This window comes from Indicator indicator, chromosome 11 (assembly GCF_027791375.1).
Source record: "Indicator indicator isolate 239-I01 chromosome 11, UM_Iind_1.1, whole genome shotgun sequence".
NCBI lineage: Eukaryota > Metazoa > Chordata > Aves > Piciformes > Indicatoridae > Indicator > Indicator indicator.
This window is the reverse complement of record NC_072020.1, coordinates 9610495-9671442: the sequence shown is the minus strand read 5'-3', so window position 1 is coordinate 9671442 and position 60948 is coordinate 9610495. Positions and strand designations below refer to the sequence as shown.

At 45.2% G+C, this 60948-nt stretch overlaps 1 protein-coding gene across 1 annotated transcript; it reads right to left on the bottom strand.

Annotated features, from left to right (window-relative positions):
* Window positions 1-15285: 15285 nt before the first annotated feature.
* On the bottom strand, window positions 15286-32820 carry IGFBP3 (insulin like growth factor binding protein 3). Its single transcript, XM_054385082.1, has 4 exons — window positions 32445-32820; window positions 28385-28614; window positions 24823-24942; window positions 15286-15411 (listed from the first exon to the last, which is right to left on the bottom strand). Exons 1-4 carry the CDS (start codon window positions 32818-32820, stop codon window positions 15286-15288), a joined length of 852 nt encoding a protein of 283 aa, XP_054241057.1.
* Window positions 32821-60948: the final 28128 nt, after the last annotated feature.

The window sequence follows — 60948 nt, the reverse complement described above, 5'->3', positions numbered from 1 at the left end:
AGAATCGCAGAATCAAAGAATTGTTTCAGTTGAAAAAAACCTCTAAGATCATCAAGTCCAGCTGCCAACCCAACACTACACAGCCATTAAACCATGTCCCCAAGTGCCATGTCCACACATTTCTTGAAGACCTCCAGGGATGGTGACTCCACTCAGGCAGCCTGTTCCAATGCCTGACTGCTCTTTCAGGAAAGAAATTCTTCCTAATTTCCAATCTAAGCCTCTTCTGGCACAACTTCTGGCCGTAGATGGCTATAGGTGAGCATCAGTAGTGTTTGATTAAGCTTATCTGAGCACCTAACCTGCACAGTTTGTGCTTCTCCGTGCCAAAAACCTGCCAGGTTTGCTGCAGTGGTGTTTGTTTCAGCTTTGCCTTCTCCTGCCCCTGGCTTCCTGCCAGCTGCAAAATGCTCATAGCACAGAAATGAGGTCACTGCCCTCTGCACTGTGCTTTCTTCCCTCCTTTTCCCCTATTGCTGTCCAAAACGACCTACAGTAACCTGGTACCGGGATTTGCTCATGCCTAGTCAAGTTCTGATCATGACTTTAAGGTACAGCAGAGACACATTTGTGTTGGCTGGTGCTGGCAGAAGGTGAGGGGAGAGAATGGAGAAAGAAAATGGGGGTGGAGGGCAGCCAACACCCACACTGAAAGCTCATCAGCATCTCTGTCACTTCTCTACTGTAAGAACATCTGCTCTGCAAAGGCAAAACACGAGCAGGGAACAGCTTTCTACAGAGCCAATCCACCACATGGCTGGATAGGAAGCATGTTAAGATGTAGCCTTTTCCTTTCCCATACCAGTGTGTTCCTTTGACCTTGCATTTGCTAATGAGAGTCCTAAACATGTGGCAAAGCAAAAAAACTAACAGCAAATGCCTCATAGAATCACAGAGTCACAGAATCATTTCTGTTGGGAAAGACCTCTAAAGTCATCAAGCCCAACAGTCAACCCAACACTGCCATGGCCATTAAACCATGTCCCCAAGTGCCATGTCCACACATTTCTTGAACACCTGAACAGTGTTCAGGACAGTGTTCAGTGGACAGTGACTCCAGCACCACCCTGCCCAGCCTGTCTCTAAGCCTGACCACTCTTGCAGGAAAGAAATTTTTCCTAATATTCAACCTAAACCTCCTCTTGTACAATGTCAGGCAATTTCCTCTTGTTCTATCACCTGGTACTAGGGAGAAGGGACTGACCCCCACCTCACTGCAACCTCCTTTCAGGGAGCTGTAGAGAGCAATGAGGTTTCCCCTTAGCCTCCTTCTCCCCTTTCTTTTCCTCAAGGGGAAGGAAAGCAGGATGGGAAAGAATGGCATATGGCAGAAGCTCATCCCAGGATTTATTGCACTCCTTGGCTCCATCAGACATGACATGAGAGCCTCAACAAAGTGCTAAACCCCAGCAGCCTTTTCTCTGCAAAGTCAGAACCAAAGGTGTTTGTGCTTTGCCAGCAGTGCAGCAGCACTGACTCGGCAGAATTAGAAATGCTATTTTTGTACCTACATGGCAGCCTTGTCTGATGTCTCATGCCTGCCTGACCCATAAGAGTCATAATAAAAAGTATCTGTGGAAAAAAAAAATAACTCAAATGCCTCATTCCAAGCTGGATTCTCAGCCCACACTGTATGTCATATGGACAACTCCTGTCTCTAGATAACTTTCACCTTTCTGGGGAAGAGGAGGCTGAAGGGAAACCTCATTGCTCTCTGTAATTCCCTGAAAAGAGGCTGGAGACAGGAGGGAAGGTGTGTGGGGGGGTGGTCTCTTCTCCCTATTAACAAATGACAGGATGAGAGGAAATTGTCTCATGTTGCACCAGAGGCTGTTTAGATTGGGTAGTAGAAGAAATTGAAAGGGTTTACAAAGACTGGAACAGGCTCCCCAGGGAAGTAGTTGAATCCCCATCCCTGGAGGTGTTGAAAAGAGGCAGAGACGTGGTGCTGAGGAATATGGTTTAGCACCAGACTTAGCGGAGTTAGAGAATGGTTGGACACGATGATCTTGAAGGTCTTTTCCAACCAAAACTATTCTACAATTCAATGATAAAACAGCAGCCCAAACAGCCTCCCTAGGCTGCACTGACCACAGGTCCCAGCCTTGCTGACTGCTGACCTATTTCAATTATGTGATGCAGTGTTGTGGGGACTCTGACCACACAGGGAAGTGGAGGTATGAGCACCTTAAGAACCACCTCATTGTGTTTAGTGCATTTGCCTTCTTTAAGGCTTTGGTAGTGTGTCGGTGTGAGCTAAAATTCCCCCCCCCCCGACAATAACCAGGCTAGCCCAGTCTGGAAGCAAATGAAAAGCTGTATTTACAAGCAGATGAAATGCAATGAATATGTACAAATATACAAAATTCACAACATTTACAAATATATACAATCAACAGAAAAACACAACCGATCTCCCTTTGCTTCCCCCCAAGGGGACCCTCCCAAAGGGGCCTCCCTCTCCCAGGAGCTTCCCCCCCAGACCCCCCTGGACAGAGAAGCAGAGTTTAGTTAGAGCAGAAAGTTGTTAACTTAGCTGCCAAGGTCAGTGTGTTATCTTCAGCCAGAAGAGAAGAAGAAACAGCAGCCAGACAGCCCAGCAACTGCCCCCACTGCCGAACGCAGAATGTGCAGAGTGCCTACTTTGTTTTGGGTAATAGTTCTTAAACATTTCTATCTATCCAATGGAAGTGTTTAGAACAATCAGTATTTTGCTTTCTTACACCCAATAGTGACTTATTTACATTCTTTCACTTTCTCTGTTCTGAACTTTGCAAGGAAAAATTAAAAAGACAGTTTCAAACCATCACAGTCCACCCCTTCTAAACAATTCCATTGGCTGCTGCTATCATTTATCTAACCTAAAATAATATCTACAACAATAGGTGAATAAAGACCATAGTCCATTCCGGCTATTTCAGATGTAGATGATTCAAAAGAGTCAAATCACAGGAAAAACAGCAAACACTTTGTTTCCTCGCAGATGGAGCGAAGGAAGGAACAGGGACTCTCAGGTGACTCAGGGCTCTCAGGGTTCGTGCACCGTAGATCTCATGGACTCTCCTCTTGGGCGCGATGCTGTGTCTGCGCAACACTCTGAATTTAACCTCTCTCAGCCAAAGTTAGATTTCTTTGTGGAATACACTGAATTTCACCATTTTCTTGCATCACCCAATAGGTGTGACCAGGACCTTCAGCAGAAACCACCCCTCGGACAGGTTTGGCCTCTCCTGAAGGAGAAAATACCCAAACAGTTTTGCCTAACAGATTCTTTTCTCTGATAACAGGAACTCTATCACCTTCTTCCTTTCGCAACAAATCTGATTGGGCAGGTCCAGCTCGATTCACTGAACCTCTACTATTCACCAACCAGGTTGCTTGTGCTAAATGTTTCTCCCAGTTTTTCAAAGATCCACCCCCCATGGCTTTGAGAGTGGTTTTCAGCAAACCGTTGTAGCGTTCGATCTTCCCTGCAGCTGGTGCATAGTAGGGAATGTGGAATATCCACTCGATGCCGTGCTCTTTGGCCCAGTTTTTTACAAGATTGTTCTTGAAATGAGTTCCATTGTCTGACTCAATCCTCTCTGGAGTTCCATGTCTCCACAGGATTTGTCTTTCCAGACCAAGAATGGTGTTACGTGCAGTTGCATGAGGAACTGGATAAGTTTCCAGCCATATGATTATTCCAAGAAACAACAAAATTAAGGCTAGCACAAGATATCTAGGGTACCACTGGTTCCAAAGACCCTCTGTAGTTGTAAGAGGAGTAACAAACTCAAATGTGCCTGCTAGCAGATTCATAGTTGACTTACCATATCTTCTAAGCCCAATAAGACCACAACAGAATTCAACAGCATTCAGTAACTTGTTCTTAACCCAAAGAAACGACTTATATGCCACATATCTCACAATCTTGTCTATCATGCAGGAAACAGCCCATCTGTAGACAATCACACTGATAACAGAGGAAATAAAATTACTCAAAATCCAAAACAGCTTCATTTTGCTTCCTAATCTGAGCAGGAATAAATCATACAAGCAATCGAGCCCCGAGTTGGAGCGCCAAAAATAAAAAGTGTGTCGGTGTGAGCTGAAATTCCCCCCCCCACCAACAATAACCAGGCTAGCTCAGTCTGGAAGCAAATGAAAAGCTGTATTTACAAGCAGATGAAATGCAATGAATATGTACAAATATACAAAATTCACAACATTCACAAATATATACAATCAACAGAAAAACACAACCGATCTCCCTTTGCTTCCCCCCAAGGGGACCCTCCCAAAGGGGCCTCCCTCTCCCAGGAGCTTCCCCCCAGACCCCCCTGGACAGAGAAGCAGAGTTAGTTAAGCAGAAAGTTGTTAACTTAGCTGCCAAGGTCAGTGTGTTATCTTCAGCCAGAAGAGAAGAAGAAACAGCAACCAGACAGCCCAGCAACTGCCCCCACTGCCGAACGCAGAATGTGCAGAGTGCCTACTTTGTTTTGGGTAATAGTTCTTAAACATTTCTATCTATCCAATGGAAGTGTTTAGAACAATCGTTATTTTGCTTTCTTACACCCAATAGTGACTTATTTACATTCTTTCACTTTCTCTGTTCTGAACTTTGCAAGGAAAAATTAAAAAGACAGTTTCAAACCATCACAGGTAGATAGTATGCAGGGAGTAAAATGAGAAGCTCAACATGAGCTGTCAGTGTGCACTTGCAGCCCAGAAAGCCAACCAGATCCTGGGCTGCATCAAGAGAAGTGTGGTCAGCAGGTCAAGGGAGGTGATTCTCCCCCTCTGCTCAGCTCTGGTGAGACCCCACCTGCAGTACTGCATCCAGTTCTGGTGCCCCTATTACAAGAGGGATATGGACATGCTGGAAGGTGTCCAGAGAAGGGCCACCAGGATGATCAGAGGGCTGGAGCTCCTCTCCTATGAGGACAGACTGAAAGAGTTGGGGCTGTTCAGTCTGGAGAAGAGAAGGCTCCGAGGTGACCTTCTTGTGGCCTTCCAGTATCTGAAGGGGGATACAAGAAAGCTGGGGAGGGACTTTTTAGGATATCAGGTAGTGATAGGACTAGGGGGAATGGAATAAAGCTGGAAGTGGGGAGATTCAGACGGGACATGAGGAAGAAGTTCTTCCCCATGAGAGTGGTGAGAGCCTGGAATGGGTTGTGCAGGGAGGTGGTTGAGGCCCCATCCCTGGAGGTGTTTAAGGCCAGGCTGGATGAGGCTCTGGCCAGCCTGATGTAGTGTGAGGTGTCCCTGCCCATGGCAGGGGGGTTGGAACTGGATGATCCTTGTGGTCCCTTCCAACCCTGACTGATTCTATGATTCTATGATTCTAAGAGCAGCTGAGCTGAGGTAAACAGAGGGCTTCTCTTAGTGCTGTGTCACCCTACCTTACCTAGGCACTTTTAGGTAAGGGCAGAAGGGGACAAAGCAGGAGAGGAGCTGCTGGGAGCAGAGCCAGTTAGTTAGCTCTGGCTTGCCAGAAAGTCCCCAAAGCAAGAGGAGTGCCGCCGGAGTCCAGACATACCAGCACTCATGCTCTGAGCAAAGAAAGCAGCTCTGACGATAGCTCTGTCAACAAACAAGGGCTTTATTTTCTTTTCCCTCCTTCCCTTCTCCCTTGGCCTACCTCCTCCCCCAGGGTGCAAAGTTCATCTGCAGGTAAGCTTCCGTGAGGCTCCAGGGAGAGTGACAACCTGCTGCAGGAGAGACCTGGCAGCCAGGGTGCTTGAGGAATGTTGAAGCAGGGTCAGATGAACAAATCCAAACTCTGTCAGTTCCAAACCCTGCCTTTTTCATGCTGCAGAAGTTTCTGCTTGCCCTTCCAGACTTTGTGTGGGATGATCACCTCTTGAGGTGCAGCACAGGCAGGGACATGGGCAGAGACATGGGCAAAGACATATGCAGAGACATGTGCAGAGACATGTGCAGAGGCATGGACAGGGACATGGGCAGAGACATGGGCAGGGACATGGGCAGAGACATGTGCAGAGGCATGGGCAGAGACATGGGCAGGGACATGGGCAGAGACATGGGCAGAGACATGGGCAGAGGCATGGGCAGAGACATGGGCAGAGACATGCGCAGAGACATGGGCAGGGACATGGGCAGAGACATGGGCAGAGACATGGGCAGAGACATGGAGACATGGGCAGGCAGAGCATGGGCAGAGACATGCGCAGAGACATGGGCAGAGGCATGGGCAGAGACATGGGCAGAAGCATGGGCAGAGACATGGGCAGAGACATGTGCAGAGGCATGGGCAGAGACATGGGCAGGGACACGGGCAGAGACATGGGCAGAGACATGTGCAGAGGCATGGGCAGAGACATGGGCAGAAGCATGGGCAGAGACATGGGCAGAGACATGGGCAGAGGCATGGGCAGAGACATGGGCAAAGACATGTGCAGAGACATGGGCAGAGGCATGGGCAGAGACATGGGCAGAGACATGTGCAGAGGCATGGGTGGCCCAGCAGAGCTAAGGGTGCACAGGGAGGGCAGGGCTGCACACATATTGTCTCCTTGCTGCCTCTCATCATGGATGTTGCCTGCCCAGTGGGCACAGTGATTAAAGCAGAAGCTCTGTGCTGCAGTCTTGCTTTGCAGAGCATGGCACAAGCAGGTCTTCCTCCTTCCTCCTGCTCTCAGCCTCCTCCAGCTGCTATTAAGTAAGCAAAGCACAGCCTATCCATGCCTACCCTCAAGTTTTTAACTACATAATCATGCCAGTGGTGATGTGGGATTTGGTTCTTCTCTCTCACTGATGATGCTTTTAGTTCCATGTGTGTAGATGCTGAGCTTCCTTGAAAAAGCATCTTCGTGTGGAATGTCTCCAGAGGCCTAGAGAAAATGCTGGCTGTATCATCACCTTCTTCCATATTTTCTCTCTGCTTGAAGCTTCTGTTTATTGCTGTTTGAGCAGCTGAGCCCTCACCATTTAGCTCCAGCAAAGAAACAGAAAAAGGAATGCAGCAACATGCCAGCGGTGGCAGGGGAGCAGCAGCTGCTGTGGACATGCATGGCAGGATCAGAGGGCTGAAGGTTGCATGTGGCACCCCTGTGATAAAGCAGCAACCAGCTCTTCACAAAGGCCACAAAGATGATCAGAGAACTGCATCACCTTCCCTGTGGGGACAGGCTGTATGTGAGTTGGGGCTGTTCAGCCTGGGGAAGACAAGGCTCTGGGGAAACCTGAGTATAGCCTTCCAGTACCCAAAGGCGACTACAGGAGAGCTGGAGAGAGACAGAGCTTGTAGTGATAGGATGAGCAGCAATGGCTTTGTGCTCAAGAGGGGAGATTTAGGCTGGATGTTAGGAAGAAATTCTTTACAGTGAGGGTGGTGAGACACTGGAACAGGTTGCCCCAAGGAGGTTGTGGATGCCCCTTCCCTGCAGGTATTCAAGGCAAGGGGCCTTGAGCAACCTGGTCTAGTGGAAGCTGTCCCTGCCAATGGCAGGAGGTTGGTACTGGATAATTTTTAAGGTCCCTTCCAATGCAAACCATTCCATGATTCTAAGACTCAGTGGTTCACACTCAGTTGCTCAGGTCTTTTCTGCTAGGTTCAAGTTATATGATATTTAGCAGATGTAGGAAACACCTCTCCATCTTGAGCATTCTCTGTGTAGCATCAAGAGGGAGTGAGGGAAATGCATGCTCAGCCTGGCTGTCCTTAGGAAGCCCCATCACTAGCCAGCTTCTTGAAGGTTTCACTACATGTGGCTGTGGGAAGCCATCCTTCTGGATGACATTTTCTTCAGCTGCACAAGATGTTTCTGGAGGAAATCTCAACAGCACTCTGCAGCAATCCCTTGGCTGCCTTGCTTTCCATTGCCACTCCCAGAGAGAGTGGTTGGGTGAAATTAGCCATGACAGAGAAAGGCTCTTCAGGAATGTGAATGGGTCAGCAGAAGTGGAAAGCCAGGATACATCCTGCAGCAGGACACACATTCTGCAAGGATAAACTGAGATTTGCAGCATTACCCTTTGCTTCTGCTAATACCTGGTCTCCAGGGTTGGGGTTTTTTTAGCTGCAGCTTTCAGCCTTGAAGTTGTTTGCAAAAGCAAAAGCAAAGGCCTTCACAGTGGGATTTTCTCCAAGGCTGGTGTATGTGCTCCTGCAAAAAATCAGAACTAGAAGAAATAATTCATAAAATGTAGAGTTTAAAAAGTGAAACTTCTCCTGATGAACAACAAATTTGCACAAATTTACCAGGAAATCTCCTTTTTAGCAGGAAAAGGATATAACATCTCAACCAACCTGTTGTATAATGTAGACATTATGCATTGTGCTGGAAATCCAAGCTACCACATCCTGACAGGTTCATAGGATCACAGGATGATTGAGGTTGGAAGGGATCTCTGGAGATCCTCTGGTTCAAGCCCATTGATCAAGCAAGGCCACCTAGTACTGGTTGCCCAAGACCATGTCTAGACAGGGGGCTTGGACCTGATGATCTCTTGAGGTCTCTTCCAACCTCTGATATACTGTGAGACTGTGACAGCTTTTGAGTATCTTCAAAGATGGGGATTCCAAAATCAAATGGAGGTTAAATGCTTTCCAGCTGGAAGAAGATCCTTTGGTTCACTGGACACACCAAAACACTTCTAATGGCCTTAAATGAAATAAATTTTGCATGCTTGCAGATGAAGGCATTCCTGATACTGACCAGGACAAGCTTGCTTTTGGAATGCTCTGATATCCTGTTTGAATCTCAGGAAAGAAGAAGGAGTGGGGGGAAGAAAAAGGGGTTCTTTCTAATGTGGGAATTAAGCATCTTCTGCCAGAAGTTCATAGATGTGAAGAGTTCCTATGGGAGAAGCAGAACCAGGTACAACCCAGCTACCTATACAAACATTTCATTTTGAACACTAACACTGGATGCTTTGGCATCCAGGAAAATTGCTCAGCAGTTTTCATACTTTAAATATAATTCCTATTGCTGAGACATCAAATCTCTGTGGAGCCATCCTTGCTTACATGGTTTCAGTGAGTGACTTAAGAGATACCAAAAAATTATTTCCCAAAAGGTTTGTAAAACCATTACTTATAAATTTAGGGCTGGGTTCAATAAAGAATTATGCTGTTAAGGTTGCTATGGAATCATGTGTTAAGGTTGCTATGGAATTTAGTCATAAAAAGTTCAGCCTGTACTAAAACCTAATTAATTCTGTGGCTTTTGGTATTCATTGAAGCCTCCTTCTTCCCCTGTGCACAAATAGCTAGACATTATGCCCTGAAGGATGTGCATGCCAAAAAGGTGGAAAAGGATATTCTGAGCTCAAGACTATAGCACAGTAAGTCCATTTAAAAAAAAAAAAAAAAAAAAAAAAAAAAAAAGGAACTTTTTCAACTAGTTAGAAAGATAATAGAGCTGCCTGCAGGCATCTTTAACTTGCATTCTGGTCAATTATAGGGATTTATGCAACTATTTATTACAGTGGTTAAAGGAAATACTTGCCCCATCAGTCTGGGCTACAGACAGTACTCAGGCAAAATATTCTCAAAAAGAAAGTAGCAGATTTTGCAGAGCACAAGTCAAGCTCTTGTAGTGCCTTTCCATGTGAGTACTTGAGGTGTGAATAATGTTAGTATTTGCAAGGGGTTTTCTGAGACTTCACCTGAGATCTTTCTAAGAGTGCAAAAAGTCCTTCAAAGAGGTTAAAAATAGGAAGGAAAAAAGAAAGGGGGTGAGGGGGAGGAAGCTGACAAATGTTCACTTAGAAAAAAATGAGTTACCTGAGCTGAAGGTGAAGGCATCAGACTGTGGAGTTCTCACAGACTGGCACAGGCTGCCGAGGGAAGAGGTTGAATCCCCATGCCTGGATGTGTTGAAGAGAGGCAAAGATGTGTTTCTGAGGAACATGGTTTACAGAATCACAGAAACACTCAGGTTGGAAAAGACCCTCAGGATCACCAAGTTCAACTGATAATCCTACTCTGCAAAGTTCACCCCCAAACCATATTCCCAAGCATCACATCTAAACGATGGTGACAGGGTTGGTGACTCCACCACCTCCCTGGGCAGCACATTCAATGCCTGACTAGTCTTTCTGTGAAAAAATTCTTCCTCACGTCCAGTCTAAACCTACCCTGTTGCAGCACCAGCCTTGACAGAGTTAGATAATGCTTGGACTTGATGATTTTAAAGGTCTTTTCCAACCAAAGCCATTCTATGATTCTATTCTGTGATTCTAAGCAGGAAATATTTTTCTAATGCATTGGTTCCATTTCTGCCACCAAAACCAAAGTCCTTCAGCTCTTAGCAGGAAACATTTTTCATCTCTGCACAGATGGACATCCTCTTCACAACTGATACTGACCCATTCACTTCCTTCATGCTGCCTACATTCTGGCTGTAGTCCACAAATCTTTGTTTGAATTGCACCCTGGCTTCCCAGAGCCAGGAGAAAGTTCTCTGAAGGACACGTTATGTGTTTATTGAATTGAAACCCTGCCTTCATCAAAACAGGAACGGTGAAGAAATAGAAGAGGAAAAAGCCACCACTGATTCTCGTCGATTCAGAGTTGTTTGTTTGGGGTATTTGTTAGGGTGGGATAAATAATGATATTTTGCATTTCATATTCAAGAATGCAGGCTGCCAGGAACCTCAGATAGAACAGGGCAAGTACCCAACGGGAGTGCAGGTTACTGCACTCGTCAAAAATATCTGAAAGGCAACTCCCATGAAAGGGGAAGCTTGAAATTACAGGTGAGGAACTCTCTGGGGGCTATTTTTAGACAAAGCATTTGTTTTAAAGGCATCTGTTGGGAGGAAAATAACCAAAGTGACTTGCAGAATGACAATATTCTTTTTTTGCCCCTCTATGGGTGTTGTGTTTTCTCTGTTACTCTAATGTCACTAAAGGAGCTGAATGCAATGTCTTAAACAATTCAGAGCACCACAGAATTGTTTGGGTTGGAAAAGACCTTTAAGATCATCAAGGTCAACCATTCTCTAACTCTACCGAGTCTGGTGCTAAGCCACATAACTCAGAGCCACATCTCTGTCTCTTTGAAACACTTCCAGGGATGGGGATTCAACCACCTCCCTGGGCAGCCTGTGCCAGCCTTTGAGAACCCTTTCAGCCAAGAAGTTCCTTCTCATATCCAGCTTACACTTTCCCTGGCACAATTTCAGGCCACAGGATCACAGCATCACAGGATGTCAGGGGCTGGAAGGGACCCAAATAGATCATCGAGTCCAACCCCCCTGCCAGAGCAGGACCACACAATCTAGCTCAGGTCACAGAGGAAGGCATCCAGACAGGCCTTGAAAGTCTACAGAGAAGGAGACTCCACAACCTCTCTGGGCAGCCTGTTCCAGTGGTCTGTGACCCTTACAGTAAAGAAGTTCCCCCTTGTGTTGAGGTGGAACCTCCTGTGCTGCCATTTCTTCTCCTCCTATCACTTGTTACTAGGGAGAAGAGACCAACTCCCACCCGGCTCCAACCTCCTTTCAGGCAGTTGTAGAGTTGTAGAGTTGTAGAGAGCAACGAGATCTCCTCTCAGATTCTTCAGGCAGTTGTAGAGAGCAATGAGATCTCCCCTCAGCTTCTTCTCCAGCCTGAACAACCCCAAGTCCCTCAGCTGCTCCTCACCAAACCTGTTCTCCAGACCCTTCACCAGCTTCGTTGCCATTCTCTGACAGAGTGCTTGCTTAAATCTCTTTTGATTTCCTTTAGATGGAGTATTGCTTTAAAAATAAAGTTGGTGTTCTGCACAGACTAGCAACTTTAACATCACCTAAGGACCCTTGCCAGCCAGCTGCTTCTACATGGATTTGTTTTTCATGGCAATTCAAAACACCAAAAGCTTAAAAACTTCACAGAATACATCAAGCCATTTTAAAATTTCTTGCATACTGGTAAGATGTGGCCTGCAAGGCAGCCATCAACCTTTTTTATTTGGGGGGGAAGCAGGGGAGCAGAGGGGGGATGAGAAGATGCTTTTCTTTTTCAGAAGGTTCATGAGACAGCAATTAGAAATAAAATGAGGCAAACTACTAACTTTCCTGAACCTGACCTTCATTTTCCTTTCTGTGGTTACCTACCCAAATACGGGTGTGTATTTAACTTTCTCCCCTCTGTGAAATGATGGGAAATGAACTGCTTCCCAACTGTTTATAAAAACAACAAGGCCCAGGACTTATTGTTTGGGGTTTTTGTTTTGTTTGGGTGGGGTTTTTTTTGTTTGGGTTGGGTGTTGGTTTTTTTTTGCCAACAAATCTCAGCAAGTGTTACATTTGCACTAGCAACAAAAATATTGCAGTACGTCTCCACCTCACAAAGCTTTCTGTTACAGAAAATTTGTTAGCCTGCAGAAAGCAACACTTCACAGAGACTTTGTTACTCTGAGGTTAAAAAGCTTCAGTTGCAATGGTGATGTGAACTCATCATTAAGAGGATGCTCAGAAGGCACACAGGGCAGTTCAGCTGATAAATAACACTTGGGTGTAAGGTTTTATAAACATCTGATTGATGGGAAACAAACATTTCCATATCACAGAATCACAGAATTGTTTAAGTTGGAAGGGAATGTGAAGATCATCTAGTTCTAACCCTCCTGCCACAGGCAGGGACACCTCCCACTAGATGAGGTTGCTCCAGGCACCATCCAATCTGGCTTTGCATAGATCACTATTCTTCAGGGCTAAAGATCATGTAGTTCCAGCCCTCCTGTCACAGAATCACAGAATCTTTTCAGTTGGAAAAGGCATTTAATCATTGAGTCCAACCATTCTCTAACTCTACCAAGTCTGGTGCAAAATCCATGTCCCACAGCACCTTATCTCTGCATCTGGGGAGCCTGTTCCCACCTTTAATAACCCTTTCAGTGAAGAAGTTTCTCCTAGTACCCACCCTAAACCTCCCCTGGTGCAACTTGAGGCCATTTTCTCTCATGCCATTGCTTGTTCCTAAGGAGAAAAGACACCCACCCACCCAACCTGGTCTTGAAAGAAAGTGTCAAGAGCTCTTGAAGCTCTTGTCAAAATGTCAAGTGTTTCAAGACATTTGCCATTGCTGGCAGAACCAAGGGTGATTAGAATTCACCAGGTGGGAGAAGAACAGGCTCCTCAGCTCCAGTCTTCTGTCCCCATCAGCACATCCAGCTGGAAACCTCCCACCCTCAGTCTCCTCAGATTTCCCAACCCAACAGCAAATTACAGTGTTGCTGATTTATCTTTTTTTTTCTTTTTTTTTTGTTTCCTACAGTGACATCAAACATTGATAGTGAGACATATAAGAATATATTATATATTTATATAAATATATAAAATATTTATATAAAATATATAAATAAATACATATACAAAATATGGCATTACTTTCCAGAGAGATGTTACATATCACCGGCCGCCCTTTTGCTTCTCCAGGTTTCATCATCATACAGAATTTGTTCATAGAATCATAGAATCAACCAGGTTGGAAGAGACCTCCAAGATCATCCAGTCCAACTGACCACCCAGCCTTAAGCAATCAACTAGACAGTTTCATCAAGTTTAGTAAACAATCAGCCTCAAATCAAACAGGAGAAACTTTGCCCAAGTCTTCCTCATCTGAAAGCATCACACGAAAGCAAATCCCTTCACTTCCAATGAAAAGGACATCATGGCAGTCAGTTGGATTCAGTCTTGAAGCCCAAGGGTCCTTAGTCCTATGCTTAGATGCAGGTGAATCATTTCTACCAAAGTCAAAGCAAGCAACAAAGAGTTCATGATCCCCCCCGCCCTGTCATCTCCTTGGCAGTGTCTGACACGGGAGTTCCTCAAACAGAACATCTGCTTTTGGTAGAGTGTACCAAGGTGACACAGAGTAGATACAGCTTCTCAAAATAAATAAGCAACTCAAAAGGGCTGGCAGTGGAATGGCCAATTTGTTCTTGTCTGTTAGCATGAGCAGGAAATGTGAGCCCCGCTGCACAAAATGAAGTGAAGGACAGAGGGAAGAAGGCTTTACGGACAGCTTCAGTGCAACATTGAATCCTTTCCAGTGGCATAAATCAGTGATGGGTACATTACAAATATCAATGAAATAATCACAATTAAAAAAAAATAAGAGAGAGAGCTATTATCTTGGTGTTTGAAGTTAATTCAATTTAAAAAAATTAAAAAAGAATGGAATCATAGAACGGTTTGGGTTGGAAGGGACCTTAAAGATCACCTAGTTCCACCCACCCTGCCATGGGCAGGGACAGCTTCTACTAGACCAGGTTGCTCAAGGCCCTGTCCAGCGTAGCCATGAACACCTCCAGGAAGGGGGCATCCACAGCCTCCCTGGGCAATCTGTTCCAGTGTCTCACCACCCTCACTGCAAAGAATTTCTTCCTGATATCCAGTCTAAAACTCCCATCTTCCAGCTTTAATTCATTGCCCCTCATCCTATCCCAATATCGCTTCTGGAAACACATCCTTGGCTCCACAAATCCCTTTCTATTGTCTAGAACAGGTCAGTGTGTGTGCATATGGATCTATACATATCTGTAAATCATTCCATACCCTTAACTTCCTCTTTGCCTACAGAAGGATAATTATTGCCTAGTATTTGGTATTCACATGTTACATTTAAATAAGGTTTATTTTTAAAAAAACAAACACTCCCCCCCCCCAAAACAATTATATTAAATACAGACTAAACAGAATAGTCATAACATATTTTACAGGAAGAAGGGGGAAAAAAAATAGCCACGTCTTTTAGTTCAGAAAGATGCTTCTTAAAAAAAGTTCTTTCAGATTTTTATAAAACTTTTTACCCGTGAAGCTTTAAGTTTCCCGTCAGAGCTGTAAAAAAAAAAAAAAAAAAACAAAAACAAAACCCCCCCAAAAAACCTTTAAAATCCTTGTGGGATTTTGTTGGCTTCTTTTTGCTTTAATACTTTAACAAGCTTACAATTCTTTAAAAAAGAAACAAACAAAAAAAGTAAACCCACAACAGTATCTTTCGGGATCAAATTGGTCACAGGCTGTTCTTTCCAACAGTCAGTGGGGACTCCCTGAATCCATTCTGAAGTGCCTTTTGTTCTTCTCTCTCTCTCCCTCTCTGGGTATCAATAGTGCAGGTTTGGGTGGGAATCCAGAGCTCCCTACACGTCCGTAGGAAGCCCAAAGCATGTGAGTGGCTGGGGTGCAGCCGCAGTACAGCCTGCGGAGGCTGCGGCTCCCCATCCCCAGATGTAGCAGACAAGAGCTCCTCACTCCACGCAGTCCACAGCGCTTGGCCAGCCCCTCCAAGGTCTCTGCGAGGTTCAACGGCCATGCACAGGTGCCAGAAGAGCCGGCAGCCAGCCCTCATTTGCTTTCCAAGTTGTAGCAGTGGACGTCTCCCTTGCCCTTGCCGTCGTAGCCAGGCAGCGGCTGGCCATACTTATCCACGCACCAGCAGTAGCCTCGCTTCCGGCCCTTGGACGGACGACACTGCAAGAGAAGACAAGGCCCAGTTAGCACCACTCCTGTTTGCTCTGCTCTCCAGTGCTACGTGGCGGGGAGTCCTCCTCATCGGGTACCTCTAATTCCATGTCTGGCTTATATCTGACGGAATACAAAGCATGCCAATCAAGGCCAACCTCCTCTGCCCATTCACCCTCTGGGGCTAATTATGCCATGAAACCACTCTAAAAACAACCTGCATGCAGCCTGATGGACCATCCCCTGCTGTTGGTGTGAATGATGCAAGTGCTTTGCTTGGAACAGATCTCAGAGATCATCAAGTCCAACCATTCTCAAACTCCACCAAGTTTGGAGCTGGAAGGTATCCAGAGAAGGGCCACCAGGATGATCAGAGGGCTGGAGCACCTCTTCTATGAGGACAGACTGAAAGAGTTGGGGCTGTTCAGTCTGGAAAAGAGAAGGCTCTGAGGTGACCTTCTTGTGGCCTTCCAGTATCTGAAGGGGGCGCTACAGGAAAGCTGGAAAGGGACTTTTTAGACTATCAGGTAGTGATAGGACTAGGGGAAATGGAATAAAGCTGGAAGTGGGGAGATTCAGATTGGACGTGAGGAAGAAGTTCTTCCCCATGAGAGTGGTGAGAGCCTGGAATGGGTTGTCCAGGGAGGTGGTTGAGGCCCCATCCCTGCAGGTGTTTAAGGCCAGGCTGGATGAGGCTTTGGCCAGCCTGATGTAGTGTGAGGTGTCCCTGCCCATGGCAGGGGGGTTGAAACTAGATGATCCTTGTGGTCTCTTCCAACCCTGACTGATCCTATGATTCTAAACCATGTCCCTCAACACCACCATCTCTGCCTCTGTGAAACACCTCCAGGGATGGGTATTCACTCACCTCCCTGGAGGAACCTGTTGCAGTCTTTGAGAACCCTTTCAATCAAAAAGTTTATTCTAATATCTGAGCTAATTCTCCCTCGGTGCAACTTGTGGACATTTCCTCTTGTCCTATCCTTTGTTACTAGGGAGAAGAGGCTCAAACCTCTTTTCAGGTACTTGTAGAGAGCAGTGAGGTCTCCCCTCAGCCTCATTTTCTCCCAGCTAAACAACCCCAATTCCCTCAGCTGCTCCTCACCAGACCTGTTCTCCAAATCCCTCACCACCTTCACTGTCCTTCTCTGGACCTGTTTCAGCACTTCAATGACTTTCTTGGAGTGAAAGCCCCAAAGCTGAACCCAGTGTTTGAGGTGTGGCCTCACCAGTGCTGAATACAGAGGAACAATCACTTCCCTGGTCCTGCTGGTCACACTGTTGCTGATTCAGGCCAGGATGCTGGTGGCCTTCTTGGCCACCCGGGCACACGCTGGCTCGTGTTCAGTTGGCTGTCAATCAACACTCCCAGGTCTTCCTCTGCTGGGCAGTTTCCAGCCATTCTGCCCCAAGCCTGAAGCATTCATGGGGTTGTTGTGAACCAAGTGCAGGACCCAGCACCTAGCCTTGTTGAATCTCACACAACTGGTCATGGCCCATCAATGAAGCCTGTCCAGATCCCTCTGTACAGCCTTTCCACCCTCCAGCAGATCAACACTTTTTCCCATCTCAGTGTCATCTGCAAACTCAGTTCCCTCCTCTCCAGATCATTGATAAAGTTGTTAAAAAGAGTTCCCCAGCACTGAGCTCTGGGGAACACCACTTGTGACTGAATACCCACTTTGAATACCAGCACTGCTTACAATGATGCAGGTGGGTGAGTGGGGCCCATCTTTGGAACAGACAGTTAAGGGCTTTGTTCTACACTGAAGCACAAGTCTGGAAAAGAAATATGCTGCAGCATAAAGAGCCTTGGCATGCATCTGTTGGCTGGAGGCATTTCCATACTGTAGCTGCCATTTATCAACAGATACATAATCCTTCTGTGCTGGAGTCATCACTTCAACAACTGCTAGGTGTGCTAGAACTTTACACAGATCTCGGCCTATAAATAAGATGCTTCCATACTAGTCTATAATCTATATCAGCTTCAGAAATTGCCTGGTGGGATATGCCAACAATGCTGACCAACCTGATCCTACTAGAGGCAGCCACACCAAACTTTAGGAATTGTATGGCAGTAAAAACACATTATTAAGTCCCATGTGTGCTAAGTGATCACAGAGGTGCCTAGGAACCAACAATGGCAGAAACTAGACTGTAGGAGGTGACATGCTGCAGGCTGCATTCAGTGTGCTTCCCTGGACAGTTATATACTCTGAACCTCTGGGACCCTGCAAGGCTTTTACCCACTTGAAAGACCCATGTCTCCAGGACACATTATCTTACTGGGTTTGCCACCATCAACCTCATTGCCTCCACACCAGCTCATATTTTGAGATCTGGTGATGCAGGACTCACTGCAAACTGCAAGCATCAGCTTTTTCAAAGACTGAGGTTTCATCTGTTGCATCACCAACATGAAATTGTGCCAGGGGAGGTTTAGGTTGCATACTGGGAAAAATTTCTTTAGAGTGGTCAGGCATTGGAACAGGCTGCCCAGGGTAGAGTCACCATCCCTGAAGGTGTTCATGAAATGTGTGGACATGACACTTAGGGACATGGTTTAGTGGCTATGGTGGTGTTAGGTCAGTGGTTGCACTCAATGGTTTTAGAGGTCTTTTCCAACCCAAACAGTTCTATGATTCTCTAAAAAAAGACAGACTAGGCTGAAGCCAGGTAACAGCTGTCAACACTGCAAAGCCTATCCTGCAAACAGAGCAAATGCTGCCTCCCAGATCACATTCACAGCAATTCAAGTATTTCAGAGGTTCAGGCTGGTACAAGTCAGGTAAATTTGCTTCTTTAGCATCTAACAGGAGTGTCCCCATATCCCATGTGGCTCACAAAACAAAGGCTCTGGTCCGTGAAGGTACATAAGAAAACATCAAGCAAACACTGGGCTTCACATGCTGTCCAAAGTGCCTGACACTTTCCACATCTAGCTTAGGAGCTCAGGTGAAAAGGTGGCATTTTGGAGGGAGCTGTGAACACAGGGTCACTCCTGGGACAGCTTGCACCAGCACATTGGCACTGAGCAAGCTAATTTGTGGCAGCATGGGGAAGGGTACAGAGTGTTCCCTAGGAAATTGTGAAAGAGACGAGAGTAGATGACATGTTAGATACAAATTTTGTAACAAGCTTCCATCTTGTTTATTTTATTTTAGAGCAGATGAAGTAATATTAATCACCCTAATTGCAAATTAATTTACCCTTGTGGTATATTTTTGAGTAACAAGCCTAGTGCAGCAATCATACAATGCCTTCTCTTCTCTGAATTTGCAGTCCTTCTGCACTAGCCTCACGGAAATGGACAGCAACAGGACAACCATGATGGCCAGCAGCATCCTGGCCTGGAGCAGCAATAGCGTTGCCAGCAGGACCAGGGAAGGGATTGTCCCCTTCAACTCAGCATTGGTGAGGCCACAGTTTGAGGACTAATTCAGTTTTGGGACCCTGACTGCAAGCAACACACTAATGTACTGGAGCATGGCCAGAGAAGGGCAACAAAGCTGGTGCTGGGTCTGGAAAACAGGTCTGGTGAAGAGCAGCTCAGAGAGCTGGGGGTGTTCACCCTGGAGAAAAGGAGGCTGCTGAGGGGAGACCTCACTGTTCTCTACCACTCCCTGAGAGGAGGTTGGTATCTTCTCTCTAGGAGCAAGTGATTGGAGGAGAGTTGCAGCCACGGAGGTTTAGCTTGGATATTAGAAGCAACTCCTTCACTGGAAAGGGTTGTCCAAGACTGCAATAGAACCTGCAGGGACGTGGTTGAATCCCCATCCCTGGAGGTGTTTCAAAGAGGCTGAAATGTGGTGCTGAGGGACATGGATAAGCACCAGACTTGGTAGAGTTAGAGAGTGGTTGGACTTGATGGTCTTAAAGATCATTTCCAACCCAAACGAGTCAATGATTCTATGACTCTGCACCAAGCTCACGCTTAAAGTACCTATCATCCTGTTACAGGCTAGGGTGAAGATGTTCAAACCTATTGAGGGAACAGCTACATGATGAACTGCATTTGAGTTCCTGTTACCTGTTGGCCTGGTTTTCTGCACTTAACCTTTACACCCCCAAGTTTTATAATTGATATTTATTGTCTGAACGACCCAGCCTGGGCTTGTGCCTACTCTCCAGTAGGTCTGTGAAGGGCTGCTCGAAGTCCACTGATGTCAGTGGGAAATTTTCCTTCTATGTTGGTGTCAAATGGACTGGACACTGCCTTCAGTGGTATCAGCATTTGGTGGTTTAAGTTGTTTATGCTCAGAACTTCAGAATTCATAAGCAACAACCTCTGTATGGCTAAAAATCTGACAGAAAAGGAAACTGAGGCAGCACTTCTTGAGTTGTTTTTCTTAAGAGAGCAGGCATAGATGGAGCTGGAATTTGAGCACAGGGCTTCTGGCTGCCAGCCTGCTGCTTGGGCAATGAAACTATACTTCTGCTAATAATAGTAACACAGCCTCCCCTTTTAGCAGCACTATATGAAGCCAGTTACACAACCCTCGCTGATTCATAGGCTTGCATCACCCTCAAAACAAATGATCAATTAAAGTTCTCGTGTCATTAGAGCATCTGATTGCTTTTTACATTTGCATAATTGATTTTTGGGATTCACAACCACGTGGAGTTAATCTGCAGGGACACCTCCCATACTTCTAGTTTTGGTTGTTTTGTTGGTTTTTTTTTCTCCTAGACAATTCATCTGGAGAACAAAATGCTTAGATGATTCTACAGCTGAAATAAGGTCTGTGAGGACACAATTTCACCTTCTCCAAGCTGCCATTTCGTGCTACCCCCTGGGCCACGCTGGCAATAGGAAAGCACTTCTCATATACCAGTGATGCTTTCATCCCAAAGCAGCTAGTTGCATTCATAGAATGGCTTAGGTTGGAAGGGACCTTAGAGATCATCCACTCCAACCCCCCTGCCGTGGGGGTTGCCCATGGCAGGGGGGTTGGACTTGGACTTGGTTGCCCAAGGCCGCATCCAGTCTGGCCTTAAACGCATCCAGCTGGGGAGGGGGCATCCACAACCACTCTGGGCAACGTGTTTCAGAGTCTCACCACCCTAGTGCTGAAAAACTTTTTCCTAAGATCCAGTCTAAATGTTTCTCAGCTTAAAATCATTACTCATGATCCTGTCATTAGACATCCTTATGAAAAGTCCCCCTCCAATTTTCCTGTAGGCTCCCCTTCAGGTATTGGAAGGGAGCTATAAGGTTCCTCCAGAGTCTTCTTTTCTCCAGGCTGCCCAGCTCCCTCAGCCTATCCCCACAGCAGAGGTGCTCCAGCCCTTCACTCATCCTTGTGGCCATTCTCTGGACTTGCTGCAATAGTTTTATGTCCTTCCTATGATGGGGACTTCCCCATAGGAGTGGAGGCAGGTTCCCACAGAAAAAAAAAAAAATACAATTGCTTAATAACCTCTCTAATGAATTTTGTGCTCCACATACATTTCCTGGCACTGCTCAGCGCTTCTGCATGAGTTCAGAAGTCCAAAAAGCTGGAAAACTGCCCAAGCAGTGGAGCCAGTAATTACTTCTGATAGGAACACCAGCTGCCAGCTTCCATGCCACCTGCTCCTCTCCCTTCCACAAAGAAATGCCGCAGAGGCATTCGTGGGGCACAGCAAAGCATATGGTATCCCATTGAATTCCTGGTCAGCCCAGAGGTCTCTGTGGAGCTACAACTGTGGTCTCCTGGAACAGACAGCAGACAGCACTGACATATACCTCAGGCTGTTTGGCTCCCACCAAGCCCAGCTCTGTTTTCAGTGGAACAATGCCAGCTCACATTTAGGTGAGTATCTGGGTCCAGGACACAAATATGGGGCAATTCTGGTAATTACCCTATATAATAATTTTAATTTCATCAAAACCCTTTTTTTTTTTTTTCCATGCTTGAGGCAGAAACAGGCCTGCATCAACCTATTCCACATAAATATCCCCAAACACCAGGGCTGAACAATAGAACCTTACATGTGTGATTTATGAAGACAAAGAATCTAAATTTTAATAGGTCTGACTTTAAAAGTTTATATATAAACACAACGTGTGAAATATTTTGCATGTTACACCCTGACAGCTCAATTTATGTTCTTAACATCACATGAGTATTGTTTCCCATGGTTGTTCCTGAGAGGTTAATTTCTAGATATCCACAAATGTCTGGAAAAATAACTGCAGGTGACCAGGAAGGCTGAAAGTACTAACAGCTAAAGTGCCTTCTGAATCAGTTTTAATGGTTCCCAGGGTGATTATAATTTATCAGATTCCTACCAGCACACACCTATCTACATTATTATCCTAGACAGTGGCTTTGGCAGCTGTTTTCAGAATTAAAAATGCCTAGCTCACGCGTGGTTTTGGATGGATTTATTGTTTCCTAACCTATTATTCTGGATTTTGTTGTCACAACAGAATGTAATTGAATTACAGATTGAACACTGCCAATAATAGCACTGAAGGAAATTAATAAAATAGCCTAGCATTCTGTTAAGGAGATTAGACATCTGCTCACAGATCCCAGAATACCAGACCTACGTGTTGATGCTCCAAAAAGGGAAGGAAAAACACACAAATATCACACTGCCTTGTGGACAGTGAATTCAGCCTGGACAGGACTCACTCCTAAAACTGCTGTGTTTTTTTTTTTTTTTTCCCCTCGGAGTTAATTCTCTGAGGGCAACTGCAAAACATTATTTTGGAGGTTGTATTTTGTTCCTGTGAGAAGCAGCCTGCCTCTGTGACCCCTACCCGTGAAGGCCTGCTCCCAGCGTTGATGGAGGTTCACTCCAACTGCATTTCATCTTGAACGTTTCACGCACATGGGCTCCATCTGGGGGCATCTCCTACAACATCCTGAGTTGTCTCCACTATGTAAATTGGCAGGGTGCTTCAGGAGCTTGGCCAGCTATGAAGATGCCTCTTCATCCTCTGTGTTTGCTGACTGAATGGGCTGTTGCATACCGTGCAGGAGCCTTTGCTAAAGCAACCTGAAGGTCTCCAGACTGCAGGGACTCTGCACGAAGGGCAGAAGCCATGTCTTTGTTCTGCATCTTATTCACATTAATCAGCTACGAGGAACAATGACTAGGTAAGTTAGCCATCTTTCCTAGGTCTTTTTCTTCCACATTTAGGGGTTTTTTTTCCTACCTCAGCAGCAGAGCTATGACTGCCCTTTCAAGTACAGTCATCCTGTAAAGCCAGGCACTTTAATACATGCTTACTGTAGTTCTGCTTTACTACACACACAAGCTGCAGGCTGCCTGCAAACCACCAGCTTTTTGCTGATGGAGCAAAAACCCTCAGAGTCTGAAGGCAGATGAAAGGAAGATCGACTGAGCAAAGTAAATACCAATCTGCGGGCTTCTCTAACATGTAGAGCAGGAAAAGGGCTACTGCAGGCCTGTGTGCCTCCAACACAGCTAAATGCTGTGCTGCTCTGGACTCACTAAGCAAAAGCTTTCACGGCACAGACACAAAGCACAGGCCCAGGCTCACTCCACTCAGCAGCCCAACCACTGCAGAGCAAATGTAGGCCAAGATGTGAGCGCTGCTCTCTGCTGCTTTACACACAGTGGGACATCAATGGCACGGGCTTCTCAAAACTCCAAACAAAAAGGAACTCTGTCCCTGCTTGGAGTTGCCACCACCTGCTCAGGAAAAGCTGGGGAGCATAGACAAGCTCAGCAGTGTGCATGGAAGGTCAAACAGTGCAGTCAGTGCTGGGCTGATGGCAGAAGGGAAGGCTGGAAACCTCCCCTTACTGCAAACATCTCACCTGACACTGCCAGCTTAATGCAGAGCTCCAGGGAATACCCAAAAGGGAAAGGCTGTTTCTGAGAGCCAAAAAGTGGAGAGATACCACTCCTAAAATAAGATTGCCCAATTAGAGCTTGGCCTCTCACTTCCAATCAATGAACAGCATTAGCTAGGAACAACAGAGCAAACAAATCCTCTGGTTCCCAGAGAAGGTGACCCATGTGAACCCAAATGGGAGAGCCAAGACAGTCCACAAACAAAATCTGTCCCTTCCAAAGGATTTGCCTTGAGAAATGTGTGGCCAGCAGAACCAGGGAAATGATTGTTCCCCTAGACTCAGAACTGGTGAGGCCCCACCATACTGGGTTCAGTTTTGGTCTCTCACTGCAAGGGGACCTTGAGGTGCTGGAGCGTGTCCAGAGAAGGGCAATGAAGCTGGTGAAGGGCCTGGAGAACGGGTCTGGTGAGGAGCAGCTGAACAAACTATGGTTGTTAAGTCTTCAGAAGAGGAGGCTGAGGGGACACCTCATTGTTCTCTACAACTGCCTGAAAGGAGGTTGGGAGCCACAGGGCATCAGTCTCTTCTCCCAGGTAGCAAGTGACAGGATGAGAGGAAATAGCTTCAAGTTGCATCAAGGGAGATTTAGCTTGGATATTAGAAGAAACTTCACCAAAAGTGTTCTCAAAGACTGGTACAGACTCCCCAGGGAGGTGGCTGAATCCCCACCCCTGGAGGTGTTTCCAAGAGGCAGAGGTGTGGTGCTGAGGGACATGGATTAGCACCAGACTTGGTAGAGTTAGAGAATGGTCGGACTCGATAATCTTAAAAGTCTTTTCCAAGCAAATGATTCTATGAAAATCTTAAAGAAACTTTGGAATTCAGAAAATTTTGGAATTATTCCAAGATACACATTTGAAGGCAGGTCACTAACTAAACACTGGAATTAGATGTGGTATACATGCTAAGCAAAGAACTTGGCATGTCTTGCACTGCCCAGGCTCCTGAATTCAGGAGCTTCAACGGTAGCAACTGAATGAGGAATGCTGCTGTAGCTCAAGCTGACACAACCAAAGCAGAAAGATCTGCAGTTTAGGTCTGCATTTGTCAAGAAAGGTCACAACCCCAGAGGCAGAGAGGGCTGAGAAGTCATCCTTTGCTGCAGAGTAACTCCTAGATGTATCACTTTCCTGATGACATGACCTGGATTTTGGAAGTGATCAGGGTAGCACATAAAGGACAGATATATCCCTTTCTCAAGTTGCTCTCTGTAACATGATCCAAGGCAGTTCTTCTAGGAACTCTCCAGCAGCTATTTACAATTCAAAGCATTGATCTATTGCAGTCATATGGCGACTGCAACATTTAGCTCTGTGGCTTATTACAGAGGCACTGCTTTTTTTAAACCAAAGGGCATTAGTATCTAGGACACCAGCCAACCCATGTGTGATTAGGTATGAAGTGTCTCAAATGAATCTGTTGTCATGACCAACAGAAAATAAAAACACTGTCCCCACTTGACAAGGCTCAGCCCTAAAACTGGAAATTACCTAGTTCCTCTGCAAAACGATACCTAATGCACCTTACTGGCAAGACCCATCAGGGAAGATGCAAAAAAGGTGAAGTGCTTTCACTGAAATGACCAAGACTCTGTACTTACTTGCTTTTTCTTGTAGAACCCCTTCTTGTCACAGTTTGGAATATGAAAGCCCCTGGGACTCAAGACGTTCAGGATCTTTAGGTGGTTTAAAGTGTCTTCCATTTCTCTGCGACAGGGACCCTGTGAACGAGCGTGTGTTAGGAAACACAAATGAAACTTTTATTCCCAAAAGCTCTCTTACATGTGAGGGTCAATATAGCTTTAGAGAGCAAGAAACACAAACCCAAACAGCACCATTAGAAGAAAGGGATGGCTGGATATGTCAAAATCTTAGAACAGTTTGGGTTGGAAGGGACCTTCAAGATCATCTAGTTCCAGCCCCCATGCCATGGGCAGGGACACCTCCCACTAGACCAGGTTGCTCAAGGCCCCATCCAACCTGACCCTGAACACCTCAAGGCTTGGAGCCTCCACAACTTTCCTGGGCAACCTGTTCCAGTGTCTCCCCACCCTCACTGTAAGAATATCTTCCTAATATCCAGTCTAAATCTCCCCTCTTCCAGCTCAAAGCCATTGCTCCTTGTTCCACCACTACAAGCCCACACAAAAAGTCCCTTCCCAGCTCTCCTGCAGCCCCTTCAGATACTGAAAGGCCCCTAGAAGGTCTCCACTGAGCCCTTCTCTTCTCTAGGTTGAGCAGCCCTGACTCTCACAGCCTGATGGTATCACAGACCATTCATAGACAAAATTCTGACTTCCTGCTTTATTGAGGATAAACCCATGTGTGAAGACTGAAGGCCCCATGATGAAGCACAGACTGGCATTCCCAGCTGAAATCACAGCCACGTATAGCTATGGGAAACCTTGCCCAGCATGCACATCTATCCTACACAACACAGCTCAGGTTTGGAAAAGCTGGCTTTGCACCAAGCAGGAAAAGAAGAAAGTGGGCAACTGGAAATACACTGCTTGGTAAAGTTACCCTAATGGCATTTGATTTTTATGATTTGGCTGGATTTGAAATCTCAAATGGAATGGATTTAACTGAAAAAAAAGTAGCTCAACATAATGTATACATATATGAATAGTGCAGCTTTGGACAACAATTCCCATTTTGACTGAACCAAACAGAGCCACAGAAAGGGATGGTTGCACGTAGCAGTCTCAGAATCACAGGATCATAGAATTGTTTCAGTTGGAAAAGACCTTTCAGATCATCAAGTCCAACCATTATCCAACTCTGGTGCTAAACCATGTCCTTCAGCACCACATCTCTGCCTCTTTGAAACACCTCCAGGGATGGGGATTCAACCACCTCCCTGGGCAGCCTGTGCCAGTCTTTGATGGCCTTTTCACTCATGAAGTTTATTCTAATATCCAACCTATACCTCCCCCAGTGAAACTTGAGGCTGTTTACCATCATCCTATTGCTTGTTACCTGGGAGAACAGACCAACCCCTACCTGCCTCCAACCTCCTTTCAGGCAGTTGTAGAGAGCAATGAGGTCTGCTCCTCAGCCTCCTACAGACTGAACAACCCCAGTTCCCTCAGCTGTTCCTCACCAGACCTGTTCTCCAGACCCTTTGCCCACTTTCTTGCCCCTCTCTGGACCTTCTCCAGCACTTCATTAAATAAGTATGTCACCTTCTGCCACACTTTCTCCACCTCCAAAAGATTGGCAACAATATAGTAAGGATTTGCTCCAGGACAATGAGCCAAAAAGAACTTCCAGAAGCACTTTTAAGAGCATGTCCCAAACGCCAACTAATTCTTTCTCACTGCAGCCCTTCAGGGTAGGGAGTAAAGCGTTACAAGCCCCACTACACAGTCAGAAAACCAGGAGTGGAGGAGTTCACATTTTGCCAGAGGCCAAGGAGGTAGTCAGTGTCAGCAGTGGGATCAAGAGCAGCACCCTAGAAACTCTCTGCTTAGCTACACTGTTGTCTTTGCACATCACTGACTTGGCCTACCAGCCCGCTGCTTCAGCTGGGACCCAAAACAATTCCTTTGCATAGCTGCATGGCTTTAAAATGTTTAAGTTGCTGTATGAACACAAAGACTCATTGGATGCAATTTTTAATTAGTGAAGTAATGACATTTATACTTTCAAGTGGTAATATTAATAGTTTGCTCATGTAAAATGTCTTTCATGTGAGTGTCTGAAATCATATAGACTCCACAGTTCTGCTGGAGTTTAATTCTTTTTTTTTTTATTAGCAGAGACCTTCCTTGCTGTTTTCACATATTTTCTTTCAGTATCACTCTCACAAGCTCCAAGCACACACTTTAAATTGCTGCTTTCATTGGCAGTTCCTTTAAAAAGTGAAACTACTCAGACACACTGACTGCAGATCACGCACGGTCAAATATTTGGTCCTCAGGCAGGCCTACAAAAACACCAGCTTTTTTTTTTTTTTTTCTTTTATTCTCTCCAAAGTCAGAGAGATGAATATCAAAAGCTAACAGGCAGACACAGCTAGAAGGACATTTGCTGACAAAGGCACCTGTCCCTGATGGACTTCTTCCCCTTTCTTAAAGACATCAGTAGCCTTGACAAATCAGTGCTCCTTCACACATGGGGCCCAACTACCACAGAAGTGACTAGTAACTAGAAGTTACTAGCTGAGACCAGGACCCTATTTCTACAGAGCTACCAAAGCTCATTCTTTTACTGAAGGTAGTTTACTTCATGTTTTTGGGAGGAAGACACCCTGGAAGGCAGACACCAAAGTGTTTTTACTAAACAGCTGGACATCAGTGACAAACTAAACATGCAGCTTCACCATCTTTGCTGTGTTAGCTTGCAGGCTACGCTCCCTTCAGACACAGCTTCCCATCTCATACGTGTTTCAAAACCTTCTTCTGCAGATGAGAAGCTGTGGCTGGTTTCACCATGACTGTTTTGATGCAACACTGAAGTATATCCAGGCATATTTTTTAGGCCATCTGGCACAGGTGCAAAATAACCACCGGGTTATCAACCAGGATACCCAGGAAGAGGAATTATCCTCTCCTCAGATTCACCACACTCTGGCTGTCCCACAAATCCACTGAGCACAGCTAGTAGGAAGCAATGGCTCCAAACAGCAAGTGGAGGTGCCTTTCAGCACATCATCTAAGCAACAACTGGTCAGTCAAGACCCTAATCCTCAGCCCAGGCTAAGTCTTCCTCCCTTGGTCTGTGCTGTGAAGCATGAACACAGTGCTGCTACACTGGACAAAAACCATCTTTTTTTTTGATTATTGCAATTCAACAATGCTGTTTGCAACCAAGCTTAATGATGACACTATTAAATCTGTCCCATGTTAGAGTGGTGGCAATTATCAGCAGAGGGGAACAACAAGAACTTTTGATCTCTGAGAAATGACTCAGTGAAAATCACACTTGTATCAATATAAACATTATTGTGTCAGGCCTCCATGTTTTCAGAATGTGATCTGCTGATTGTGGGCATTTGCAGATCCAATAATTTTACTGGCTAAACAGCCACAAACTCCTAAATGGCTACAACAATTTCCACCATGTAGTTATTTAGTATATCTTATCATATGCACAACACATACACATACATGCAGACACTCAGGGGCTGGGAAATGCCTTTCGATTCCCAACAGTACTTACATATTCAGTCTCTTGTTTGGATTCAGAAGAGAAGTTCAGTGTGTCTGTGCTCTGAGAGTCATATTCCACTTTATAGCGCTGTGTGTTTTTGGCTTGCACTTTTCTGATGATGTCTATTTTGGTGTGGGGTGGATGTGATTTGGAGTCCAGCACCCTGTGCGAGTTGGGGACGGCCTGACCCTCGATGCTGCTGCTATTCTGGTCGTCTTCTTCAGAATCACTGGAATTCCCTTCAAGAAAAACAAATGCAGTGAAGAAACAATGTTAATCAATTATCAGACGTATTAGTCTAGGTGCTTAATTTTCTTGGACTAAATACTGATGAACTTCCTGTAGCATGTGCAAGAGGACCTTTGTTGCCAAGCAGTGACCGTGGTAACTGAAGCACCCCCGTCAGCCTGGCAAGGTACCCCAGGCACTGCCTGTGCTGGCTACCCAAGGCCTACAGCCAGCCACCCCCACCTCTCTGCAATGCCACACACCCAATGCTTGCTCGTCGCTCTCTGCCCGCTGCAGTTTCGCCCGCCGGCAGAAGGGGGCAGGTCTGTGCGGCCAATGGTGCAGGAGCCCCGGCAGGCCCCACCGCGGAGCCCGCTGCAGGCCCCACCGCCGAGCCCCAGAAGCCGGACCGGGCAGCCCGGAGCAGGCCCCATCGCGGAGCCCGGCTATCCCCACCGGGCAGCCTGGGACAGGCCCTACCACAGAGCGTGGGGCTGCCCCCACAGCGACTGCTCACCCCCGGCCTATTTAAGCAGCTTTAGCTCAAGGCGGCTGGTTTGGGTAACTTAGGAGAGGTGGTGTGTGTGACTCTTTGTCCTTCCCGGGATAGCAATATTCTTTTTTTCTTTCTTTACAGAAAGAGGCGTTAATGTAATAAATCCTACCACGCTTCATGGTTGCCATTAGTTATTTTTAATGCTTTTTCGTGTCTTAATTTTATTGAACATACAAGACAGGAAAAACCAACCAGCATACTTTCATTCTTCTGCTGTTAAAGTCAGAAGCATTTCTAGGTGTACAAAACACATTTTCAAAGTAACAGACAAAAAAAAAAAAAAAGCCATTCATGCTGTAACTGTGCCAAAAGGACAAACATCTGCTTTCATCACAAGCTTCAAAAATATTTTCTCTTTAAACTGCCCTCCACAAAAAAACACAGGGGAAGCAAATTTTTTCCAAAATACTGCATAAGCCCAGTGTTCCTGTACCTTCCGAGCTATTTGTCTACACTGCATTTCTCCCGCTGAGGAGGCTCCTGCAGCAGAACTAACTGACTGCATTCCCCCAGGCGATTTTTCAAGTTTGGATATTTCTATCAGCTAAGCAGCTCAGTCCCACTAGTTGCTGCCTTGGCTGCTGGCCCTTCTTGGGGGAGGGTGTTGTTTTATTTAAGGAAATCATATTCTGAATGTGCAATGATAACCGCTGTGCAAGGAACATCCAGGAAATCTGTATTAAAGTTCTACTTCGTGGCTCACTGAAAACCCACAAAAGCTAAGAAATTCAGTACTAAACCTGAAAGCCCACGTTCACGCAGCCCATTGGCTCTACATATTTCAACACAGGCAGTACAGTGATGCTGCCAATGCACAGGAACAGGGGAGGCACATGAGGAGGAGGAGGGATCCCAGTCAACATCTTGGTACTGGTGGTTTTGGGGTAGCCACTTCTGGCAATAGACATAATTGACCAGGAAAATCTTAACTCCCACTGCAAATGGATTAAGGAAGTTTAAGTCTTAAGTCTGAATTTCCTGGCTTTTGTGGGTATAACTCAGACTCTCAGCGGTATTTGAACATATTTTTAGTGGTTTAATGTCCTGTTTTTAAACAGTGGGGTTTTTTTTCCTCCACATTCTCAATGAAGTTTGAAGGAGACACTCAATGAAGTCAATGAAGAAATGACACAACAAAACGTTACAATGTTACAGACCTGAATCTTCTAAATATAAATACTATGTCTACTAGGTTTACTGCAATCAATACAGTTCATTAGTTTGCCTGCCAAAAAAAAAAAAGGCAAAAAATATTTTTAATATGCAAGAAATAATTCCCAGGCTGGTAATTTCAGTTTAGATAAACCAGCACGTTTAACAGCACTTCCTACACTCCAGTTTGGGAGACTCATAATGCCACATTTCAAACTGTAAAGCAGATGTGATGAATTCAGCTGCATAAAACTTGGTGCCTTGTTAACTTTACCTGCTCCTAGCAGAAACAAAACTGCTACTAGAGTTACTCTGCTCTCTTTAAAAAGCAGATTAGAAGGGTCACGCATGCATACCAATACTTAACCCTTCTGTGCCCCAAAAAGACTGAACTGGAAAGTCAGTCAGTAGCCTCCTAGGGTTGCTATGAAGAAGCTACTGTAATATACATCACCCCACAGTGATTACTGGCAATTTTTATCAACTAGGAACAACCCAAAGTGTATGAAGTAATGTGACCTAGATGTGTGTAAGGGAGATGATGTGAGTGTTGGATTTAGAGCTGGAAGAAGAGGTCTGCATGAGGAGGCACACACTATGGGTCACACACAGGTTCAGCTTACTTCTTCCTCCTTGCACAGCACATTAAAAAAATCTTTCTCTCCTCCACTGTGAACACTAAGGGTCCTACTTTACATTCTTAAGGAATCAAAGCGTCTACTGATTTCAAAACTAGAGTTCTCCCCCAGCCAACAGTGCAGAAACAGGAACTTGGCATTTGGACTGCTTAGGCTGAAAGTGGGAAGACTTCCAGCAAAGTGCAGTTCTGCCTTCCCCTTTCTCTGTTTCTAACAGTCAACTGATAGAAGCTGCATTAAACAGCACCAGCTCTCAAGGATGGAGAGGACCGCTTCCTTCAAACTCATGGGAAGGATGAACAAGCAGAACCATGTTCATATGACGAGAAATGCTGCTCCATGTTCCAAAAAGAGTCAGAACGTCAGTGGGAAGCCCTGACCTCTCATGCAAATTGTCACAGCTTGGGAGTAGTGCATAAATAATTAGAATGAGGCAACTGGCAGCCATGAAAGTCAGAGATAACTGGAGAACTGGTGCCGCTTCCTCGGCTAAGGAGAGGCCAGCCAAGAAGTCCCTGCAACCTAGCAGAAAAACTGGCTCTTTAAAAATGCAAACAGTGGAAAGCCTTTTGACACACTTTTCTATTAAATAAATGTTAACATACTTGCTGTTGGTTAGCAAACAGTGTAATGAAATGTTTGCACACACGGACTGTGCTTTCTTGATCTGAATCCCAAGTTTCCCAGTCTTAAGCTTCCAAATGTGCAGTCTAACAGAACTTTTTCCAACCGTCCCTTCCTCTTCAAACAAAACAAAACCCTCTCTGTGAGCGTCTCATTTACAAGACATCCAAGAGGTACAGGAAAGCTTCGTTCGACCAAAGATTTATTTGCAGTGCAGGCAGAAAAACCAACGTCCTCTTAAATACTGCTGTGCGAAGGCTTTGTTCTGAATAACCACCTTCCCGGGCCAGGGGAATATTTAACTCCTTCTGCTGCTGCTTTTCCTTTTTGGTTCTCCGTGTATAGTATTGCTCTGCCTTGGCGAAGCTGCTGTGCGGGGTGGGGTTAACCCACACTACAGCTTTCCTGCATCCTCTCTCCAAGAACACCAGGGACCAAACGGAGAGGATTTCATCGTCCCTCTCCATCCAGCACTCTGCAGCCTTCCAGCCCCAGGCACCCGCAGAACCAACATGCAATCCCTTCCCTCGATTTCCTTTCACAAAGAGCAACTCTGCCGCCGTTGCGAGCAGCTCTTTCACAGCATACGCGTTGAGGCACACAGACAAATATAGTTCTGTGCTGTATCTCCCCTTTGCCTGCTTCAAATCGACCCCAGCCTCAGCTACGTGGCTGCCGGGGAAAGGCAGCGAGCGAGGGGCCTTTCCGGAGGAGCAGCTCTGCCGCAAACTGCTCCTGCTGCCGTAAACTTGCTTTTGAACTTCACAGAAACCAAGGGGAAAGCGAGCAAGGCAAGAGGCGTGCATGCAAGCGATCTCCTCACGCTTCACCACCCCAACCCCCTCCTCGCCCTGAGGCGCAGCCCCCTTACCCGCAGCGTGCGGTCCGGGCAAGAGGAAGGCTCGCAGCTTGCCGCCCGCCGAGGTGTTCGTGCAGAGCCCGCGGCCTTCCAGAAGCGCCTGCAGCGGCCTCGCCTCCTCGCGGCGCGGCTGACAGCTGAGGCCGGCGCCGCAGCGCTCGGTGTAGATGCCGCAGGGCTGTCCCGGCAGCAGGGCGCAGGTGAGGCAACAGCCGCAGCCCGGCTCCCGCACCCGCTCGGCGCAGTCGGGCTGCAGGGGCTTGCACTGCTGCAGCGCCCGCGCGTCGCAGGGCTCGCAGCGAACCACCGGCCCCGCCAGCGCCGCCGCCCGCCGGACCAGCAGCGCCAGCGCCGCCACTGCCCACAGCACGCCGGGCCGCCGCACCATGGCAACGGAGGGGGGCCGCCGGGAGGTGCCGCCGCACACCCCCGGCTAAGGGAAGCGGGACAGGCGGAGCGCGGCCTGAGGCCGCGGGTCGGCGAGCGGAGCGGCGGGCACGGCCCAGGGGGCTGCGAGATGAGCCCCACCAGCAGTGGCCGGGAGACGAGAGGGCTGCGCCGCCGGCACCACCCCGCTCTTCAGCCGCCTGTCTTTGGTCACATAAACGTAGTTACGAGCTCGCTGGCAAAAAAGACAACTTTTTTTCCTTCTTTTCTCCCTGCTTCCTCCTTGCAGAGCGCCTGAATCACTTGGCTCGACACTAAGTTGGTTCTTTTTTGGCCACACACAACACTCAGGAAAAAAAAAATAATAATAAAAAAAAATTGGAAAGCCAAGCCCAGACGGTCTGAAGAAAACTTGGTCAAAAACTCCTCAGCAAAGAAAGGAGAAAAGAAAGGAGGAAAAGCGGAGAAGACAAAAAAAAAAAAAAAAAAAAAAGAGAGAGGAGAGGAAAAAAATAATATAAGGGAGCAAGGTTCCTTCTGGCTTTATTTCCTTCGCCTGTAGCCTTCCAGCTCCGCTCCCCACCACTCCGCGCCCATCTGTCCCCTCCGTGCCTCCCCGGCCCGCCCCTATATAGGGGCCGCTGCGCCGGCCCGCCCCGCGCCGTGAGTAACGAGCGGCGGGAAGCTCCAGGCTCGCCAGGCGCAGGTTTCGGTCATAGGGCGCTGCAGGGGGAGGGAAGAATCGAGGGGGTGCGGCGGCAGTACCGGGGGAGTTAGGGCATTGGGGATCAGCTGAGGAGAGGGACAGCCCGTGTAGCTCTGTGTGTTCATGTCCCCGCCGTGCCTCTGTCTGTGTCCCTGAGCGTGGGAGGGGAGACCGGAGCAAAGCTTGCGGAGGGTGCCCTGCTTTGGACTCCTGTACTCAACCCTTTCTGCTGTGGGACTAAGAGCCCCAGCTATGGAAGAATCGTGCCTTTGCTCATAGGCACAAACACACGTTCAGGGCACAGTTATCAGCAATGGTGTGGCCAGCAGGACCAAGGAAGAGAGTCCAGGATCCTGGACTCAGCACTGGTGAGGCCACACCTGGGGTGCTGGGTTCAGTTTTAGACTCCTCACTACAAGAAAGACATTGAGGGGCTGTTTAGCCTTCAGAAAAGGAGGCTGAGGGGATACCTTGTTGCTCTTTACAACTCCCTGGAAGAAGGCTGAAGCCAGGTGGGGGTCAGTCTTTTCTCACTAGTATCAAGTGATGATGAGCAGAAATGGCCTGAACGTGTGCCAGAGGAGGCTCAGATTGTATACTATTACAAAAAATTTCTTCACTGGAAGGGTTCTCAAACACTGGAATAGGCTCCCCCAGGAGGTGGTGGAGTTAACATCCCTGGAAGTGTTAAAAAAACATATAGATGCAACACTGCAGGACATGGTTTAGTGGGTGTGATGGTGTTGGGTTGATGGTTGAACTTGACCTTAGAGGTCTTTTCCAATCTTCATGAATCTATCATTCCATATCTTGGGACCAGTTTATGGCTCCCAAGACAGCCGCTTTTCCTAGGGTGATGGGAAGAAATGTCTATACACACATTGCTCTCTGGCACAGGACACAGTCCATGTCTCACAGCCTCATGGCTGTGATCCTCTTTCTTTTGAAAGTGTTTCCTGAACCCATACAACCTCTTCTTCCATAAGAAAACAGTTTCCATTGCAACATCCTTCCAAATCCAGGGGAAAAAAAATCCTGAACAGCAAAAGAACCCCACAGTGAAACCCTTTTTGCACCACGCATGTGTTGATGTTGTTTTGGTAGTCCCTGTGAATTCCACCCCCATTCTCCCAGTTTATCTCACTTCCCCTGTTAACTTGAGTTTAGCTTTGATGGTGAAAATCCGAACTGGCAAATGCCAAAATTTGTGGCTGTCCTATGTGATGCTCACATGTGAGCTGACGTGGAAGGGATGGTGAGGTGCAGACGTCGACCTGCATATACATATATGGTGTTTCAGCCATAGAAGCCTTCTCTTCATGCAAAATAAACCCTGTAATGCTCACAGATACTGGTTTAGACAAATATGTTCTGCTGTGAGAATGGAAAGGGCCAGACTATGGCTCTGTTTTCAACTCCATTGTTAACACTGAACCTCACCTACCACCCATCAGTGGTTCACGTACCTAAGTTCAAGTGGAAGAGTGGAATAAGTATGTTAGCGCTCAAGGTACTGGTCATGGCACTGTGCATCACACAACCTGCACCTTTTACACATCAGGTCTGTTTAGGTACTTATTATCAACTCTTAGCTTTATTCGGTAATGATACCTTCCAGATACCATCTTGAAAGGTAGCAGGATAAAACGTAGCAGGATAAAAATGATTTCATGTATGAAGAGCATAGTGTAAGAGTATACAGAGGCATTTCCTCGGGAAATAAAGATGTGTTGGAGAGACTTAAGCTGTTTAGCCTTCTGTCCTTCTGCTCATTTTGTCAATTGACCAAGAGAGGTCGCACGTTGCCCAGGATTGATTTAGAACTCTCGAAATCTAGGCGAGCCCATCTACAAAGCGGGAATTCATCAAGCACAATACACACAGGGTTGGATTGGCGTTTTTTTCCTCTATTGCAGAAAAGCTTCCTGTTAACTCTCTATTTTTCTTCGGGTTTAATAAGTGTTGATAGGTGATGAAGGGTGAAAATCGCTGGGATTGTCTGGCAGTGAGTATCAGGACTCAGATTAGGTCTAGCAGAAAGGGGAAGCTGCCCTCTTTTCTGCTTTGGTAGTATGTCAAGGGTCAGGGCTGTGCTGGCCACTAAACAAGTGACAGGTCCTCTCGATGAACCCTTCTGCTTCCCAAAGGGAAGAGGAAAGGAATAAGAGAGAGAATTCTTTAAGATAAGGCATTGGAACAGGCTGCCCAGGGAGTCCCTGGAGGTGTTCAAGAAACGTGTGGACATTGCACTTTGGGATATGGTTTAGTGACCATGGTGGTGTTAGGTTGATGTTTGGATTTGATCTTAGTGGTCTTTTCCAACTGAAATAATTCTATGATTCTATTCTATGACTGATGGGTTGGGAAAGAAACTAAAACTGATGAAAATAAGAACAATAAAACAAAATAGATACAAAATAATATCCAACCCAGCTCCATAATGACAAATATGTCACTGTCACTGCTGATACTGTGGACACACACTGGATTTGCTAGCAGATGGTAAGCAGATTCAGGAGCTGGATTCTGAAATTGGATTCAGGACCTCATGGATTGGGAGCAAAGGCAGAACAGAACTGGACACAGTACCCCAGGTGAGGTCTCACAGAGCAGAGTGGCAGATTCACCTCTCAACCTGCTGGCCATGCTTCTTTTGATGCAGCTCATTGTGCGAGTAGCCTTCTGGGCTGCAAGTGCACATTGTTGTTGTTGTTGATATTATCATTATTATTATTAAACATGCAGAGTATATTTTCAGTAAAAAAATGCTGGTTTGTAGGTTCTGAAGCTCTAAGCAGGTTATCGTGCTTATTGCACAACATAGTGTCCTAGAAGGACATTTCTGTGCTGGAATGTGTCCTGAGAAGGGTAACAAAGCTGATGAATGGTCTGGAGAACAGGTCTGGTGAGGAGCAACTGAGGGCACTGGGGTTGTTTAGACTGAAGACAAGAAGGCTGAGGGGAGACCTTCTGGATCTCTAACACTCCCTAAAATGAAGTTGGAGTGTGGTGGCGGTTGGTCTCTCTCCCTAGAAACAAGTGACAGGACAAGAGGAAATGGCCTCCAGGTGCACCCAGGGAGGTTTAGGTTGGATATTAGAAGAAACTTCTTGACTGAAAGAGTTCTCAAAGACTGGAAGAGGCTCCCCAGGGAGGTGGTTGAATCCCCATCCCTGGTGGCATTTCAAAGAGCTGAGGTACACGGTTTAATGACCATGGTGGTCTTAGGTGGAAGGTTAGACTCAATCTTAAAGGTCTTTTGCAACTGAAACAATGATTCTATGATATGCTGAAGAGGCCTTTTAGATTTGCAGTCTGAAACTACTTTCTTTACAGTGGCTCAGAAGAAGAGTTATAAAGAATTACAAAGCAGAAAAGTCAAGGTACAAAAATTGCATCTTCTTGTAGGAAAAATTAGTTTTCTTTGCTAATTAGGACCGGTGTGGGCACTTTAAATTGGATGAGAATATCTTAAGGATATAAAGTGCTTTGTTCCTTGTTTCACAAACAAATTTTCTTCCATACATCCTTTTTGATTGTGGATATATCTTCTGAGCACTTCAGCCTTTTCCCCAAGCAGAACAGGAAGAGCAAATTCAAAGCACAACTGAGTTTAAGACTTGCTGGAAAATTTAAATGACTCCACAGCCATGAAGTATCTCTTACAATCATTGAATCATAGAATTGTTTTAGTTGGAAGAGAACTTTAAGATCATCGAGTCCAACCATCAGCCCCAAAACACCACGGCCATTAAACCATGTCCCAGAGTGCCATGTCCACACGTTTCTTGAACACCTCCAGGGATGGTAAATCTACCACCTTCCTGGGCAGCCTGTTCCAATGCCCAATCACTCTTCCAGTAAAGACAGGAAAGGATTATTTCCTAATATCCAACCTAAACCTCCCCTGGCACAATTCCAGGCCATTTCCTCTGGTTTTATCACCTGACACTAGTGAGAAGAGACTGGTCCCAATCTCATTCCATCCTCCTTTCAGGGAGTTGTAGAGAGCAATGAGGCCTCCCCTCAGCCACCTCTTCTGAAGACTAAACAACCCCAGTTCTCTTAGCTGCTCCTCACCAGATCTGTTCTCCAGACCCTTCACCAGCTTCATATCTCTTTTCTGGACATGCTTCAGCCTCTCAATGTCTTTTCTGTAGTGAGTTGCCCAAAACTGAACCCAGTATCCAACGTGCAGCCTCACCCCAGTATGGGGGCATGATCACTTCCCTGGTCATGCTGATCACACTATTGCTGATGACAGAAGACTGGCACAGTGCATTAGGATCACTATGAGTGATCTGATCCTAAATCCTTCACAGGAATCTCTGTCTTTTAGGATCCATTAGTAAGGATCTTTAGCTGGAGTATATCTTCATGCATGAATTTGGTCACTGGATGTGGAAACGGCAAGAAGGGATCCTCAGACCTACTGCAAATTGAAAAGACGACTTTCTCAGGACCACAAGAGCAAAACTTCTTTCTCTCTTTTATTTTTTTCCCCTAGTCAATTTCTCATGTCTGGGAAGCCATACCTAGAAAGAGGCCAAAAATACATGTGACGTGTTTGATGACGCATTCTTAGTATCCCATGCTGTCTGATGCTTCTTGTTGTTGTTCTGTTTTTCAAAATCCCAACTCCCTCAGGGCTAGTTAGAAAATTATCATGACTTTTTGTTTGGTTTTGTTGGGGTTTTTTTGGTGCCCCTTTTTTTTTTTTCTTTTTGTTTTTTGTTTTTTTGTTTTTTTTTTAGAAAATATTGCAAATAGGCTGTTCCAAATTTCAGCATAGTTATCCTTGCACAAAGCCTGTCTCAGCAATTCACAAGAGTGTTGTATGTCTTGGTTTTGGCTTTAAGCCAAAAACTCTGTCAGTTCTTAGGAGAATCTGGGAAGTCAAATGACAGCATACAAACAAACATTCTGCTGCTTCTATGTTCAGTAGTTTCTCAAAAAGATAAATCACAAAATCCCAACATGGTGGGGGTAGTAAGGAACCTCTGCACATCATCCAGTCCAACCCTTCTGCTAACGCAGGGTCACACAGAGCAGGTTGTCCAGGATCACAATGATCAGGCACATTTGGAATCTCTCCAAAGAAGAAGAATCCACAACCTCTATGGGAAGCCTCCTCCAGGGCTCCAGCACCCTCACACCAAAGAATTTTATCCTCATTTTTAGATGAAACATCCTGGGTTCCAGTTTGTGCCCATTGCCCCTTGTCTCATCAATGGGCACAACTAAAAAAAAACCAGCCCCATCCCCTTGACACCTGCCCTTCAGCTCTTGCTGAGCATTGAGAAGATCCCTTCTCAGGCTGCTGTTCTCCAGGATAAACAGACCCAGGTCTCTCAGCCTTTTATCCTCAAAGAGATGCTTCTGTCCCTTCAAGCATCTGCTGGACTCTCTCCAGTAATTCCCTTTCTCTTTTGTACTGGGGAGTCCAGAACTGGACCAAGTAGTTTGGATGTGGAGGACTAGTTGAAAATATGGCCTTGAAGTGGACTCTCTGCAGAAATAGGAGCTTCCTTACTCACTGCTTCAATTTATTAATCTGAGAGCATTGCACCATCTATAAATCTACATGTAGATTTGTATAGGCACCTGGATTTACAGCACAGTCTCTTGGGAATTTTCTCTTTTTGTTTGGAGGAAAAGGACAGTGTTCTGTTATGGAACACTATATTTAAAATAAGTTGAAAATGCACTTGAACTTGAGGCTCATCTGCTGACACTTAGGGTGAGAGGAAGCCTCAGATTCATAGATTCATAGAATGGTTTAGGTTGGAAGGGACCTTAAAGGTCATCTGGTTCCAACTCACTGCCATGGGAAAAGGCACCCTCCACTAGACCAGGTTGCTCAAGGCCTCATCCAACCTGGCCCTGAACACCTCAAGGCTTGGAGCCTCCACAGCATCCCTGGGCAATCTGTTCCAGTGTTTCTACCACCCTTACTGTAAAGAATTTCTTCCTAATATCCAGTCTAAATCTCCCCTCTTTGAACTCAAAGCCGTTGCCTTTCATCCTATCACTACAAGCCCTTGTAAAAAGCCCCTCCCCAGCTTTCCTGTAGGCTGTTTCAGGTACTGGAAGGCTGCTTTAAGGTCACCCTAGAGCCTTCTCTTCTCCAGGCTGAACAGCCCCAGCGCTCTCAGCCTGTCCCCATATGGGAGGTGCTCCAGCCCTCTGTACATCTCTCAGCCCTCCTCTGGATGTTTTCCAGCAGTTACATATCCCTGCACCAGGAAGGTTTACATTGGATAGTAGGAAAAATTTCTTATCTGAATGGGGTTGTCAAGCACTGGAACAAGCTGCTCAGGGAGTCACTGTCTCTAGAGGTACTTAGACATGGTGCTTAGAAACATAGTTTAGTGACACACTTGGCAAGGTTATGTTTATGGTTAGACTCAATGATCTTTTCAAATCCTAATGATTTTATGATCTCTGAAGAGAAGTCACCATGGAACATGTCTCTGCAAAAGAAAAACTGCCAGCAGTCAGTTCAGCAAAGTAGTCTCTCATGGGGTGTTAGTTTTTTGAGGGAACACTATGGCAGTCATAGAATTTGTGGAAGCTATTTCCCCTTCTTGTGCTCTCCCTGATTAAATTGTCTTTTGCTAAGAATTAAGAACAACTCCACTCAAATTAATGGAAATAGAACAGTGCAAATGTAGCAGGAGGGGAAAGAGAATGAAGCCCAGAGCTCATTTGTCAGTGATCTTGTAAAAATAATCCCTCACGAGGAGATATGGAGAATGAATACATCCCTCACCTCACTAGCTAGGAAATGGGAAGGATACCAGGCATTATGATTGTTACATGGTGCTACTCAAGAAGTATTGCATTGGGGGCAGAACAACCCCATGGATCAGTACAGATTGGAGGCTGAGCTCTTGGAGAGCAGCTCTGGGGAAAAGTACCTGGGAGTCCTGGTGGTCAACAGAATAACTATGCGCCAGCAACGTGCCCTTGTGGCCAAGGCCAATGGCATCCTAGTGTGCATCAAGAAGAGCCAGGAGATCAAGGGAGGTTCTTCTTACCCTACACTCTGCCCTGGTGAGTAGAGTGTAAGTCTTTCACTGACACTGCCAGTTTCATAGAATCACAGAATTAGAGAACCACTTTGGCTGGAAAGGACCTCTAAGGTCATCGAGTCCAACCATTCTTTAACTCTACCAAGCCTGGTGCTAAACCATGTGCCTCGGCACCACATCTCTGTGTCTATTAAGCACCTCCAGGGATGAAGATTCAGCCACCCTCCTGGGGAGCCTGTGCCAGTCTTTGAGAACTCTTTCAGTCAAGAAGTTATTCTAATATCAAACCTAAACCTCCCCTTGTGCAACTGGAGGTCGTTTCCTCTCATCCTATCACTTGTTACTTGGGAGAAGAGACCAACCCCGACCAGTCTCCAACCTCCTTTCAGGGAGTTGTAGAGAGCAACAAAGCTCAGCCTCTTCTTCTCCAAACTACACAATCCCAGTTCTCTCAGCTGCTTCTCACAAGACCTGTTCTCCAGACCCTTCACCATCTTCCTTGTTCTTCTCTGAACCCTCTCCAGCACCTTCATATCTTTCTTGTATTGAGAGCCCAAAACTTAACCCAATACTCAAGATGTGGCATCACCAATGCAAAGTCCAGGGGGACAATGTCTTCCCTGGTCCTGCTGGCCATGCTATTGATGATCCAAGCCAGGATACTGTTACCCTTCTTGGCCAACAGAGTATAGACTCTCCTATAAACAGTTCATTCCTCCTTCATGTTCTTATCACTGACAAAAAAAAAAAAAAAAAAGAAGGCAGCTTATCCAAAGGAAGCATATGACTTTAAACAGTTTTTTTCCCCCTTTGCTCTTGAAATTTTTGAGTTTTTACCATTTTAAGTTAAACCTACCGTATATTTACCCTATAAAATTCTACCCTGAGAACTTGCTCAAAGGAGATGGGATTGATTTCAAGACACTTTAGAGAGAGACTAAGTCATGTTTTCTTAGCCAGACAACTTCTATATTATTCTAAGGACATGACCCTCAAAATATTTATTATTATAGCAATAGTATACTATTACATAAAATAAAATAATAGTAATATATAATAAAAATAGCTCTATGGCTAAGTGAATGGAAATATAGACATACAGAACTATGTTAAACTTGCTGTCAGACAATGTGAGTCATGCAGTCATTCCCTCATCTCTATGTGTGACCAAAGGAAGGCAGGCTTTTTCATTATTCTTAATTAGATCCAAACAAAAAAGTGAAATTACAAACCTAATCCAGCCTGAGCAGTTTTACTTTAATAATCCAGCCAGAGGTTCAGAACCATCTTTGACTGAATAAAGATGAATAATAGCCATCAGATTTTTTTTTTCCAACTGAACATACTAGCAGCTCAACAATCTGGAAATTATTAAACATATAAATAACACACCCCCCTTTGGGATGGTAAAAATATTAAAAACAATGGAGAATCATTTGAACTAAATCATCTGCTGTCCTATGTTGTGGGATCTGCGAGATGTAGCAATAACAGATGATATGAAAAAACAAAGTTCTTAGAAGAAGCCTACATTTGGAATTGATTTGTTAAGCTGTGAATTTTGTACTCTGAAAAGCAACAGCACCATGATTTTCAAAAACAGCACCATGATTTTCAACTGTGCATTAAAAGCTGTGCTGGCAGTAGTAAGATGGAGGCAATGCTTTCTTCTGGAGACATTATTGTTTCCATATGGGGCGATACTTTTCATGGTGTTGATGATCTGCTGTAATTCTGATTGTTGCTGAGGTAACTATGCCTCCTTTAATTTGTTGTATTGCAGGTATCCACTTTGAAACACGAAACATTTGATCTCATAAAGACTGTTTATCATATATTGCCATCATTCAGTATAGAGTAAGAGAGGGGCTTGTAGTACTCCAAGGAAATGGGAGCTGCTTCAAACTTTGCATATCATTTAGTTCCATTGTTATAAAAGACTAACAGCAGGCTGAAGGACAAGCAAACAACTAATCCTTGCATTACTCACAATGGAAAACTCTGCTAACACTGAATGAGATGGAGCTGAAGCTGCTGAGTGGAGTAGTTGCCCTTCATTGGGGTACTCATTAGGAGTAGTTAAATCCTTATTCAATGCAACTGCTGAAGCAATAGGGAGCCACCGCCCAGAACACTGGCCACATGCATGGCTGGTCAGATGCTAAGCTGTGTGGGTGGACGACTTCTCTGGGAGCTGAACACAAACATGAGGGTTGGGCATTGCTGGAGTAGAGTTGTGCATGCGCTCAGAAGAGAAACAAGCAGCGCGAATGCCACAGAAACAACAGTGATGTCAGGGAATCACAGAAGCATTTCAGTTGGAAAAAATCTTCACTTAAGGTCATCAAGTTCCACCATTCTCTAACAAGGCTGGTGACAGACCACGTCCCTCAGCACCACATCTCTGTCTTTTATACACTTCCAGGGATGCGGATTCAACCACCTCCCTGACAACCCTGTTCCAGTGTTTGACAATCCTTTCAGTGAAGAAGTTTCTTTTAATGTCCAACTTAAACCTTCCCTCATGCCACTTGAGGCCATTTCCTTTCCTCCTATCACTTGTTACTAAGGAGAAGAGACCAACACCCACCTTTCTCCAGCATTTCAGGGAGTTGTAGAGAGTCAGTGTGCCTCCTCAGCCTCCTTTTCTCCAGAAGAAACAAACCCACTTCCATTAGCTGCTCCTCACCAGACCCATTCTACAGACCCTTCACTAGCTTCGTTGCCCTCCTTTAGACCTGCTCCAGCACCTCAATGTCTTTCTTCTAGTGAGGGGCCCAAAACTAAACCCAGTACTCAAGCTGCAGCCTCACCAGTGCTGAGTCCAAGGGGACAATCCCTTCCCTGGTCCTGCTTGTCACATTACTCCTGATATATGTATCAATAGCTGGCAAAGTACTGAACTAATGAGAAATTCTTAAATGTTAGTGCCACTTATTCCACACATTTTGAATCTGATCATGGCTGTTAGGTTTTGTATATAACTGCATGTGGCATTTCTGGAGAGAATGGTAATATTTTATTAAGAAAAAAGCCTTGGACACGTAACTATAGGTTCAGATGAAATGGGCTAGTGACTCTCATCAGCTACATTATGTTTGAAACAACTACATCACAAATAAAAGAGAAAAGCCAGTATTTACAATTTCGACTCCATTATGTGTGATAAATGTAGTAAAGATTAAACTTACAGAGTTTCTTTGACCATGGATTCTCTTCAACAGGATGTGTAAAATGGCATTTGCAAAATCATTTTATTTGTATCTTTTTGTTGCTGACAGCATAAGCTTCAGGGCTTCTGCCCTAAAACACCAAGAGAAAAAGACAAATCACTCCACAGGCAGAGTTTAAACAATACTTTGTTGTGGTAGTTGCACTAAAATTTGCACCATCATATCTTTTATTTACCAATGATATCATCTTAAGTGTAGGTTTGTGTGCAGAAGAGTCAGCCATGACTTCTGTATTAATAAGAGAGAGATTTAGAAGTAGAGCATTTCATTCAACCTCATCTTACCATTCTAGTTGCATATTATTGTCAAGTACTGCAATTATTTCTATAACAAGAACTGAAAGTTCTGAACCCAAACCAGGCAGCGTGGATGTCTGGGTACATGTGTAGAACTCAATGATCTTAAATGTCTTTTCCAACCAAAATGACTCTATGATTCTCTGTACAACCATAAGAAAGATATAGTCTTTGCCACAGACATCCTACAAAGAATAGAAGGAAGAGAATTAAAGATGTTTCCTGTGGTACACCATGTTCTAATTTAGAGTCCCCTAACCTAGAAATCAGAGAGGAGATTTTGTGTGCAGTTGTGCAAAGTTTGTCTTCCCAATATAAAACATTCAGTTTTGTCAAGGGTCAGGGTTGGCCTGTCCCCTAGAGAAGTGCCAAAAGCTCTCTGTAAATACTGCTTCCAAAAGGAAAGAGTAAGGGAATAAAGAAGAGACACTGATGGGTTGGGAAAAAACCTAAACCATCTGGAATGGAAATAAGAACAATAAAATGAAATACATACAAACCAATATCAAACCCAAACCATGATGGCAATGATGTCACCACTAATGCTGTGGGCAGGAACTGGGGAAGTCCCAAACTGGACTCAGCAGCACATGGGAACCACGTTCAGCAGTTGGATTCTTGGAGTGGATTTAGGAACTCATGGACTGGGAGCAAAGGCAGAACACACAAAGTCTTCATGGGACACTAACCACTGAAGAAGAGAACTTGACCCTGGTGGTCCCTCAGCTTTACACTGAAGATGCCATTCATGGGATGGAATCCCTTGCTGGTCAATTTAAGGTCACCTGTCTTATCACAACCTCCCCACAGCTGCAGCCTTTTTCTTCCTGCACCCCAAGGTGGCACACAAAATGTAGCAGTGCCCTTGCTCTGCCACCCAACCTTTTGTGCTAACTCTCCCCATCAGTGTTGTCACTTCTGTCAGCAGCCACTGTTTGTGCAAGCCTGCCCTGAGCTGCAGAAAGCGCTGGCCCTGAGCAGAGGCTGAGCTGAGCAGTCACAGCACTGAGCAGAATCAGTGCAGGTCTGGCTCACACCAGGCCAGGTGCTAAGCAAAAAGCAAAACAAAAAGGAGGAGCTCCAACAGGGCTGAACAGGATACCACCACCCCTTCCTTGCACTACATCCAGCAATGGCCTCACTTTCACTACTTAAAAGGAAGGGCTTGTTATTGAGGTTAAGAAACAATTCTCATTTACCCTCTGCGTCTGGCAAAAAGTGAAAACTCTTGGGATGCTTGTAATACCTGTCTTCTTTCAAAACTAAATGTCCTGCTCCTGACTCTAGGACAACAGTCTCTTAGCACCTTTGCGGCACAAAAGATGATGCCAGTCTCTTAGCTGTATGAGTGCTTGTATGTGAAACAGGCCAAAGAACCATCTCTGGCATTGAAACTCACTAGTATGACATGACACACATCTCCAGTGCTAAGGCTCTCCCATCTCCTAAAAGCGAATAGCCACTTCCAGACTGCCCAATACACCTCCTTCAGGCCACCATGCAACCACAGGGCCTCATTGGGATTGCAGCTTCAGGAATGGTCCCAGTGTACAATTGCCTTACTGCCGTACACAGGAGGGAAACCAGTGAGCTTTTTGTGTGCTGATGCTTTAGATTGCCCAAGCTTTGTTTAAGGAGGGATAATGGTCAGCTTGTGCCACAGCCCTCACTAACAATCTGACAGCACCAAGCACTGCAGGACATGGCTTGTGCTTGTGAACTGGCTGTTTAGTTTAGCAGTATAAACACAGACTTCAAGTCTTCTGCATGCAAAAGGGTTATTGTGGGTTTAAGGGCAGACCGGACAAGTATTTGGAAGATAGGTCTCTTGAGAGCTGCTAAATAGCCAAACCACATGAGCTACAGAAAATCCCCTGAGCTGAAAACAGAGAGAGGTTAGGGGAACAGTCAGGAGATGTGTCATATATGGTTGCCCCATTCTCACTCTGTCCTGGGAATCACCTCAACAGCCAGACTTAGAAAACGGATAGATGGACCTTTGGTCTACACCAGTAAAGACAGAATCATAGAATCATTAAGGTTGGAAAATACCTCTAAGATCAAGTCCAACTGTCAGCCCACCACTACAATGACCACTAAACCATGTCCTGAAGTGCCCTATCTACATGGTTTTTGAACACTTCCATGGATGGTGACTCCACCACTTCCCTGGGTGGCTCGTTCCAATATTCTCATGCTCTCGGGAATCACAAAAGCCATGAGTGCAGCACTGAGCTCAGACACCCAAGACTTTCTCTTTGTACCTGTATGTACATATGCACACAAGTATTTGCTGTCTTTTTCTAAGACCTCCTCCTCACTGGGGCTACCATGAAATGGAAGAAGAGCCATGCTGTCACTGCAGCTCCAGCAGTGATCTCAAAGGAAGATGATAAGAGCAAGGAACTTTGTACTCAGCTACAGTCAGATGTCCAGATTTCAAGCCCGAATTTCCTACACATTGATTAGGTAGAGGGTATGTCAAGGTGTTGTGACAAAAACTTTCTTTTTCAAGTTGCCTGATAAAATACCTTTGAGGTTAAGAAAAACCAGGAAATTAAATGCTTTGGTATCACTGGGAACATGATGTGAAAGTGGAGAGAGTGAAAGAATGAGGATCCACTCAAAAAAAATCCTGGTTTAGCAGTTTTATTTAATTTACTTGTGTCAGTCATTCCCCAAAGCAAAATCCAATAACACATGATATTAGGAAAACTTTCTTCACTGAAAGTGTGGTTAAGCTTTGGAACAGACTGTCCAGGGAAGTAGTGGAACCATATACCCTGGAAGTGTTCAAAAACATGTAGATATGGTGCTGAGGGATGTGGTTTAGTGGTGGACATGGCAGTGCTGGGTTAATGGTTGGACTCGATGATCTTAGAGGTCTTTCCCAGCCTTAATGATTCTATTACCACTTCAACACCACGTAGTTTGCAGGGATCCTTTCTTGATGAAGTGGGATACTCTAGTCTGGAAAAAAGTAGACTGAGGGGAGCTCTTCTTGCTCTCTAGAACTCCTTGACAGGTGGTTGGAGCCAGGTGGGGAGTGGTCTCTTCTCCCTAGGAACAAGTTATATGAGGAGAGGCAATGGCCTCAAGTTGTACCAGGGAGGTTTAGGTTGGCTATTGGAAGAAACCTCTTGACTGAAGGCAGGTGGTTGAATTCCCATACCTGTAGGTGTCTCCAGGAAGCAGAGATGTGGTGCTGAGGGACATGGTTTAGTGTTGAGTTGTCACTGTTTGGTTAAGACTTGGACTCAATAATCTTAAAGGGTCTTTTCCAACTGAAATGATTCTATGATGCCATGAATCCCAGGGGACAGAACAGCACTCCTGCTAGGCCCCTGATGGTTTCATCTACCTGCAGTGTCAGCAGACCGAAGAGGACCTTTGGGGAGACCATGTCAGCGGCAGTGCCTCCCCGTGAATCTGCGTGTGAAGGGGCAGCGTGGACGAGCATGGGGCGCGGCCTGCCCTGCCCTTCCCGTCCCTTCTCTGCCCTGCCCCGCCTTGCCCAGCCCTGCGCTGCCTTGCCCAGCCCAGCCCTGCACTGTACAGCTCCACTTTGCCCTGCCCAGCCCTGCGCTGTATGGCTGCACTTTGCCCTGCCCAGCCCTGCGCTGTACAGCTCCGCTTTGCCCTGCCCAGCCCTGCCTTGCTCGGCCCCACCCTGCCAGGCCCTGCCCGGCCCAGCCGTGTCCTTCCCGGCCGGAGTAAGCCGAGCCCAGCCCGCGGCGCCGGCACACCATGGGTCTGACCTTCCCCTTTCGTCCCCTGTCCCGCTCTGGGAGGCGGCTGGGCTCGGAGCCACCAAGCCGTGTCAGCCCGAGGTCGGGCCGCCCTCCTCCCCGGACTGCCGGGCCGTCCGCAGCCCCGGGCAGGGAAGCGCCGCAGAGAGGCTCACCCTGTGCCCGTGTGTCCATAGCGCCGGTGTCCCCCCACGAGGTGACTGGTATCGCATCCAGCTGGGAGCAGCCAGCCCACGATTTGCTGCGGGCACAGTTTATTTTCCTCCACTCTGCAGTTCTGACAAAGGAGGCAGCCTTCTTCCCAGATTTGTTGCTGAGTTTTGCTGGAGTTTGAGCTGTGGTGCCAAGCCACATGATTTTTCAGGACATGCTTTTATAGCCTGAAAGTTCCTGGTTAATCTTCCCTTTGCACTGCTGGAAGCCTTTTGCTTGAAATGGAGCTCCTCTGGACTTAAAAGCAGCCCTTGAATGCACAGGAGCAAGGCTGCATGCTGCCTTTTTTGCAGGCAACCCTGTGGCCACTGTGTTCTTTCTGCAGGTGTGGTGTGCATTCACCTGCAGACAAAATAAAGCACACATTTGATAAAAGGTGTACTTTTAATTTTTCTAATTCACAGGATCACACAATCCCAGCGTGGTGGGGGTTGGAAGGGACCTCTGGAGATCATCCAGTCCAACCCCCTTGGCTAAAGCAGGATCATCCACAGCAGGTTGCCCAGGGTCACACTGTCCAGGTGGGTTTAGAATCACTCTCTAGAGAAGGAGACTCCACAACCTCTCTGGGCAGCCTGCTCCAGGGCTCTGGCACCCTCAAAGTAAAGAGATTTATCCTTATATTCAACTGGAACCTCGTGGGTTCTGGTTTGTGCCCATTGCCCCTTGTCATACTACTGGGCACCACTACAAGGACACCCACTCTTTAGATACTGATAACTATGGCCAGGAAGCTATTTATGAACAGCAATTAAAGGAAAAGCTGAGGTTTTCTAGGCAAATTTGAAGACAGCTTTGTTCTTCAAGGCTGACCACTGATCTTTATACAAAGTAAAGCATAGACTCATAGGATGGTTTGGGTTGGGAGGGTGCCAATGAGCTGGTTGTCTTGCTCCACCTGAACAGTCCCATCACTCTTCTGCAGCAATTGATGCTCACCACACTGAACTACACAGCGGAGGTGACAAATTGTTCCCTGAAGAGCCAACATGAGTGACACAGCTCCATGAGGTTGCACCAATAAGGGAAGGACAGAAATAAAAATGTTTAAGAAACAGGTGTGTTCTGGAGGGTTTGTAATTATACCCATAAAACTGAGAGAGGACCTTAACACCATGACTGTAATTTGTTTTCACTTTCATTATGCTCTACTTTTAATAATCCGTGCAGTGTGCCTTGAGTGTTTGAAGCAGGAAAAAAAAATCATATGATCTTTGCAAGCTTTGTCTGTAGATAAGGCAGTAAGGCAGCTTTTGCATCATAGGATACTGCACAAGACCTACACCCCAAGCAAGCACCTGCTCCCTGATGGAGGGGCATGTGTGTGTCTACAGACTGCAGCACCTGCAGACTTGGATACTTCAGCATGAATGTAAACACCTGGCAAGGGTCAGGGCTGGGCTGTCTGCTAGACAAGTGCCAGAGGCTCTCTGTGAACCCTTCTGCTTCTCAAAGGGAAGAGGAAAGGAATAAGAGAGAGAGACTGGTGAGCTGGGAAAGAAACTAAACCAATTGGGATGTAAGTACAAACAATAAAATAAAATAGGTACAAACCAATATGTAATCCAGCCTCTGATGGCAATGATGTTGCTGTCAACACTGATGCTGTGGGCAAGCACTGGGGAAGTCTCAGGCTGGACTCAGCAGCAGATGGGAACCAAGTTCAGCAGCTGGATTCTGGGACTGGATTCAGGAACTCATGGATTGGGATTGAAGGAAGAATGGACAGAATCCTTCTTGGACAGTGGCCATCAAAGAAAAGGCTTGACCCTGGTGACCCCTCAGCTTTATTCTGAAGATGCCATCCATGGGATGGAACCCCTTACTGGTCAATTTTAGGTCACCTGTCCTGTCCCCTTCTTCCAGCAGCTTCAGCCTTTTCCTTCCTGCTCCCCAAGGTGGCACACAAGATGTAACAGTGCCCTTGGTCTGCAGCCCAGCCCTTGGTGCTAATTCTCCTCATCAGTGTTGTCACTGCTAGCAGCAGCCACTGTCTGTGCAAACCTGCCTGAGCTGCAGAAAGTGCTGGCCCTGAGCAGAGACTGAGCTGGGCAGTCACATCACTGAGCAGAATCAGTGCTGCTCTGGCTCAAACCAGGACAGTCCCTGAGAAAGAAGGCACATTTTTGAAGTGCATACCTCCTGCTACTTGACAGATGTAAAAGACAGACTTTTAACCATGTAGGTCACTGCTGGGATTAGAGTTTTGAAAATACTCAGGTATGTAAAAGTGCAGACAGGACTTGTGGGTTTTTCCAGTGGACTGTCAAAATCTAGTAGTTTCCAAAAAAAAAAAAAAACAAAAAACCAACCAAAAAGTAATTGTGCATCATATTTATATGTCATATGTGTGGTTAAATTCTGTACAATCAATGGATAGAGCAGGGATCCTCTGGAGCAGTTTGTTTCCACATTCCAGGTGGATTACAAAGTCCTGAATACTTCTTATCAGGTGCAGTATCACTCCATGTTTTCATCTGAGGTGTCATTTGCTGTTTCCTTTCCAAACTACAGCTCTCTCATCTCGTGTGCCATATCATAAGACCCACTGAAGGGACAGAATCACAGAATGGCAGGTTAGAAGGAACCCCAAGGATCATCTGGCCCAATTTTTCTAGGTAATGGTATAATAGAAATGACACAGCCCAGCGACCTCTCAAGGTGGATAGTAAAACTGCCCAATGTAGGGGAATCCAATGCTTTGCATGGGAGATCATTCCTTTACCTTTGCTCTTTCTAAAACAAGAAAGAATGACAGAAAATCCACCCACTCATCCTTTTGAAGGCTTTCAATGGTCAATTCAGTCAAAGCTAACAACCGTGAAGATCCAGAAATAGGAAAACCTCGAAACAGGGAATTTAATGGAATTTAAATAAGTTAATGTTTATTTTTCAATTTATACCCTTTCCTTTGGCAGCTAACCTCAACCTATACAAGTTAGAACATTTTAGCCAAATTATGTTTTCAGTTGGCAAGGAGTTGCCATTCTTAGAGACAGTTCTGCCAGCTGAGATAATTTGGATGAGCTGGTGCAGAAGTTTACATTAGCGACTGGCAACTTTCTCCCCAGCTGTTTTCTTTGGAACACTGAACAGGAACAGGAGAAGATTGGTCTTTTTTTCCCCCCTGTGATTTATATGTGAAATTTCTATGGCATGAGAAAGCCACAGAAAGGTCTTGAAATTTCAAAATAAAGCAAATAACATATTGTAGTGTATTTTGCAAATGATAACGTGAACCACACATAAACATCAAGTGGATTTAAAAAGTATGTTTCTTGACTGAATTTAGGGAACATTTGCAGTCAAACTGGGTGACTAGAATAGGAATTTCTTTGCCTTCTCCCAGATAGCCCAATTGTTTGCTGTATTGAAAATGGACAGTAGAACATATGCTGCCTTTTTGGTGAGTAAAGAGTCAGAAATGGGTCTTGTCCAGTTGTCTCTAATTAAATCTTTTCCCTTGATCTCTTTCAGATATCCCATGCTTTCTTAGGCAATCTTCTGCAGACATGGACCTGGACCTTCTGCCTTTGTTGCCCAGCCTCCCACATGCTGGTGAGATTCCAGCTGATCCTCACCCACTCAATGCTAAACCTGTTGGTCAACAGTTGTTGAGTAACAGTAGCTCTTTCTGTACCTGCAGGCACTGGATGGCAAGTCTTAGATCCCTCCCACCAGAATCTGTGAAGCAGTAGATCATGCAGTCTGTGTGTTGGTCATAGAAACCCCCAAAGACTTTGAAATTTAACAGCCAAAAACTAAGAAACAAACATAAATGAGCCTCATTAGTCAGAGGGGCATACAGCATTATCTTTGCTTTCAAAGGGAAAGAAAACAGCTTGCTAGGCATTTAGCCTGAATTCTTATTAAAGCTTTGTGAAATCATGGAATCATAGACTGGTTTGGGTTGGAAGAGTCATTAAAGTTTACCTAGCACCGAGCCCCTCCCATGGGCAGGACACCTTCTACTAGAGCAGGGTGCTCAAGGCACCATCCAACCTGACCCTGAACACCTCCAGGGAGGGGGCACCCACAATCTCTATGGATAACCTATTCCAGTGTCTCACCATCCTCACTGAGTCTAAGTCTCCCCTCTTCCATATTCAATCTAATTCTCCCCTCTTCCATATTCAATTCATTCCACCTTGTCCTGCCACTTCAAGTCCTTCCAGTCAGTTCATCCTGAGCTTTCTTGTAGGTCCATTTCAGGTACCAGAAGGCCTCTCTAATTAGGGTCTCACAGCCTGTCCCCATAGGGGAGGTGCTCCAGCCTTCTGATCATCAGAAGACAGCCAAGTTGTAGTACTTGTCAAGAGATTGTGATAGAAGAGTCTTCAGTGACTTACTCAGCCACAGAAGGACTCCCTGAAAAGTGTCTCAAATGGAAAGGCAGAATGAAGAGCAGGAAAAACGTGCACAGTTCTCCATCTGCCAAAAGAATGAGCTGGGGGAGCTCTAAGACCTCTTGCTCTGTCCTGTCCGAAAGTGGGCAAGCAGAACAGAGCTTATAGAGAGTGTGGAGGAAAGCTGCACATCTTTCAGATGTTCACAGCAATGTTCTTGGAGGCACAGGGAAGGATTATCGTTCCCAGGATGCAAAGATACTCAGGAAAGCAAAGATAAATAGGGTAAGATAAAGGGTGTGAAGCTGATATGCTTTAAGTGCTTTCAAATCTAGTAGTGAATTAAAGCAAATCAAATTCTCAGAGGAAGGCACTTTCTTTATGAGTTAGTGTGTCTGTATAGTGGTTGAACACAAATTTGGTTCTGTGCTTTGGCAGCACAGCTTTAGTTGATCCCTTTTTTCTCTCCTGTATGTCCCACAGATGATGTGTCTCTCCTAGAAGTGACATGGATGCATCCAAGATCTCTGTGCCTGTCCTAGCCCTGGATCTGGAAGAAGAAGTATTGACACTGACTGAGCATGAGCAAGTACAAATCCAGATGCACTTTAACTATGTTGTTTTGGCATAGTGCCCAAGTGCCCTGAGGCACCAGAGCTTGGGATGACTTAGTGGTACCATTGCAAACAGAAGGTGTATGTCTCCTCATCAAAAATAAAGCAATTTTGCTTTTGTCTGTCAAGAAATAGCTAGGAAGATACTAACTTGATTGAGTGAGTCCAGAGGAGGGCCACAAGGATGATCAAAGGGCTGGAACACTTCTGGTATGAGGATAGGCTGAGGAAGCTGGGGTTGTTCAGCCTGGAGAAGAGAAGACTCTGGGAGGGCCTTAGAGCTGCCTGCCAATACCTGAAGGGAGTCTACAGGAAAGCTGGAGAAGGACTTTTTATAAGGGTGTCTAACAACAGGACTAGGGGAAATGGTTTTAAACTGAAGGAGAGTAGGTTTAGACTGGATCTTTGGAAAAAAGTTCTTCAGTATGAATGTGGTGAAATTCTGGAATAGGTTGCCCAAGGAGACTGTGAATGACCTCTTCCTGGAGGTGTTTAAGGCCAGATTGCATGAGGTCCTGAGCAATTGTGATGGTTTGAAACTGTCGTCTTAATTTTTCTTTGCAAAGTTCAAGCAGAGAAAGTGAAAGAGTGTAAATAAGTCACTATTGGGTGTAAGAAATCAAAATAGTGATTGTTCTAAACACTTCCATTGGATAGATAGAAATGTTTAAGAACTATTACCCAAAACAAAGTGGGCACTCTGCATTCTGCAGTGGGGGCAGTTGCTGGGCTGTTTGTCTGCTGTGTCTTCTTCTCTTCTAGCTGAAGATAACACACTGACCTTGGCAAGCTAAGTTAACAACTTTCTGCTTTAGCTAACTCTGCTTTCTGCCAGGGGGTGTGGGGGGAGGCCCCTGGGAGAGGCCCCTTAGGAAAGGTCCCCTTTGGGGGGAAGCAAGTGGAGCTTGGTTGAGTTTTTCTGTTGATTGCATATATTTGTAAATGTTGTGAATGTTGTATATTTGTACATATTCATTGCATTTCATCATAGATTGTAGTTCTGATTGTAAATACAGCTTTCATTTGCTTCCAGAATGAGCTAGCCTGGTTATTGTCAGTGGTGGTGGTGGGAATTTCAGCTCACACTGACACAGCAATCAAGTCTAGCTGAGTTGTGTCTCTGCCCATGGAAGAGGGGGTTGGAATAGACAATCTCTGAGGTCCCTTCCAACCTAAGCCATTCTATGACCTTGTTTCTCTGTCTAAAACCACACTTTGTTGTCACACCAACCTACTGCATTCTGTGATTCCTTCTTCCAAAACTCTCTGTGATTAGCTATGCTATCTCCTGTCAGAGGGGGTATTCTCTCAGCTTCACACCACACATTCCCAACCCTCTGTTTCTGAACTTGCAGTTTCATGTTGTGCTTCTTTCTGTGTTCTGGCTGGTGCCCTTTGCCTTCTCTCTCCTTCTTCTCCTCCATTTCTTCACAGTCAGCAAACTCTGCTTTTATTTTGTGTATGGTAGTGACATTACTATTGCTACTCTCATTCCTGCTTAAGTACCCTGCCATTACACACACAATCTTAATTTCTACTGAAAACTAAAGTATTAATTTAGTGTAGAGGATGTTGTTTTAATCATCCTTCTCTTCCCAACGTGTCTTTCTTTCCTTGTTCCTATCTTGTTAGCTGAGGAAGGCATCCTTAGGATTTTCCCTACCCACGTCATGGGGGTTGGAACTAGATGACCTTTAAGGTCTGTGATTCTATGATTCTATGATTTGTTTTTATTGTTATTTCATGGTAAAGCTTAACTGGTGTTTTAAGTAAATTTATTCCTTTTTTTTTTTTTCGTACCCATGAAGACAGAGCTTTCTCATCTTATGACACACTTCATAGAAACACAGCAGGGTTTGTTCTTCAATGCTGGTTGTCCTTTTAGCATCCTGTATGACATATTTATTCCTTTTAGAATCATAGAGGTCTGTTAGTTGGAAAAGATCTTTAAGACTGAGTCCTACTATTATCTAAATCTATCAAGTCTGGTGCTAAACCATGTCCCTCAGCACCGCGTGTCTGTATTTTTTCAACACATCCAGGGACGTGGATTCAACCACCTCCCTTGGGAGCCTGTTCCAGTCTCTGAGAACCCTTTCAGGGAAGAAGCTTCTTCTAATATCCAACCTAAATCTTCCCTGGTTTAGTAGGTTTGTAAGCCCATTTCTAGAAATCTTTTTTCTCCTTTCTTGGAAGTCTGGCTCTGGCTAGCAGTGGCATATAGACCTCATGTAATTCTGCTTCTACTCAAATCCATAAACTGCTTTTTCTAGTCATCTCACTACTTTGTACCCAGTTTCTCAGAATTTCTTCCTCTAAACCTGAAAATCTGAGTTAGTGTATCATATAATCCAAAGTGATTTGACCCAATCACTTTAGAATCATAGAATTATAGAATCATAGAATCAGTCAGGGTTGGAAGGGACCACAAGGATCATCCAGTTCCAACCCCCCTGCCATGGGCAGGGACACCTCACACTACATCAGGCTGGCCACAGCCTCATCCAGCCTGGCCTTAAACACCTCCAGGGATGGGGCTCCAACCACCTCCCTGGACAACCCATTCCAGGCCCTCACCACTCTCATGGGGAAGAACTTCTCCCTCATGTCCAGCCTGAATCTCCCCACTTCCAGCTTTATTCCATTCCCCCTAGTCCTATCACTACCTGATATCCTAGAAAGTCCCTCCCCAGCTTTCTTGTAGCCTGCTTCAGATCCTGGAAGGCCACAATAAAGTCACCTCAGAGCCTCTCTTCTCCAGACTGAACAGCTATAACCGTTTGGTCTAGAGTTATTTCCTACAACCAGATTTTTTACAAGCTGCCTGTTGTCTTCCAAATGTAAGTTCAGTATGAAATCCCGTTAGCTCATTGTGGTGGATTGACCCCAGCCAGCAGCTAAGCATTCCACCCACTCAAACTTGTACAGCGTGGGATATCCCCTTGGCTGTTATGGTGTGCTGGGCTGGCTGTGTTCCCTCCCAGCCTCTTGCCCACCTCTTGCCCTACTCACCTGGAGGTGCAGAGCAGGAAAAACAAACCCTTGGTGCTGTGCAAGCACTGCTCAGCAATAAGCAAAACACTGGTGTGTTACCAGCATTGATTTAGATGCAAAGGCAAAACACAGCACCATATGGGCTGTTCTGATGAAAGTTAACCCTGGCCTAGCCAGAGCTATTATAGTCATTAACAGAAATCAAACAGCTGTCACATTCAACAATTGTGATCCTAGCATGTTTCTCGTTTTTAGAATTTCCATATCCCACATCTCTCTGTTATGTGATACTTGTGGCTTCTGGTTTTGTAGGTTATCCCTATTCCTTAGGGATGATGAATAAAAACAGGAACAAGCCAAACTCTTAAATGCCCCAAATCCTAAGGCAGATCTTAACAATTAATACCTGGCAAGTTTTTAATGTCAGTTTCAAACTCATCTCATCGTGTTGCTGGTCCCTGAGTTCTAGACATACAACCTCACATCATCTCACAATTTATTTTCTTTTATGAAAATTTCTTGGAGCACATTGCAGTCTGTACAAGGCTGTTCTGTTGGACAGCAGCTTCTCTGATTTTTCAACTAGTGTAGGTATAGTAGATTTACACAGAAATGTGATCACATTGACTGATGGTTTTCCCTGTCGTGTGCCAGAGAGAATGTGCTTTGCAACTTTGTTGCAAGAGCAGAAAGGATGCTTACCATCTTTCATTCCCCCAGATCAATATTTAAGTCTCAGACTGCAAATTTTCAGTATTATATTGATAGTAAAAAAGAATTCCATCTTGCTCAAGGCCTCATCCAACCTGGCCTTGAACATCTCCAGTGAGGGGGCATCCATGACCTCCCTGGACAATCTGTTCTAGTGTCACACCACCCTCACTGTAAAGACTTTCTTCCTAATCTTCAGTCTAAATCTCCCCTCTTCCAGCTCAAAGTATTTTTCTCTCATCCTATCACTACAGGGCCTTGTAAAAAATTTCTGGTTTTCTCTGCTGTTCAGGCCCCCTGCATGCTCCTCATCTGTGTTGGACCAAGAAAATGTGCTCCAGCTTTGCAGTGTGAACCATTACTGGAATAAAGCAATAGCTTTGTAGTACTAATATCAGTGAATAAGGAGCCTTATGACACAGTCATTAAATTCCCTTTTTATTTGTACAGTTAAAATCCTTAAGTATTTTTTAATAGCTCACTGAAAATAACATGGAAATCTTCCAGATCTTTCTGGCATCCTTTCTCCATCACATGCACTTACACGTGCACACAGACTTAGTCAGGTTTCAGATATCCTCAGCAGCAAGGAAAGCAAAGAGCAAGGATGCAGATACTGTGGTGTTTAGCATTTTCTGTAGTGGAAATAAGATTATATAGACATGGAAGTCCTAAGGGGAAATGCAGACAGGACAATGTTGCCATATGTCTGCAGGAAACAAACAAACAAAATCTTAAGACACCTGATAGTTCTGTGCTCTGTCATCCTTCAGGGAGACCTTATAGCAGCTGCCTTCCAGTACCTGAAGGGGACCTACAAGGAACTCAGTGAGGAACTTTTTACAAGGGCTTGTAGTGATAGGATGAGAGGGATGGATTGAAGCTTGAGGAGGGGAGATTTAGACTGGAGATTCAGAAGAAATTCTTTACAGTGAGGGTGATGAGACTCTGGAACAGGTTATCAAGGGAGGTCATGGATGCACCCTTCCTGAAAGTGTTCACGGCCAGGTTGGATGAGGCTTTGAACAACCTGGTCTAGTGGAAGGTGTCCCTTCCCGTGGCAGGGGGGTTGGAACTAGGTAATCTTTAAGGTCCCTTCCAATCCAAACCACTCTATGAATTTATGAATAATTGCACTGAGCCTTAATGACATTTTTCTTACTCAAAATCACCCCTTTCATTTCTGTAAGACTACTTTGGGATCATTACTGTTCAGTGTAAGACAGAGTGTGTTACAGTTTGGCCCAAATTTAGTAAACATGTATGCATTTGGATCTCCTTTTCTGATAATATTCCATTTCACAGTGGTAGCTTTAATTTCAGTAATTAATTAGTTTCAGTAGTAATTTTCATTCAGGTCATGTTTGTTTGATAATGTCCACTAGTAAAGGCATTCAGGCAGTGGAAGCAGCAGAAAACAAAAAAAACATTTGCACTAAGACAACGTACACATTCTTAATACATAGCCCCGCTTGCAATGGTATTTAATTTACTTGCTTTGGCAACATCTCAGCTGCCAGTCAGAACGAGAATCTGAGTCTAGACAGAAAATTCTTGCCTACTGTCTCAGAGATGGCAGATCCTGTCTTGCCATTCATTTTGAAGCAGACCTCTCCAATAAATAGATGACATGAAAGTCAGGATGATAGGTAAGAGAAGGAGATATGCTGTGTGACTCCTTCACCATGACAAATTATTATGCTATTCCCAAGCACTTGTCTTAGTTTTAAGAAAACTAACTGCCAGGTGCTCTCAGCTAACTTCATGGCATTGCTCTGAATCATCTAAGCTGTCTTGCATTTTGTGTTTTCAGGGGTGGGATTTTATTTTATTTTATTTTATTTTATTTTATTTTATTTTATTTCATTTCATAATTTTATTTTATTTTATTTAATTTCATTTTATTTTTATTTTATTTCATTTTATTTTATTTTATTTTATTTTATTTTATTTTTTCCATTTAATTATTTTATTTTATTTTATTTTATTTTTTTGCCTCTAATTGTTAAGAAATAGACTGCAGTCTTGTAACTTGCCACTTGAACTTTGTCTTTGAACTTCATGCCAGTACCATTTGACTTACAGGAACAGTGAAAAGAAAGTATAATCCATCATAGCTGACAGCCATTTGTTTTAAATCAAAGTTCTCTAATTTTAGCAATAAGCCTACATGTTGAAATAAACACAAACAGTGATATTTTTGCTTAGAAGTGCTTACGGGTTTTACTTAGAAGTGTTTAAGTGTAAATTTTCACCAATCTTTCAGTCTCAATACAGATTTTGAAGAGGCATGAGGCCAGATGACTTTGTGCCATTCTTGGGGAGATATTTTATGAAGGTCAAGAGAAGTCTAAATATTGCACTTGATCCACAGCCTGTTCAGAAGTAGAATTATGATGAGTTTTCTGGTCTCACTTCAGAGCATACAAAAATGTATTAAAATAACAGACAATGTGTGAATAAATAATTCAGTGTGTTGCTGTGCCTGTTGAAAATAAATCAGAACTCTTCTTAAGAGTTTCCTAGCTGTGATTTTGTGTTGTCAATGTATTAATACTTTGCTCCCAGGGTAATCCACATGCAAATGGAACAGTAAACACAGAACCTTCTATGCCATGGGAGAGTATTCATAGAATTATAGAATGGTTTAGGTTGGAAGGCACCTTAAAGATCATCTAGTTCCGAACGCCCTGCCATGGGTGGGGACACCTTCCACTAAACCAGGTTGCTCAAGGCCTTGAGCACTTCCAGGAAGGGGTATACATGAGCTTCCTGGGAAACCCATTCCAGTGTCTCACCACTCTCACTGTAAAGAATTTCTAATATCCAGTCTAAATACAACCTTCTCAAGCTTAAAGCCATTTCTTCTTGTCTTATCACTACAGACCCTTGTAAAAAGTCCCCTCCCACTGCTCCCCTGTAGCCACCTTCAGACACTGGAAGGCTGCTCTGAGGTCTCCATGGAGCCTTCTCTTCTCCAGGCTGAACAGTCTGTCCCCATGGGGAGTTGCTTCAGCCCTCTGATCATCTTTGTGACCCTCCTTTGGACCTGCTCCAGTAGTTCCACGTCCCTCTAATGCTGGGGTCACCAGAACTGGATGCAGTACTCTGCTTACTTAAAGTAAGTGTTCAGACAATCATTTTCTCCTGCTGGAGTAGAACAGCCCTGAGTCAGCACTCCCTCCTCTCCTTTCCCCCCACCTTCCCTCACTTCTTCACCCTAGCAGGAAATGAAAACTATTTCAGTGTGTCATACAAAACGTGTAGGATAGATGTCGTTTCAGTCATGTTGTACACCAGTCATGAAAGCTTTGCTGATAGCATCACCAGACATTTCCTAAGCTACTCAAAAACTATCATCTGTCTTCCCCACTTTCAATCTGACGAGACATTAGAAGCTGTTATGCTTTAGGAAAAAGGGGAAAAAAAAAAAAAAAGAAAGAGGGGAAAAAAAAAAGAAAGAGGGAAAAAAAAATAAAAAAGAAAGAGGGGAAAAAATAAGCTGCACTTTCCAGAAAGACAAGTTTGTCTGCTTTGGTTCTTTGAGAGTTACCCACTAGGTTAACTTACATGCTCCCTTTTGCTGCCTCTCTCTGTTAAGAGTCTTTCCTGTATCCCAGAAGGTAGAGGAGTAAAGCAGATAGCATCTACTTTTGACTCAATGGCCAAATTGAGAAGCAATGCATAAACGGATGCAAGATCCTTATCAATGAGTGGATGCCAGGCTTAGGGATTTGTACCAAGCCCAAGCAAGTTTAAGCTGGTTTAATGTAAGTGCTGAGTGTGGTAGAAGAAGGTGCTATGCCACGTTAGATTGCCTGAGACTAACTGAGGCCTGATCCAAAATTCAAAGGCTTTGAAGCAGGTCTTGGATTCCCACCTGAATCTAGTGATGTGGTTAGCTGCCAGAACTGGTGTGCTGTCATTGCTGGGCTGATATTTTCAGATGTGGTCAAGTAAATAGCTTGATTTCTTAAAGCCTTCAGTAGTCATTGCCCCTAAAGACTTGGTGTCTGTGTAGTTGTACAAAAAATACACGCACACACACACACACATATATATGCTGTTCCAGCTTAGCTCTTCAGCTCACAAATTTCGTTCACAGAATCACAGAATCACAGAATCACAGAATCACAGAATGTTAGGGGCTGGAAGGGCCCTGGAGAGATCAGCTAGTCCAACCCCCCGGCCAGAGCAGGATCACCTAGAGCAGATCACACAGGAACTCGTCCA

Bases quoted from the DNA above. Each gene is read 5' to 3' on its own strand.
- IGFBP3 (XM_054385082.1), bottom strand. From the start codon at position 32,820: ATGGTGCGGCGGCCCGGCGTGCTGTGGGCAGTGGCGGCGCTGGCGCTG. The intron at 28,615-32,444 runs GTAAGGGGGCTG...TTTTTCTTGAAG, and splicing joins GCCCGGACCGCACGCTGCGG to GGAATTCCAGTGATTCTGAA. The intron at 15,412-24,822 runs GTAAGTACAGAG...CTTCTCTTGCAG, and splicing joins GGTTCTACAAGAAAAAGCAA to TGTCGTCCGTCCAAGGGCCG.